This window comes from Bos mutus, unplaced genomic scaffold, assembly GCF_027580195.1.
Source record: "Bos mutus isolate GX-2022 unplaced genomic scaffold, NWIPB_WYAK_1.1 CTG305, whole genome shotgun sequence".
Taxonomy (NCBI): domain Eukaryota; kingdom Metazoa; phylum Chordata; class Mammalia; order Artiodactyla; family Bovidae; genus Bos; species Bos mutus.
The window spans coordinates 20-60,446 of NW_027219797.1; the positions used below are offsets into that span (position 1 = coordinate 20).

Here is a 60,427-nt window from a genome sequence, read left to right on the forward strand (position 1 = left end):
TTGATCAATCTGAATCTCTGAAGAAACATTAACTGATTTCATTTCCAATAAGACAGTAAGAAACCATGAAAATATATATATGAGTATCCTACGTAAACTGATATCCTAAACTTTTCTGTCTTTGGTAAGTTAAATTAGTGTCTTTCTATTTATTCTTTTCAGATTTAGCCTACATTCTACAGATAATTAAAATATTGAAACATGATAGAGTTCTATTGTTATAACCAAATGCTCCAGGAAACAAACTCACTCAGAAGGACAGTGTGAATAGTGGAGTGCAGTTTATTACACCGGTGGGTCTGAGGCAGTTTCCTCTTTAGCCAGGGACCCCAACCAACTTTTGTGAAAAGCTTATATACCTTAACTGTACCTGTCGGGGATTTTCTCCCCGGAACTTGGAAACGATGAACCTGAAAGAACAACACTCGGACAGTCTCTTGCAAGGACTGACAAGTTCATTTCTGCAGTCGATCCCTTTTATAGAAGCAGGAACAAAGATCTTAGAGTATACGGCCAGCAGAGCGTGTATGGGGTTAAGACATAATCAGTAAAAGATATTTCAAGGACAGCGCATTCTAAATGACCCATGTGTTTATCCCATCACCCATTTTCTCAAGCAACATCCTTAATGTTTAATTATTAAATCTTGGTGCCTAGCATAGCTAAAGGCGGGAGATGTTTTTCAGCTATCAGAACGCAAAGCCTGGGTACTTCTGGCCCTCTGCCATTTTCTCAAGGACCTTCTCCTTCAAGGCTATTTTGCACTGCGCTTCCCAACATATCCTCCTTTTGTTTTCAATTTTAGCATGGCAGCTGCTAGTTGGACTCCGTTATGGGAGGCACGGAGTCTTGAGTAGAGACATCTGTATCCTATAAGCAATGCCAGAAAAAGCAGGGTGATTAATACATATATAACAACGTTGCTTCCTGAAAACCAAGTTCTAGGGTGTAGAGATGATAGGGTTTTAGTTAAAATATCATAAAATTGAGTGCTGTACAATTCCTTAGGTACTTTAACTTGAAAATTAGCAATTTGTTGTTTCAACAGATTGATGTCTAAACTTGAGTTATCTGTGAGATCCTGCAAATGTGCTTTAACTTTATCCCAAGGATACTCAGTGCTATTGTAGGGTATGTTAGTCAGACACAAAGAAGTAAAATTCCAGTGACAATGTATACGTGTTTGGAAAGTCAGTTACTGCACTTGATCTCCTAAGTGGATTACCACAGTTTGTAACTCATTAATTCATGTTTGTAATTGCTGATCTATTTGAGCTTGTCGAGTCTAAAGATCATGAGAGTCTTTGTGCCATGCAGTGATAAAATCATGATTTTGTATAGAATTATGTAAACCCATACCAGACAACGTTCCTACAGTCACAATGGCAATAAGGCTTAGGATGCCTGCAATAATCCACCCAATGATGCGCTTAGATTGCCTAAGTCCAGTTTTCAACAATACAGAAAGAAATACAGAATTAGTCCAAGGTTCCGTTAAGTTTACGGGCAGCCATAACTCAGATCTTGGTTTAACTAGCGCAATACTAGCATTGTGATATGAAATGGTGTGATTAAGGCAGGTATACAATGCACATGCAGTACAATTGACAATCTTGGCCGATAAGTCAATATCAAAATGCCCTACAATAAACAAGTACGGAAGGTGAACACATGATTGAACATAGCCAGTACTATTGTATAGGAAGGTATAATTAGAAGGATGAAACACACCCACAGTCCCATAAACACTAGCGAATTGCTCTAAGGCTGCTGGAATTTACAAATGTGCCATTGCTCTGGCCCCACAATGGGGACGACGATCCTGGGTTGTGGGGGTGATAAGCCCCCGTTAAACCAATTCAGCAATATGTCCTTATCAGTCCAGAAAATTGTCTTAGATTTATGAAAGCCTCCAATGCTTGATCTATTAAACCAGGAGCAGTTATGATGTTCCTCCTGCTTTTCAGAACAGTTTACAAATAACCTGTGAGGTCCCCAGTCGACAAATTTTAATGTATGATTGGTATGATTTTGCTGAATTATAGAAATTTTCCCAAATTGGCCTTGACAGCCAGACCAGTGTAACGATTGTATCTCATGTTTTCTTCTCCAAGATACAGTATGACATGAAGGTTCCTCTGGTTGAAAAAACAAGTTCGAATAGTTGGCTATCTGGCCTGGATAATGTCGCTTGGAGCCATTAAGTAAGAAAGATGCCATAGCGAACATTCCCAGACACAAAGCAGTCCCATTGTTGGCAGAGTATGCCCACCACTGTGGGAAGATAGTCATGCAAAGGGGGTGAGATCTGAAACAAATAGGCAAGGTTTTGAATCCAATGGAAATGTTGATTGGCTTTCCCTCATCTTCTTCATGGATTGGTCACTTTGTGGACCAGGGACTTGGAAAAAGCATGCTATCATTGGTAAAGATCATAGGGGCTTTATCTACCCAATCCACTATGGGGAGAAGTGGTGGGTTGGGTATGCATGCCCAATAAACATATTCTGCACTTACCCCAGAGGAACAGGAAAGAACAACTAACATTGCCAGAAACAGCTTATCTGGAGTCATAGGAGTTCCAGTGTTTTTCAGTGTCTGCTCAACCTGAAGAGTCATGTTTTTCACTTGAGCCCACGTCGGGTAAGGATTCAGATGATGGCGTTTCCTCATTGGCTCCTCCAAGGTCATTGACGAGACCCTTCGCGTAAGCTTTGTCACTTGCCGAGGGATTCCAGTCTTGGGGTCCTTCTCGGTAATGGGTGTGGTGAAAGGGAACCCAGATTTCCTCTCCATCTGCAACGAGAAGACCATAACCCTTGCCTAGGAGTTGTAAGATTCCTGGCTGCCACTGATTAAATTGCTTATACTGTTTTGGTGTATTGATTTCTAATTTGCTGTTTTTGTCTTCTGCAAAATGTCTATCTGCACGAGTGTCAATTATTTTTTGTTAAGCTTAAAAAATTTAGGGAATAAAGAGTTAAAGATAATAATAACTGAGGGTTCATAGGATAAGAAGTGTATCTCCTCTTCCAAATTCCCCCTTCCTGTTTTAATAAATGAGTTTTTAGGGTGCAGTGGGCTCTTTCAATAATGGCTTGACCCTGGGGATTATAGGGTATTCCAGTAATGTGTGTTATGTTCCATTCTGATAAAAATGAACAAAACTAGTGTGAGGTAAATGCAGGTCCATTGTCTGTTTTCAAGACTGAAGGAATCCCCATAATGGGGAAGGTGAGTAAGAGTGCAGAAATGGCGTGTTTGCTGGATTCTGAAGAGACAGGTACTTCCCAGAAAAAGCCTGAAAATGTATCTACTGAGACAAAAAGCAAAGAAAACTTTCCTAGGGAGCAGTGAGTGAAGTCAGACTGCCAAAGGGAATTAGGCTGTTGCCCCCAGGGGTTAACTCCTGAAATCATAGTTCTTAAGTGCAGAGGGGTGCAGACATCACACGTTTTAATAATACACCTTGCTTCAGTGAGAGGAATACGGTATTTAGAGTGCAATCTGTTAGCATTGGTATGAAGATTAGCATGTTCGTCACTGGCAGACTTAAAGACGGGAGCTAAGAGCCTGTCAACGGCATCATTTCCTGCAACCAGAGGGCCAGGTAAACCTGAATGAGCACGTATATGTGCAATGAAGAAAGGTTCCATACGTTGCCGGGAGCTGGCGAGAGACATTCCACTCGTGACAAAGGTCATGAGGAAGGAGGCTCGGCATATGCAAAGGCGGGATCGAGCCTCAGGAGTCCCCCTGGATATTCTCGAGCATCTACCCCTAAAAAAACCAGAGTCTGCCTACTTTATTGCTTTGTGCTCTCACCTCTGATTTTACTGGGGGCTGTCCCCCACCACCATCTCGCTCTCTCTGTCAAAGAGTTAACTTACAGCTCCAATTAATAAAGTTCCTGGGCAACTAGGAGTGTTTAAATCCAAACCCCTCAGATGGCTCTCTAACTCGCCTGACAAGTTTACCCAGACTCCTACAGCTATGTATACGATTGTTTACAGTCTCCCAGCCTCGAGAGGCATGGGAAGCTTAAGGTATTCAAATAGCTTAGAGCCTCTCAGAGAGTTAGAAACTGTCAGAATAAAACTAGTAAAAGATTTCATTGATGAACCAATGTTTGTTGCCAAGTTTTCACATCCCCTGAATTGTATCCTTGAATGTGTATTAATTAATAGTTGGTATGTAGAAAAAATAAGTAGTGGCCTTGGTATTAGTAATTTTAGACCCTTAAGGTAATAAATTCTTTCCTTTGTTGTAAACCCATTACACATCCACCCTATAGGAATGCAATTTTATCTTCGGAAAATGGTGCCAAACCTTAAAATAATTACTCTTAGAGAAAATAAGTCTTTGTTGATAAGTCTTTGTCAAGAGTCATAAAATGTTAATAAGCCTTCTGGCCAGAAGATGATGTAAATCACTTAAACCATTTGTATACGATAAATTTGCAGGAAAGAAACCCTGGTTTTTGATAAGGATCAAAGACTGCTGACTTTGCATCCCCTATTATCCTCTATGTGTAACTTAGGGTATATAAGCCCCTATTGAAAATAAAGCTACGGGCCTTGCTCACCAATGCTTGGTCTCCCCATGTCATTCTTCCCCTTAACTTCCAGCTGAGTCTCCATCTGGAGCGACGGATATCCTCTGCGACCATTTATTTGCCTGGGCTTCTAAGACCCACTCGAGAAGGTGTCTAAGGTGGGGCACCTTCCACTATTTGAGAGGGCGCCTGCAGCCTCCGTGGTCAGAGCTAACCTGGTGTCACGGGTTATATTGATTTTTCACATAAAACAAGTTGCTCAGCTTCTTTTCTCCACTGAATTTTCCTACTGAGCTATCCTCATTCTATTACTCTTTATATCTTTGATAAATAAATAAATAGGTTGCCGAAGCCATCTCTCCTTCGAATATCCTGGATCAGCCGGGGCTGGACCCTGGCAGGTGGTGCCCGAGACAGGTGTTTCGAAGGTAAGCTCCCCAAAGCAATTAGGGTCATCAGCCCTATTGCTCCCCCTTCTCGGAACAACTGGGTCATCAGCCCTCTTGTTCCCCCACGGAACTCTTTGGGTCATCAGCCCTACTGCTCATCCCTTGGAACAGTTTGGGTCATCATCCTACTGTTCCTCCCTCGGGACAATCTGGGTCATCAGCCCGACTGTTCTTCCAGTGTTCGGGATGGCTAGGACCCCACTCAGGGTGCCACGGACCCCCCTGTAGAATAGACAGGGCGAGAGGAGTGGAAAGTGTTGAAAGTGTTAAAGAGTTAGACTTAGAGAGAGAAAACAGTTTCTGAAGTTAAAAGGCCAAAGAAAAGCCTGATCTTTTGATAGCTAAAAGCAAAATCTTCTATTATACTTAATTTTCTGACATGGGTAACACTGAATCAAATGAAAGACGGCTCTTTATAGGAGTAATTTTACAGTTATTAAGTAAAAGAGGAATCAAAGTTAAAATATCTACTATTCAATCATTTTTTACATTTGTACAAGAACACTGCCCTTGGTTTCTACAACAGGGCACTGTTAACCTAGATATCTGGGAAAAAGTAGGGAAACAGCTAAGAGCTTATTGTGCTCAACAAGGCTTGGAAAAAATTCCTACTTACACCTTTCCTCTATGGATTATGATTAGAGATGCTTTAGATACAGCTCATGAATCTGAAAAGGTACCTGTTATAAAGGAAGGTGAAAATGAAGAGGCTATACCTAGCTATTGGCAGCTAAACAAATGGCTAGCCGCTATGACTGACAATGAGCATGTAGAAGATAGGGATGAGAAGAAAGATCAGCTCTCCCCTCAAGATGAGAAAGATTTAGAGGAAACAGCAGCTCAATACCATTCTGATGAGGATTGGTCTTTTTTAGCTAAAGATGCTCCTAAAAGTTTAAGAAAAACATCCCTAATCAGACCATCAGCTCCTAGGAGCTTGAGGGAAACATCCCTGATCAGACAGTCCATAAGATTTAGTCACCAAACAGTTAAAGGATCTCCGGAACAGGAGAGGAGAAATACGGGATGCTCCCATCCCCCCATGCCTCCACTCCATGTAGGGGTAAGGGGCCTCCGCTAGGAGTTTCCCGGAAAAGGGTTTTCTCTAGTCCCAAGGATGAATTTGATCCTCACCTTGAGGCTTCTTTTCTAGTCCCCTCTGCACTTTAGATAGGGTAAAGAGGGTACAAAATAAATAAAAATATTCTCTAAAATTAAAAAAAAAAATGGGTTTCTCTGCATCTAAGAATAGACAAATGTTTATTGACTGTGGAATATGATTAGACATGTCCTGGACCTTCATCATGAGGCTGTTAGATAGCCTATGGGAGAGGCTATAGCGGTGGATGGTGGTGAGTCTCCACTTTCTGCACAGATCATAATTTCTGCCATTAGGAAAAAAAAAAAAAAAAGGAGGGAGACTGCTCTACCTCCCGAGGAAGGAGAGGGCTTACAGGACGCTGCGGCCGAGCGCCCTGGCGAGCTCCCTCCCCCTCTGCGCAAACCTTTAAAAAAACTTATCCAACACTTTCTGATTTAAGGTGATTGCCACCACCTCCGTTTGTGCTTCCCAGGGCCCAGAAATTCCCCACTTTGCCCCCAAAACTTCTCAAAGCATTGCCTAAGCCTGAGGAAGATAAAAAGTTTTTTAAACAAAGGAGCTTTTAGTACAGATATGCAGAGCGTGTTCCTTAGAGAGAACCCCCTCAGGGGGGTCTCACCCAGGCTAGGAGAAAAGTGAAAAGGCAAGGGGATTTAGCAGCAATATTAACCCCTGATGTGCCGCTTACTCCAATTCCAACGGGAGTGGCTGGCCCCCTACCTTTGGACATTGTAAGATTTGTCCTGGGGCATAGCTCGCTTTCTTTTCAAAAAAAAAAAGAAAAGAAAGAAATTTCGGTGGTGCATGGTGTAGTAGATTCTGATTATATTGGAAAAATTAAAGTCTTGATCTCACCACCTACCAAAACTGTACAAATTAATAAAGGTCAAAGAGTAACACAGCTTTTGCTTTTACCTTATTATCAGATAAGAGCCACAAAGCATTTAGATCTAGTGGTCTAGCCTTTTGGGTGCAGGAAGTTACAGCTCCAAGGCCTTTAAAGGATCTTTTAATTCAAGGGAATAAAATGTCAAGACTGAGTTACGAGCAGTTATTTAGGCTTTTCAACATTTAGGAGACCACACCTTTAATCTTTTGACTGACTCCAGATATACTGTAGGGTTGTTTCCTCATATTGAAACTGCTAATATTCCAAAAAATAAAACTACTATCTTCTCCTTGTTATCTGATTTACAAAAGAAGATTAAACAGAGATAAAAAATATTTTGTGGGACATAGAGCCCATTCCAACTTGCCTGGCACTTTATATGACGGAAATGCTTTGGCAGATGCATTGACTAAAGTAATTGTTTTAAACTTACATAAAAAGATTGATAAGGCCAAAAATTCTCACAAAATTCACCATCAAAATGCAGCTGGTTTAAGGTATAAATTTCATATCCCTAGGGAAACAGCTAGACAAAAGTTATGTCCAAATTGTAATTAATAACTTAAACGTAAACACAGGGGCAGACTACAATGATGAGACACTAGATGCCTGAATTACAGGCTACAATTCGGCCCCTGATCGAGTAAAAAGACCTCCTTACTGGAGAGTGAAAAAGGCCAGATGTGTTGCTAACTTGTGGGAGAGGGTATGCTTGTATATTTCTACAGAATGCAGATTCTCCGATTTGGATCTCAGAAAAATTCGTCATGTCACATTCCCCAAAGACCAGGTTCCCGGTGCGCGCACTCACTCGCCCCCCCTCCCCCAGCCAGCTCTCGCCTCAGCACCGCCAGCAGCACATCACACCCTCCTCGCTGCACCCCGCGACCTACAGCAAAGAAATCTGTGTGGCGAGTGAGGGCCAGAGAGGAAAGCGCGCCCATGGAGTGCCATCCAGACCAGCAGGCCGCGGCCCCGGCGGCGAGAGGGAAATGCCCCAAGCCCAAGCGGCAGCAGCTAGCCCAAGTCCGCGAACCCTGCCCCTCTGCCCGCCATAGGTGCTGCGGCCCACAGCCTGCCCTTCGCGTTCTGCCTCCTGCTGCTGGGGACACTGCTCCCCCGGCCGATGCCTACAGCTGCTCCCTGGTTCATCTTGTTTAAACCCTCAATATAATGTTTTATCCTTTGTAATGTTACAACATCCACCTTATGATGTAACCACTTATTGAATTATGCTCTTGCTGTATTACAACAACTGCAGGATTTAATGTGAACACAATGGTTTGTGGGCTTACTTATCTTGGGAATAGCAGCTTTGATAAGTGCAATTACTTCTGTTACTGTGGCAGCAATATCATTGACTCAACAAGTACATACTGCTCAATATGTTGATTCTATGTCCAAAAATGTTTCTTTAGCATTGGCAACACAGGAAGCTATAGACAGAAAATTATAAATGAGGGTAGATGACCTAGAGGAAGCAATAATACATATTGGGACTGAATTGCAGGTTTTAAAGGTGAAAATGGCATTGTCCTGTCATGCTGACTATCGGTGGATATGTGTAACACCCCTGAAAGTAAATGAGACAGATTTTGACTGGGAAAAAATTAAAAACCATATTTCAGGTATCTGGAACAGCTCTGACATTGGCTTAGACTTAGGGAAACTTCATAATCAAATAGCAACCATGGAACACTCCCGATTAGATTTTGCTGCTGCTAGAACAGCAAATGATTTCTTCCATACTTTCTCTAACTACATCTCAGGAAAGAATATTCTAACGTCCTTAGCTATGCTGCGGTGGCTGCTTTAATTCTGCTTCTCATAATCATTCTTAATTGTATTGTCAGGATTCTTTGGCAGAGCATTCAGAGGCTTGCGACTGAGCTACATCTGTCTGTTTTAAGAAATAAAAAAGGGGGAGATGCCAGGAGCCGGCGAGAGACATTCCACTCGTGACAAAGGTCATGAGGAAGGAGGCTCGGCATATGCAAAGGCGGGATCGAGCCTCAGGAGTCCCCCTGGATATTCTCGAGCATCTACCCCTAAAAAAACCAGAGTCTGCCTACTTTATTGCTTTGTGCTCTCACCTCTGATTTTACTGGGGGCTGTCCCCCACCACCATCTCGCTCTCTCTGTCAAAGAGTTAATTTACAGCTCCAATTAATAAAGTTTCTGGGCAACTAGGAGTGTTTAAATCCAAACCCCTCAGATGGCTCTCTAACTCGCCTGACAAGTTTACCCGGACTCCTATAACTATGCATACGATTGTTTACAGTCTCCCAGCCTCGAGAGGCATGGGAAGCTTAAGGTATTCAAATAGCTTAGAGCCTCTCAGAGAGTTAGAAACTGTCAGAATAAAACTAGTAAAAGATTTCATTGATGAACCAATGTTTGTTGCCAAGTTTTCACATCCCCTGAATTGTATCCTTGAATGTGTATTAATTAATAGTTGGTATGTAGAAAAAATAAGTAGTGGCCTTGGTGTTAGTGACTTAAGACCCTTAAGGTAATAAATTGTTTCCTTTGTTGTAAACCCATTACACATCCACCCTATAGGAATGCAATTTTATCTTCAGAAAATGGCGCCAAACCTTAAAATAATTACTCTTAGAGAAAATAAATCTTATGGTTGATAAGTCTTTGTCAAGAGTTATAAAATGTTAATAAGCCTTCTGGCCAGAAGATGATGTAAATCACCTAAACCATTTGTATACGATAAATTTGCAGGAAAGAAACCCTGGTTTTTGATAAGGATCAAAGACTGCTGACTTTGCATCCCCTATTATCCTCTATGTGTAACTTAGGGTATATAAGCCCCTATTGAAAATAAAGCTACGGGCCTTGCTCACCAATGCTTGGTCTCCCCACGTCATTCTTCCCCTTAACTTCCAGCTGAGTCTCCATCTGGAGCACGGATATCCTCTGCGACCATTTATTTGCCTGGGCTTCTAAGACCCACTCGAGAAGGTGTCTAAGGTGGGGCACCTTCCGCTATTTGAGAGGGCGCCTGCGGCCTCTTTGGTCAGAGCTAACCTGGTGTCATGGGTTATATTGATTTTCTGCATAAACCAAGCTACTCAGCTTCTTTTCCCCACTGAATTTTCCTACTGAGCTATCCTCATTCTATTACTCTTTATATCTTTGATAAATAAATAAATAGGTTGCCGAAGCCATCTCTCCTTCGAATACCCTGGATCAGCTGGGGCTGGACCCCAGCAATACGTGAGTGGATTAAGGCTTGAGTCTGTGAAAGAAGAGTATATAATTCTTCATCTATGTTGTGTAAAAGGGCGGTAACAAAATCGGGAAAAAGGGAAGCAAGGTATTTGGAATCAGTACATACGTTGAAGGGTAATGGTTGAAGAGACAAAAGAGCATATAAAGCATACAATTCAACTCTTTGTACTGAAGAATAGGTAGTGGGTAATTTCTCTTTGATATCAGGGCCGACAATCCCTGCTATGCCTTTCTTGTTGCCATCAATGAAATAGGTGGGTGCATTGGAAATAGGCTAGGATGCAATGATATTAGTTATAATGAATTTAGTACATTGTAGAAAGTCCCATAATTTTCCTTTCAGCAAATGAAATGAGATAACATTTTGAAAATCACTTAATGCTATTTGCATTGTCAGGTTATACTGTAAGGCAATTTGCAATTCCTTTTTTGTCAATGGGATGTGTATTGCATATGGATCAAGTCCAGTCAGAGTTTGTACACGGCTTCTCCCCAACACGATTAATTGCCCTATTTTCTCAATATACGATACGATTTTTTTAGACTGTTTAGTATGTAAATATATCCATTCTATTGGGCTATGCCGAGCTATAATTGCAGTGGGCAAATGTTCAGTGGGGAATATATATTAAAAAAACAGTTGATCATAATCTAGCCGAGTTAAGAAAGATTGTTGAATGCGTTTCTCCACTAAGGCCAGTTCGTCTTTGGCCTCTTTAGTTAGCTGCCTAGGGCTATTAGGGTCAGGGGATCCCTCTAAAATTTTAAATAGATTTTGTAAGAAATAGGTGGGGATGCTGACAGATGGCCGCAGCCAATTAATATCTCCTAGCAATTTTTGAAAATCATTCAGTGTGTGCAGAGACTGCACAGAAATTTGAGTTTTTTGAGGTTTGAGTTTAGATTCTTCCATAACATGTCCTAAATAATTAAAGGGTGCTTTCAATTGAATTTTATCTGGCACAACAAGCAGGCCATGGTTTTGAAGAGTAGTAGCAACTTCATTATATAACTGTTGTAAACAGAGTTCAGATTTCATGGAGAGAAGTATATCATCCATGTAGTGAATTATGAAAGCAGTAGGGTATTTATCTCTAAGGGGTTGTAATAAAACAGATATGAGATATTGGCAAATGATAGGAGAGTTCATCATTCCCTGAGGTAGCACCTTCCATTGAAATCTTTTAACAGGAGCCATGTGATTTATAGAAGGAACTGAAAAGGCAAAATATTTTCTATCTTTAGGGTGCAGAGGTATAGTAAAAAGCAGTCTTGTAAGTCAATGATAATTACAGACCATTCTTTTGGTACCATAGAAGGGGAGGGCAATCTGGGTTGTAAGGGTCCCATAGGTAACATGGTATTATTAACATTTCTTAAATCTATCAACACTCGCCATTTTCCTGATTTGTTTTTTATTACAAAAACAGGGGAATTCCACAGGGAAAATTAAGGTTCTATATGGGCTTTTTGTAATTGTTAATTTACTAACTGTGTAAGAGCTGCCAATTTTTCTTTAGTTAGAGGCCATTGAGGTGTCCATACTGGGGTATCAGATTCCCAATCAAGAGGCAGCGGTGTTAACTCAACGGCCCCCACTAAAAAGGTTCATTTAAAGAAATTGTGGCTTTCGTTTGTTCAAGAAAATCCCGTACCCATAAATTGATAGGGATATTGGTAATATATAGTTTGATATAAGCTACAAATTGATCAGGGCCATACACTTGTAAATAGGATGCACTGACAAAAGTTTGTGTGGTATCAGCTTCACCCACTCCTAGTAGTCTAGAAGGAGCCACAACCTTACCCCAATCAAGGGGCCATTCTTCAGCTATAATGATTGAAGTGTCAGCTCTGGTATCTAGCATGCCTGTGAAATTTTTTCCCCATATGTGTAAAGTGAGCATGGGTTTCTGATGTTCCTTTAATAAGGTGGATAGTGCAGCAGTAAGGTTGGTACTACCAAAACCTCCCTGCCGAACTTTATCAGATGCCTTCATTGGTTTGACATATGGTAAAAGTAATAATTGTGCAAAATGTTCCCCTTTTTGTAAGTATACATTTCCCATTTTCACAACATTTACCATAACATGTATTTCCCCTTCATAATCTTTGTCCACAACACCGGTCAATACCACTAAACCTTTCATTGTTCAACTACTATGTCCCAAAATCAGTCTCACCATCCCGGATGGAATCGGGCCATAATATCCAGTGGGAATTTTGTGGGGGTTGCATAATTCTATTAATTCCATGTCATAAGGACTAGGTATATCAATACAAGCACTCTTAGATGTAGCTGCTTGTAGCATCATAACGCTGGGTCCTCCTTTAGTAGCAGGGCTACAGGACGGCCCCTTTATCAGTTTCCCTGTTATTTTTGTTGTGCACCAGGGGTCAATGTGTTTCCATCCTTATCAAATTTGGAATGACATTCATTCAGCCAATGGAACCCCTTTTTACATCTTGGACATACTCCTGGGGGTCTCTTCTTGGTAGAAGTAGTATTATTTTTTCCGGCCTGTGTTGGCAGGCGGCATTGTTTTTTCATATGGCCAGCCTTCCCGCAGTTAAAACATTTGGCATTAGCAGCTTTCTGTACATTAAAAGTTTCCAATGCCGCCAATTTTGCTCTATGGGACATAGATCTGATATCCCTACAAGCTTTCAAATACTCCATAAGAGAGCCAGTCTCTCAAATTGCTCTAAGTACAGATCAACATTCCTCATTAGCATTTTCAAAAGCAAGTTGTTTTAAAATAATATTTTGTAAAGTCACATCCTTAATAGATTTTTCAACTGCATCCTTTAATTTTCCTATAAATTGAGAATATTCCTCCTCATGTCCTTGAATAATTTTAACAAATGAACCATCAGAGTTAGCGCTATCAACCTTTGCCCATGCCCTTCAGGAAGTTTCTTTAATGAAATGCAACATCTGAGGGGTAATATTAGCTAATTGTGCAGTTATATCAGCCATGGTCCCTGTTCCAGTAAGTATATCATAAGTTAAATTGGCGGGGTTACCACGAGATTGCTGGTCAATCATCATTTGTTGGGCCTCATCACCAACCCACATTTGCCACTGTAGTAATTGTTGAGGATTTAAAACCATCTTTGCTACTTGAAAAAAATCATATAGCATCCAATGGTCATCCCATCCTCTGAGTAATTCTACATGATAAGGAGAAGTAGGTCCATACAGAGTACATGCTTTCTTAGAGCTAGACAACATACCAAAATCTATACCAGCCCAAGTATTTTGACCCTGGGCGGGTTGATCAAATTGTATTGGGAAAGTGAAAGCACAAGCAGGCAACTCCCGAGGAGGAGTGAGGCGGTTAGTATGAGCAAGGTTAGTGACTGCAGTTACAGACGGAGCAGAAGGAAAAACCTCAGATTTGGGCTGTCCGCTGAACGAAATGACTTCTGCCTTAAGCAGTTTTGGTTTTGACACATCCTTAATAGATACATTCTCAAGTTGTTTTTACAGGGTTTGTGTGTGATTGAGCATGACATTTTTGCATTTCAAAGCACCTTGCATGTCTGGTTCATCAAGCTCGTGTTCATGCAAAGACCGAACAGTCTCTACCTCTAAATCAACGTTATGTCCTTCAATTTGTTCTATGAAAGCCCGTATGAGTGACCAGGTAACCCAACACTGAGGAGGAATGCGGACTCCTTGCTGATATGCTCGCAAAACATTATTCTTAACCCTTTTCCATACACCAATATAAAGCGTCCCATCCTCCAGGAACCATGGATTATATTCCAATAGTATATGATAACAGTTGTTCAACTGATCTCTTGAAACATTAACACCATTTTGTTTAAAAAAATGAGGCATTATAGAAATGAAAGAAATCTTACTGCTATGTTGTCCCATCCTGCTTACCTCTTTCTGAAGGGCTCATTGCTTTGTTCAGCCTTCCTTTCAAGTCCTTGTTCTGGTGCCACCTGTCAGGGATTTTCTCCTTGGGACTTGGAAACAACGACCTGAAAGAACAACACTTGGACAGTCTCTTGCAAGGACTGACAAGTTTATTTCTGCAGTCGAGCCTTTTTATAGAAGCAGGAACAAAGAGCTTAGAGTATAAGGCCAGCAGAGCACGTATGGGGCTAAGACATAATCAGTAATAGATACTTCAAGGACAGCGCATTCTAAATCACACATGTGTTTATCCCATGACCCATTTCTTCAAGCAACATCCTTAATATTTAATTATTAAATCTTGGCACCGAGTATAACTAAAGGTCAGATCAGATCAGATCAAATCAGTCACTCAGTCCTGTCCGACTCTTTGAGATCTGATGAATCGCAGCACGTCAGGCCTCCCTGTCCATCACCAACTCCAGGAGTTCACTCAGACTCACGTCCATCGAGTCAGTGATGCCATCCAGCCATCTCATCCTCTGTTGTCCCCTTCTCCTCCTGCCCCCAATCCCTCCCAGCATCAGAGTCTTTTCCAATAAGTCAACACTTCGCATGAGGTGGCCAAAGTCTTGGAGTTTCAGCTATAGCATCATTCCTTCCAAAGAAATCCCAGGGCTGATCTCCTTCAGAATGGACTGGTTGGATCTCTTTGCAGTCCAAGGGACTCTCAAGAGTCTTCTCTAACACCACAGTTCAAAAGCATCAATTCTTCGGCCCTCAGCCTTCTTCACAGTCCAACTCTCATATCCATACATGACCACAGGAAAAACCATAGCCTTGACTAGATGGACCTTTGTTGGCAAAGTAATGTCTCTGCTTTTGAATATGCTATCTAGGTTGGTCATAACTTTCCTTCCAAGGAGTAAGCGTCTTTTATTTTCATGGCTGCAGTCACCATCTGCAGTGATTTTGGAACCCAGAAAAATAAAGTCTGATACTGTTTCCACTCTTTCCCACCTATTTCCCATGAAGTGATGGGACCAGATGCCATGATCTTTGTTTTCTGAATGTTGAGCTTTAAGCCAACTTTTTCACTCTCCCCTTACACTTTCATCAAGAGGATTTTGAGTTCCTCTTCACTTTCTGCCATAAGGGTGGTGACATCTGCATATCTGAGGTTATTGATATTTCTCCCAACATCTTGATCCAGCTTGTGTTTCTTCCAGTCCAGCGTTTCTCATGATGTACTCTGTATATAAGTTAAATAAACAGGGTGACAATATACATTCTTGACGAACTCCTTTTCCTATTTGGAACTAGTCTGTTGTTCCATGTCCACTTCTAACTGTTGCTTCCTGACCTGCATACAAATTTCTCAAGAGGCAGATCAGGTGACCTGGTATTCCCATCTCTTGAAGATTTTTCCACACAGTCAAAGGCTTTGGCATTGTCAATAAAGCAGAAATAGATGCTTTTCTGGAACTCTCTTGCTTTTTCCATGATCCTGTGGATGTTGGCAATTTGATCTCTGGTTCCTCTGCCTTTTCTAAAACCAGCTTGAACATCAGGAAGTTCACTGTTCACATATTGCTGAAGCCTGGCTTGGAGAATTTTGAGCATTACTTTGCTAGCGTGTGAGACGAGTGCAATTGTGTGGTAGTTTGAGCATTCTTTGGCATTGCCTTTCTTTGCGATTGGAATGAAAACTGACCTTTTCCAGTCCTGTGGCCACTGCTGAGTTTTCCAAATTTGCTGACATAGTGAGTGCAGCACTTTCACAGAATCATTTTTCAGCATTTGGAATAGCCCAACTGGAATTCCATCACCTCCACTAGCTTTGTTAATAGTGATGCTTTCTAAGGCCCACTTGACTTCACATTCCAGGATGTCTGGCTCTAGGTCAATGATCACACCATCGTGATTATCTGGGTCATGAAGATCTTTTTTGTACAGTTCTTCTGTGTATTCTTGCCATCTCTTCTTAATATCTTCTGCTTCTGTTAGGTCCATACCATTTTTGTCCTTTATCGAGCTCATCTTTGCATGAAATGTTCCTTTGGTATCTCTGATTTTCTTGAAGAGATCCCTAGTCTTTCTCATTCTGTTGTTTTCCTCTATTTCTTTGCATTGATCACCAAAGGAGGCTTTCTTATCTCTTCTTGGTATTCTTTGGAACTCTGCATTCAGATGCTTATATCTTTCCTTTGCTCCTTTGCTTTTCACTTCTCTTCTTTTCACATCTATTTGTAAGGCCTCCCCAAACAGCCATTTTGCTTTTTTTGCTTTTGTTTTCTATGAGAATGGTCTTGATCCCTGTCTCCTGTATAATGTCACGAACCTCATTCCATAGTTCATCAGGCACTCTATCTATCAGATCTAGGCCCTTAAATCTATTTCTCATTTCCACTGTATAATCATAAGGGATTTGATTTAGGTCATACCTGAATGGTCCAGTGGTTTCCCTACTGTCTTCAATTTAAGTCTGAATTTGGCAATAAGGAGTTCATGGTCTGAGCCACAGTCAGCTCCTGGTCTTGTTTTTGCTGACTGTATAGAGGTTCTCCATCTTTGGCTGCAAAGAATATAATCAATCTGATTTCGGTGTTGACCATCTGGTGATGTCCATGTATAGAGTCTTCTCTTGTGTTGTTGGAAGAGGGTGTTTTTTATGACCAATGCATTTTCTTGGCAAAACTATTAGTCTTTGCCCTGCTTCATTCCGTATTCCAAGGCCAAATTTAGGAGATGTTTTTCAGCTATCAGTACACAAATCTAGGTGCTTCTGGCCCTCTGCCATTTTTCCAAGGACCTTCTCCTTCAAGGCTATTTTGCACTGTGCTTCCCAACAGTACCACTCAAGCCCACATCCCCAAATTCCTTAAACATAGTCTGGGAAGTATTAAAGGGAGATGCAATCAGGTTACAGCCATAATTCATAATCAGAAGAGTCAGCTGGTTTTACATTGAAGCCTACACCAATAGGTGCCATAAAGTTTACAAAGGTGATTGACTACATAGGGGATTATTACATTCTTTTTGGTGATGGGAAATATTGATATGGAATCTGGTGTTTATCAGTCCAGGAGGCCAGTTTGGCCATAGGTATGTTATTCCCATGGCTACAGGGCACATAATCCAAAGCTCATTGAAAGTGCAAGATGGAGATTCTTTCTTTTTTAGAAAAACCATAGCCTTGACTAGACGGGCCTTTGTTGGCAAAGTAATGTCTCTGCTTTTGAATATGCTATCTAGATTGGTCATAACTTTCCTTCCAAGGAGTAAGCGTCTTTTAATTTCATGGCTGCAGTCACCATCTGCAGTGATTTTGCAGCCCCCCAAAATAAAGTCAGACACTGTTTCCACTGTTTCCCCATCTATTTACCATGAAGTGATGGGGCCAAATGCCATGATCCTAGTTTTCTGAATGTTGAGCTTTAAGCCAACTTTTTCACTCTCCACTTTCATTTTCATCAAGAGGCTTTTGAGTTCCTCTTCACTTTCTGCCATAAGGGTGGTGTCATCTGCATATCTGAGGTTATTGATATTTCTCCCGGCCATCTTGATTTCAGCTTGTACTTCCTCCAGCCCAGCATTTCGCATGATGTACTCTGCATATAAGTTAAATAAACAGGGTGACAATATACAGCCTTGATGTGCTCCTTTTCCTACTTGGAACCAGTCTGTTGTTCCATGTCCAGTTCTAATCTGTTGCATCCACATTCCTCACGAGGTAGGTCAAGTGGTCTGTTGTTCCCACCACTGTCAGAATTTTCCACAGTTTATTGTGATCAAGGCCAGCTGGCTTGCCTTGATGCAAGCCTGGCAACCAGCATCTTCAGCCAGCAGAAACCAGAGGGAATGTCTCATTGGTTACAAGGTCTCAGGACATAAACAAGATGAAAGGAGAAGTTGAAAAGTCTGTGCTTACTCCACAAAATAGCTTTTTTTCTTTCTTTTGCCTTGTAGATTATTTATTGTTAATATACACATGAGCCTATTTCTGATCTATCAATATCTTTTCACTGATATATAGTGCCAATTTTTATATCACGAGCAGACTTTTAAAATGAATAATTGTAGCTTTGGAATAGGACTGGATATCATTAGCACTTGTCTTAATGTTCAAATTACAAGTTTATTCCTTATTTTAAAGTTAGTTCAGCTATTCTAGATCTTTTTCTCTCTACAGTTTGATTTTAGCTCCTTTAAGTATTTTGGTTTTAGCTTCAGTTCCTATCAAAAAAGAATTTCTGCTTAGATTTTAATTGTGTTTGATTTCAGAAATTGTTATATTTACCTAATATTGAATAAATCAGTAAATAAATATGGTAAGATCTCTTTTGTTTATGTTTCCACTAGTATCTTTCAGGAATATTTTCTAATTTTTACCATATATGCTTACATATTTTTTTTATTTATCTAAGCATTTCATAATTATGATGAATTTATAACAGGTATTTAAAATTTTAACAAGGCTATGATCTTTCCAGTAGCCATTTCTGGATGTGAGAGTTGGACCATAAAGAAGTCAGAGAGCCTCAAATTGAAGCCTTTGCATTGCAGTGTTAGAGAAGACTCTTAAGAGTACCATGGATGGCAAGGAGATCCAACCAATCCATCCTAAAGGAGATCAGTTCTGGGTGTTCATTTGAAGGACTGATGCTGAAGATGAAGCTCCAATATTTCGACTACATGATGTGAAGAGCCGACTCATTGGAAAAGACCCTGATGCTGGGAAAAATTGAAGGCAGAAAGAGAAGTGGGTGAAGAGGATAAGATGGTTGGATGGCATCATCAATTCAATAGACATAAACTTGGCAAACTCCGGGAGATGATGGGGGAGAGAATGGCCTGGGGTCCTATAGTCCATAGGGTCACAATGAGTCAGACAAGACTTGTCAACTGAACAATAAAAACAACATTTAACAATTTCATTTCTAATTTTTCATTTGTAGTATATAGAAATAAAAATTATTGTATGTACTGATCTCTCCTTGAAACCATCCTAAACTCATGTTCTAATTCAATGCTTTTTAGAGGAGTTTTCCCATGTTGAAGGTCAGGAAGGGAGGCGGTGAGGAGATACACCTCATCCAAGGTAAGGAGCAGCGGCTGTGCTTTGCTGGAGTAGCCGTGAAGAGATACCCCACGCCCAAGGTAAGAGAAACCCAAGTAAGACGGTAGGTGTTGCAAGAGGGCATCAGAGGACAGACACACTGAAACCATAATCACAGAACACTAGTCAATCTGATCACACTAGGACCACAGCCTTGCCTAACTCAATGAAACTAAGCCATGCCCGTGGGGCAACCCAAGACGGGCGGGTCAAGTTGGAGAGGTCTGACAGAATGTGGTCCACTGGAAAAGGGAATGGCAAACCACTTCAGTATTCTTGCCTTGAGAACCCCATGAACAGTACGAAAAAGCAAAATGATAGGATACTGAAAGAGGAACGCCCCAGGTCAGTAGGTGCCCAATATGCTACTGGAGATCAGTGGAGAAATAACTCCAGAAAGAATGAAGGGATGGAGCCAAAGCAAAAAAAAAAATACCCAGCTGTGGATGTGACTGGTGATAGAAGCAAGGTCCGATGCTGAAAACAGCAATATTGCATAGGAACCTGGAATGTCAGGTCCATGAATCAAGGCAAATTGGAAGTGGTCAAACAAGCGATGGCAAGAGTGAATGTCGACATTCTAGGAATCAGCGAACTGAAATGGACTGGAATGGGTGAATTTAACTCAGATGACCATTATATCTACTACTGCAGGCAGGAATGCCTCAGAAGAAATGGAGTAGCCATCATGGTCAACAAAAGAGTCTGAAATGCAGTACTTGGATGCAATGTAAAAAACTACAGAATGATCTCTGTTCGTTTCCAAGGCAAACCATTCAATATCACAGTAGTCCAAGTCTATGCCCCAACCAGTAATGCTGAAGAAGCTGAAGTTGAATGGTTCTCTGAAGACCTACAAGACCTTTTAGAACTAACACCCAAAAAGATGTCCTTTTCATTATAGGGGACTGGAATGCAAAAGTAGGAAGTCAAGAAACTCCTAGAGTAACAGGCAAATTGGCCTTGGAATATGGAATGAAGCAGGGCAAACTCTAAGAGAGTTTTGCCAAGAAAATGCATTGGTCATAGCAAACACCCTCTTCCAACAACACAAGAGAAGACACTACACATGGACATCACCAGATGGTCAACACCGAAATCAGATTGATTATATTCTTTACAGCCAAAGATGGAGAACCTCTATGCAGTCAGCAAAAACAAGACCAGGAGCTGATTGTGGCTCAGACCATGAACTCCTTATTGCCAAATTCAGACTTAAATTGAAGACAGTAGGGAAAACCACTAGACCAGTCAGGTATGAGCTAAATCAAATCCCGTATGATCATACAGTAGAAGTGAGAAATAGATTTAAGGGCCTAGATCTGATAGATAGAGTGCCTGATGAACTATGGAATGAGGTTCGTGACACTGTACAGGAGACAGGGATCAAGACCATCCCCATGGAAAAGAAATGCAAAAAAGCGCAATGGCTTTCTGGGGAGGCCTTACAAATAGCTGTGAAAAGAAGAGAAGTGAAAAGCAAAGGAGCAAAGGAAAGATATAAGCATCTGAATGCAGAGTTGCAAAGAATACCAAGAAGAGATAAGAAAGCCTTCTTCGGCAATCAATGCAAAGAAATAGAGGAAAACAACAGAATGAGAAAGACTAGGGATCTCTTCAAGAAAATCAGAGATACCAAAGGAACATTTCATGCAAAGATGAGCTCGATAAAGGACAGAAATATTATGGACCTAAAAGAAGCAGAAGATATTAAGAAGAGATGGCAAGAATACACAGAAGAACTGTACAAAAAAGATCTTCATGACCCAGATAATCACGAATGTGATCACTGACCTAGAGCCAGACATCCTGGAATGTGAAGTCAAGTGGGCCTTAGAAAGCATCACTATTAACAAAGCTAGTGGAGGTGATGGAATTCCAGTTGAGCTATTCCAAATGCTAAAAAATGATGCTGTGAAAGTGCTGCACTCAATATGTCGGCAAATTTGGAAAACTCAGCAGTGGCCACAGGACTGGAAAAGGTCAGTTTTCATTCCAATCGCAAAGAAAGGCAATGCCAAAGAATGCTCAAACTACCACACAATTGCACTCGGTCTCACACACTAGCAAAGTAATGCTCAAAATTCTCAAGCCAGGCTTCAGCAATATGTGAACCGTGAACTTCCAGATGTTCAAGCTGGTTTTAGAAAAGGCAGAGGAACCAGAGATCAAATTGCCAACATCCACTGGATCACGGAGAAAGCAAGAGAGTTCCAGAAAAGCATCTATTTCTGCTTTATTGACTATGCCAAAGCCTTTGACTGTTTGGATCACGATAAACTGTGGAAAATTCTGAAAGAGATGGGAATACCAGGCCACCTGATCTGCCTCTTGAGAAATTTGTATGCAGGTCAGGAAGCAACAGTTAGAAGTGGACATGGAATAACAGACTGGTTCCAAATATGAAAAGGAGTACGTCAAGAATGTATATTGTCACCCTGTTTATTTAAATTATATGCAGTGTACATCATGTAAAACGCTGGACTGGAAGAAACACAGGCTTTAATCAAGATTCCCGGGAGAAATATCAATAACCTCAGATATGCAGATGACATCACCTTTATGGCAGAAAGTGAAGAGGAACTCAAAATCCTCTTGATGAAAGTGTAAGTGGAGAGTGAAAAAGTTGGCTTAAAGCTCAACATTCAGAAAACAAAGATCATGGCATCCGGTCCCATCACTTCATGGCAAATAGATGGGGAAACAGTGGAAACAGTGTCAGACTTCATTTTTCTGGGCTCCAAAATCACTACAGATGGTGATTGCAGCCATGAAATTAAAGGACGCTTACTCCTTGGAAAGAAAGTTATGACCAGCCTATATAGCATATTCAAAAGCAGAGACATTACTTTGCCAACAAAGGTCCATCTAGTCAAGGCTATGGTTTTTCCTGTGGTCATGTATGGTTGTGAGAGTTGGACTGTGAAGAAGGCTGAGTGTCAAGAATTGATGCTTTTGAACTGTGGTGTTAGAGAAGATTCTTGAGAGTCCCTTGGACTGCAAAGAGATCCAACCAGTCCATTCTGAAGGAGATCAGCCTGGGATTTCTTTGGAAGGAATGATGCTATAGCTGAAACTCCAGTACTTTGGCCACCTCATGCGAAGAGTTGACTCATTGGAAAAGACTCTGATGCTGGGAGGGATTGGGGGCAGGAGGCAAAGGGGACGACAGAGGATGAGATGGCTGGATGGCATCACTGACTCGATGGACGTGAGTCTGAGTGAACTCCGGGAGTTGGTGATGGACAAGGAGGCCTGGCGTTCTGTGATTCATGGGGTCGCAACGAGTCGGACATGACTGAGTGACTGAACTGAACTGATATTTCCACTCGCCCGTCTTCATCATGTAGTAATAAAAGCACTTTATTCCTTCTTTCCAATCTGGACATTTTTTTTTTCCTTTTGGTTGAATACAACCTCCATTAAAATGTCAATATCATGGGAAAGAAGAGTCCTATTTGCCTTTTTCTTGAATTAGGAAGAATGTCTTTGAGTTTTTAATGATGGTGAACAAAGAACAGTGCAGTCTCTCTACAATGTAAGTAAAATTTCATAAATTTTAAAAATACTAAATTAAACAAAAAAGTGACAGTTTAAAAGGACTAAGGGGGCATTTGTGTGCATATTATATATATAATTGTTACATATCTTATTACAGTCTTCCTAGAAATGTTGACCAAATTATGCAATTTTGTCTTTTGTTTGCTACAAAGATTTGATCAAACCATGGCAATCAAACAATGGAATAAAAATTATAAACTATAATAATATACATCACAATACAATGTACAATACAGTACACATATATGCATGCATGTATAGTAATTTTTTTTACATATTATTATGAACCAATATTGAAGAAGGTTATCCCATAACAAACGCAGAAAGTTAGTTCAGCATAGAGTAGACTTCTGATGCAAAAGTACAAAAATAATTAGAACACAAATTTTAAATAAGAAACTTTTTTGTTTTTCAGACAGATAAGGAAATATAACTATTGTTTTGATCAAAAAGCAGTTAGGTAACAAGATCCTAATAAAATATAAAAATGTAACTCAAAGCTTCCATGGGAGACTCTCAAAAAATTTACCTTTTTTCCTGCTGGTTATATTGTGACAAAATTGACAGTTAATATGGTGCAAATTTAAAGTCTACAACATGTTGATTTGACTCATTTATATAGTTTAATATGGCTACAATTTAGCACTAGCTAAAATTTCCATATTACATGATTATCATTTCTTTTTGTGAGGTGAGAATATTTAAGGCCCACTCTTTTAGCAACTTCCAACTATTGAATATTGTTAAAGACAACTTAAAAATATATCTGGTACAGAGAATACTTTGGCCACCTGATGTGAAGAACTGATCCTTTGGAAAAGACCTTCCTGCTGGCAAAGACTGAAGGGAGGAGGAGAAGGGAACAGCAGAGCATGAGGTGGTTGGACGGCATCACTTGTGTATGGACATGAGTCTGAGCAATCTCCCAGAGTTGGTGATGGACAGAGAAGCCTGGTGTGCTGCAGCCCATGGGATAGCAAAGAGTAGGACATGACTGAGTGACTGAAATTGAATATACAGAGAAATGGTGTGACTTAGATAAATAAGATGTTGTGAGTTATTGAACTGCTAAGTGTTCTGAGTCTAAAGGCTTTCTAGGGCTCATATATAAAAGCAACTTCCCTGATGAGAACAGAGCAGGATCCTAAAATCTTCCACTTGATAAGGGAGCATCTGTATCAATTGAGATGACTGATGAATTCAAATCATTGTATTACACTGAGCCTCCTAGAAACCACCATAAGTTTAATTTTAATACATGCCTTAGAAAAGTATAGTGAATAAAGAAGCAGAAGTATGCACTTACATAAAACCACATGTATATGTACAAACACATGTAGACACTAGGAAATTTATTCTAATAGTTGGGAATAACAATAATCATTTGAATCCTTTTATATACACCATTCTTCCTCACTCGACTCTCTTTACTTGCCCTTACAGTGTCCTAACTCATTCTAAGGCATGGGGCTATTTACTTAATTATATATGTAATTCATCACTTCCCCTCAGGAAAGGCAGATATTTTCCCCTTTTGGGTGCTAATGTATGTATAGCACATAGAAATATGACTAGCACTGTGGCTCAGAGGTTAAAGCATCTGCCCACAATGCGGGAGACCTGGGTTCGATCCCTGGGTGGGGAAGATCCCCTGGAGAAGGAAATGGCAATGCACTCCAGTATTCTTGCCTGGAGAATCCCATGGACGGAGGAGCCTGCTGGGCTACAGTCCACGGGGTCACAAAGAGTCAGACACGACTGAGCGACTTCACTTTCACTTTAGAAGGCATTTTCTAAATATGTGTTGAACATTTCCATATGTTTTATTCCTTCTAGAGACACACAGATAACAGTTTGAAGCCCATCACCTAAATTATAGGATTCATATAGTATGGAAGCCTTAAGAGAGAAAATTGAGCAGTCTTTTCTATGTACTTTGTAGGGCATGTTTTGCATCTTTTTTCCTCAAACTGTAGATCAAGGGATTTAGCATAAGGATAATGAGAGTGTGGTGACTGCAGCCATGAAATTAAAAGACGCTTACTCCTTGGAAGGAAAGTTATGACCAACCTAGATGGCATATTGAAAAGCAGAGACATTACTTTGACAACAAGGTTCCGTCTAGTCAAGGCTATGGTTTTTCCAGTGGTCATGTATGGATGTGAGAGTTGGACTGTGAAGAAAGCTTAGCGCCACAGAATTGATGGTTTTGAACTGTGGTGTTGGAGAAGACTCTTGAGAGTGCCTTGCACTGCAAGGAGATCCAATCAGTCCATTCTAAAGGAGATCAGCCCTGGGTGTTCTTTGGAAGGAATGATGCTAAAGCTGAAACTCCAGTACTTTGGCCACCTCATGCAAAGAGTTGACTCATTGGAAAAGACTCTGATGCTGGGAGGGATTGGGGGCAGGAGGAGAAGGGGATGACAGAGGATGAGATGGCTGGATGGCATCACCAACTTGATGGACATGAGTTTGAGTGAACTCCAGGAGTCGGTGATCAACAGGGAAGCCTCAGTTCAGTTCAGTTAAGTCGCTCAGTCGTGTTTGAGTCTTTGTGACCACATGAATCACAGCACACCAGGCCTCCCTGTCCACTCTTTCCCCATCTATTTCCCATGAAGTGATGGGACTGGATGCCATGATCTTTGTTTTCTGAATGTTGAGCTTTAGGCCAAATTTTTCACTCTCCACTTTCACTTTCACCAAGAGACTTTTTAGTTCCTCTTCACTTTCTGCCATAAGGGTGGTGTCATCTGCATATCTGAGGTTATTGACAGAAGCCTGGCATGCTGCAATTCATGGGGTCGCAAAGAGTCGGACACGACTGAGCGACTGAACTGAACGAGAGTATAAACCATAGATGCCATTTTATCTGTGTCAAATGAATTGTTAGACTCTGGCTGCATGTACATGAATATTAAAGCCCCATGGAACACTGTGACCACCACCAGGTGAGACTCACAGGTAGAAAAAGCCTTGTGCCTGCCTTCAGAAGAGCTTATCCTGAGAGTGGATGCAAGAATAAGAAGGTAAGATATAAGAACTATCAGAAGGGATGAAATCAAATCAAAACCAGCTATAATTTGAATAATTATTCCTACTTCATGTGTATTTGAGCAGAGCAAAGATAGCAAAGGGAAACTGTCACAGTAGAAATGTCTGATGACATTATAACCACAGAATGGTAAACTAAATGTCTTTACAGTGATGACAAGAGACACAAATGCACAATAGAGGTACGGGATTGTCCAACACCCAACATACCCTTGGTGACATGATAGCTGGGTAGAGCAGGGGGTTACATGTACCACATGGTGGTCATAGGACATTGCTGACAGAATAAAATGTTCACTAATAATGAACACAAGAAAGAAAGCTAGCTGTATAGCACAAGAATAATAAGAGACTGTATATTGATCCAAAACAAAATTTCCTAGCATTTGAGGTCCTATAGTTGTAGAGCAACCAAGTTCAGTAAAAGCCAGGTGTCCAGGGAAAAAAGTACATGGGGTTTGTAGCCTGAAGTCTGGCTTGGTAAGGATGATCATGCCCAAGTTGCCCACCACTGAGATCACGTAGATGATGAGGAAGAACCAAGAACAATGGAGCCTACAGCTTGGGTCAGTCTGATTCCCATAAGGATGAATTCACTCAACACCGTTATACTGTATTTGTCCATTCATGTTTATCACAAACTTATTCTGGATGGAGATATGAGCATAGCAAGAAGATTTCATGTATTATTACCTGAAAGATTTTTAAATGCAAAGCTAGTCTAAATAAAATGCATCTTAATGTCTCAAAATAGGATATTTAAAAATAAACCCACATTCTTCATATAATAATGTATACACAGATAGATAAAGAGTCAGAAATGTTTATTAGTTCTCAACTGAACATTATTTTACTAACTGAAGAACATTTGTCAATGTCTAGGAGTCATGTTGGTTGTCACAACTAGGAGTTAGGTGCTACTTGCCAGCAATGGTTAGAGGTCAATTATGATTCTCAACATCTTATAATACCCTTTATCAGCCCAATATCTGAAGAGTTATAAGATTTAAAAACCAGTATGGTTAGTTAGATAAATAGATACATACATAGTTGAATAGATAGAGCTAGATAAATATATAGATACAGATACATAAACTTTGATATGCAAAGGAAGAAAGCTAAAACAAAAATTTTGGGTTACATGTATAACTATTTTTGTGCTATTCTTCTAAGCCTTCTATTAGTCATTTACATAACTGCAATCACATAGGGACATGTATAAATGGCGTTTGCTAATTAGGTCTATCTAGCCAAGGCTATGGTTTTTCTAGTGGCTATGTATGGATGCGAGAGTTGGACTGTGAAGAAAGCTGAGCACCGAAGAATTGATGCTTTTGAACTGTGGTATTGGAGAAGACTCTTGAGAGTCCCTTGGACTGCAAGGAAGTCCAACCAGTCCATTCTGGAGGAGATCAGCTCTGGGTGTTCTTTGAAAAAATGATGTTAAGCTGAAACTCCAGTACTTTGGCCACCTCATGTGAAGAGTTGACTCACTGGAAAAGACTCTAATGCTGGGAGGGATTGCGGGCAGGAGGACAAGGGAACGACAGAGGATGAGATGGCTGGATGGCATCACTGACTCAATGGATGTGAGTTTGAGTGAACTCCGGGAGATGATGATGGACAGGGAGGCCTGGCGTGCTGCAATTAATGGAGTCGCAAAGAGTCAGACACGACTGAGCAACTGAACTGAACTGAATATGACTTAATACATATGCCAATTATGTAACAGGTTGTATTGTGAAATTAAATAATAATAAAGCTATAAAGCTTAAAAATCTGTTACTATCCAATTACTTTGTACTTTAAAATCTGTTAATATCCAATTAATTATTTCCACATCTCAATCTGTGTTGGAAACCCCATTTTGCCTCATCAAGGGATCTGGAAAGAATTGTACATTTATTGGGGCTTCCCTGATAGTTCAGTTGGTAAAGAATTGGTCTGCAATGCAGGAGACTCTGGTTCAATTCCTGGGTCGGCAAGATCCACTGGAAAAGTGATAGGCTACCCACTCCACCCACTCCAGTATTCGTGGGCTTCTGTTGTGACTCAGCTGGTAAAGAACCCACTTGCAATGCGGGTTTCCATCCCTGGATTGGGAAGATCCCTTGGAGTAGGGAAAGGCTACCCATTCCAGTATTGTGGCCTGGAGAATTTCATGGTCTGGATAGTTCATGGGGTCGCAAAGAGATGGACACAACTGAGCAACTTTCACTTTCACTTTGGATCAGAGAGATACCAAGAGAACATTTCATGCAAAGATGGGCACAATGAAGGACTAAAATAGTATGGACCTAACAGAAGCAGAAGATATTAAGAAGAGGTAGCAAAAATACACAGAAAAACTATACAAAAAAGATCTTCATGATCCAGATAGCCACGATGGTGTGATTACTCACATAGAGCCAGAAATCCTGGAATGTGAAGTCAAGTGGACCTCAGGAAGCCTCACTATGATCAAAGCTAGTGGAGATGATGAAATTCCAGTTGAGCTATTTCAAATCCTAAAAGATGATGCTGTGAAAGTGCTGAACTCAATAAGTCAGCAAATTTGGAAAACTCAGTAGTGGCCACAGGACTGGAAAAGGTCAATTTTCATTCCAATCCCAAAGAAAGGTAATGCCAAAGAATGTTCAAATTACCACACAATTGCACTCATTTCACAAGGTAGCAAAGTAATGCTCAAAATCCTTCAAGCCAGGCTTCAACAGTATGTGAACCATGAATTTCCAGATGTTCAAGCCAGGTTTAGCAAAAGCAAAGGAACCAGAGATCAAATTGTCAACATCTGTTAGATCATAAAAAAGCAAGAGAATTCCCAGAAAAACATCTACTTCTGCTTTATTGATTCACCAAAGCCTTTGACTGGGTAGATCAGAACAAACTGTGGAAAATTATCAAGATGGGCATACCAGACCACCTGACCTGCCTCATGAGAAATCTGGATGCAGGTCAAGAAGTAACAATTAGAACTGGACATGGAACAACAGACTGGTTCCAAATTGGGAAAGGAGTATATCACCCTGCTAATTTAACTTATATGCAGGGTACATCATGCCAAATGCTGGGCTGAAAGAAGTACAAGCTGGAATCAAGACTGCCAGGACACATATTGATAACCTCAGATATGGAGATGACACCACCCTTATGGCAGAAAGTTTAGAGGAATTAAAGAGACTCATGATGAAAATGAAAGAGGAGAGTGAAAAAGCTTACTTAAAACTCAGCATTCAGAAAACTAAGATCATGGCATCCGGTCCCATCACTCATGGCAAATAGATGGAGAAGCAATGGAAACAGTGAGAGACTATTTTCTTGGGCTCCAAAATCACTGCAGATGATGACTGCAGCCAAGAAATTAAAAGATGCTTGCTTCTTGGAAGAAAAGCTATAACTAACCTAGACAGCATATTAAAAAGCAAGTGACATTACTTTGCCAACAGTGTACATCTAGTTATAGCTATGGTTTTTCCAGTAGTCATGTATGGATGTGAGAGTTGGACTATAAAGAAACCTGAGCACTGAAAAATTGATGCTTTTGAACTGTGGTGTTGAGAAAGACTCTTGAAAGTCCCTTGGACTGCAAGGAGATCAAACCAGCCAATCCTAAAGGAAATCAATCTTGAATATTCATTTGAAGGACTGATGCTGAAGCTAAAACTTCAATATTTTGGCCACCTGATGCGAAGAACTGACTCACTGGAAAAGACTGTGATGCTTGGAAAGATTGAAGGCAGGAGGAGAAGGAGATGACAGAAAATGAGATGGTTGGATGACATCATTGACTTGATGGACATGAGTTTGAGTAAGCTCCAGGAGTTGGTGATGGACAGGGAAGCCTGGTGTGCTTCAGTCCATGGGATCACAAAGAGTTGGACATGACTGAGTGACTGAACTGAAGTGAACAATCCCTAAGCCCATTCATGTTCTTGCAAATGGCTTTATTTGATCTTTTTAATGACTGAGTAGTATTCCATTGTATATATGTGCTATATCTTTTTTATTTACCCCACTGTTTTTGGACATTTATGTTGCTTCCATGTCTTGACTACTTTAAACAGTGCTGCAATGACATTTTGCTGTGTATATATTTTGAATCATATTTTTCTCCATATATATGCCTAGGAGTGGGATTCCAGGGTCATATGGTAGCTCTATTTTTATCTTTTATGTAACCTCCATACTGTCCTCCATAGTTTCTTTATGAATTTATATTCCCACCAATATTTTAGGAGGGTTCCTTTCTCTTCACACCCTTCCAACATTTATTGTTTGTGGATATTTTGAGGATAGCCATTCTAGCTGATGTGAGGTAATATCTCATTGAAGTTTTGATTTGCATTTTTCTAATAATCAGCAACGCTGAACATATTTTCATGTGTCTTTTGACCATCTGTATGCCTTATTTTGAGAAATGACTAGGTCTTCTGATTATTTTTTGATTGTATTATCTAGATTATGTTTTGATGTCATACAAACTTTTAACTAGCCCTTGGTCTTGGATATAGATTTTCCCTTATTGCTTTATCTGAATGTTTTATGGTTTAGCATTTTAAACCTATTTTTTTTTTTTCATTTTGAATACATCTTTATAAGGTTTGGGTCAGCATTATTTGTTAATTTGTTTATTTTTGTCTCTGTACTCCCAATAATGTCAGCACATGTTTTTAAAAGGCTATCATCCATTTTTTGGATATACCATCTTTTTTTATCCATACTCATATTAAAGGAGATCTTGGTTGTTTTGTGTCATGTTGTTTAAAAATTGTATTCCAGTGAAGATGTTTTATTAACGCTTCATGGGATAAACAAATAATTTTATTGCAAGATACTAAACAAAGCATATATTGTAGACTAATAGCCTCAGTAAAGTTGCAGGATTATTAAGTAGAGTAAAAGGTAGCACATGGGAAAATGTAGAAATCACTTATAAAAAGCAAGATAATTGCCTCCCTGCCATGTATTAGGCCTTAGAATTATGGCATAGTGCCAACAATGATATTGTTTCCCTTTGCTTTCCACAAGTAGAATAATGAATTGTGCAGTTAAATACTGAAAGTCAATTAAAACTTACTGCATAAACAGTGTTGATAAAAATTGGAAACATCAACCCAAGGAAAGAGAACCAACACAATTAATTCATCAGTGTTTCTCTTACTTAAGAATACAAAAAGTAGAACATTACTTTTAAACATGGATAAATATTTTTATTCAAAAAGACAAAATTATTTTACTATCCCTTAAATGAAACTACTAATGAGAAAGAATTACCACTTGAGAGAATAAGAAGTACCAATCTGGGAGCTACTGAGGGATCCCAAATTTTATCTTCATTTAAATGTCCTCTGATTTCAACAAAATGTATGAATTGAGACAAAATCAGGCTTCAGTCAGACTTATGAATTGCTGAATTGCAACATAGTTTCAGTTAATAGGTAAATAGATTCTTATAAGGAATTAGAGGAATTGATGATAAAAAAAATGTGGGATCTCAGTGTTAAAGAATAAGGGTATTTGAGAAAATAAATGTGATTGATGGCTTCAAATACACAGATTAAATATACTGTGGAAAAGTATGAAGGCAAAATCAAAAGAAAATAAAGAATTCACAGACACACACAACATGCCATAATTTTATTCTAAAAGATGAGAAAACATTCAGGAACCTGGACAGTCATTTCTTTGTCTATATCTACCTAACACATTCTCCTAACATTTACTTAGTTTATATACAAAATTGGTCTTTTATGCTCAAGGCAAATTTTTTCACTATTTTTTTCATTAATCTCTTTGCAGCAATTGGAAGTGCCTAGTATATATAATATAATATATAAATAATTGTTGAACATATTTATACTCACTACTTAATTTGGAGGCACATAGAACAAAATTTAGAGTCCATAACCAGTTTATAGAAATTGTATTGCATGTTAATAAAAAAGGTTGCATGATTTTTTCCACACCCTATGTAGTGCACATTTTACATCTTTATTCCTCAAGCTATAGATTAATGGATTCAACATAGGGATAATGAGAGTATAAAATATGGAAGCCACTTTATCAGTGTCAAAGGAATGGCTGGACTCTGGTTGCACATACATAAATAGTAAAGTCCCATAGAACACTATGATCACAGTCAAGTGGGATCCACAGGTAGAGAAAGCCTTGTGCCTGCCTTCAGCAGAGCTCATCCTGAGAATGGATACAAGAATGAGAAGGTAAGACACAAGAACTATCAGAAGAGACAAAATCAAATCAAACCCAGCTAAAATCAGAATAATCATTTCTACTTCATGTGTATTTGAGCAGAGCAAAGGTAACAAAGGAAGACTATCACAGTAGAAATGACTGATGACTCTGTAGCCACAGAAAGATAAATTAAATAATTTTACGGTGACGAGAAGAGACACAAATGTGCTGTAGACACAGGGGATCGCTACCAGCACCCAGCACACTCTTTGTGACATGATGACTGGGTAGAGAAGAGGGTTACAGATGGCCACATAGCGGTCATAAGACATTGCTGACAGAATAAAAATTTCACTAACAATAAATACAAGAAAGAAAGCTAGCTGCATAGCACAAAAGTAATAGGAGATTATATTTTGATACTCAACAAAATTTACCAACATTTTGGGTCCCACAGTTGTTGAATAACCAAGATCTGTAAAAGCAAGGTGTCTAAGAAAGAAGTACATGAATGTCTGAAGCTTGGAGTCCATCTTGGTGAGGATGATCATACCTAAGTTGCCCACCACTGAGATCACATAGATGATGAGGAAGAGCCCAAACAATGGAGCCTGCAGCTCAGGGCAGTTGGTAATTCCCATAAGGATGAATTCATTTAGCACTGTTCCATTGTGTGTTTCCATTCAGGTTTATTAAAGAACCTGTTCTGGGTAGAAACATCAACATAGTCAATAGGTTCTATGTATCATTATCTGGAAGAGTTTCACTATGCAAAGCTGGTATAAACAGATTAAACTTTCCAATTTAGGATATTTGAAATAAACTCATCTCGTGGCTCAGATAGTAAAGAATCTGCCTGCAGTTCAGGAGATCTGGGTTCAATCTCTAAATTGGGAAAATCCTTTGGAGAAGGGAATAGCAACTCACTCCAGTATTCTGGCCCAGAGAATCCCAAGGACAGAGGAGCCTGGCAGGCTACAGTCCATGGGGTTGCAAAGAGTCAAACATGACTGAGCAACTAACACTTTAATTTTCCTAAGTATAATAAAATATATAAATAGTGATAGAGACAGAGATAGTTGCTGTTTCTCAACTGGAAATTATTTTACTAACCAAAGGACATTTGTCATAATTGAGAAGACATGTTAATTGTTACAACTGGAATGTGGAAGCTATTGGCATATGATGGTTAGAGGTCAGTGATGTCTCTAAACATCCTATAAAGCACCATATCTGTCTAAAATCTCAATAGTACTAAAGTTGAAAAACCAGGATGTTATAGATAGATGATAGATAAATAGACAGATACATATGTACATACATAGATGTATAGATACAGACAAGAAATACAATAGATACAGACATAGATATGACAAGAAAAAAGTTAAGACATAAATTTGAGGGCTACATATATAAACTATTATCGTGCTGTTCTTGTAAACTTTCTATAATTTCTGTCTAGTCATTTATATAATTGCAATTACATAGTGACACGTATAAATTAAATTTAATAATATGACAATACATATGCCAATTATATAATAAATTATGATGCTATTAAATACTATCCATAATAAAATTTTAAAATCAGAATTCAGAAAATGTGTAGAACTTGCTACTCCAAGACAGAGTTCTTTGCACAGTTGATATAGGCTGAAACAGTTAACACACTTGAGACATATTAGACAGCTATATAAATAAGAAAACTGTAGCAGATTGCAATGAGATTTATCTGTATTTCTGTGAAGAAATATATAAGACATATAATACGTAGATAGAAAAATAGATAGATGATAGATACCTAGAATCTCTGTTCTAAATTTTTTATGGTATATAAAAAGGGCTAGTTTGGGCAAATAATTCAACTTATCTGGAAGTTTATTTTCATACACAAAGCCAATATGGTTACAGGATTGTCAGGTGGGAAAAAGAGGATTAAATAATTAAATTCTTTATGTTACCTGGAAATCAAGTAGATAAATGTATGTATATATATATATATATATATATATATATATAAATATACAAAAATAAAGTCAACAGCTTAGCTCAAAGAGATCTTTATGTATGTAAATTCATCTGCACTGTGACATACCTTCTTTGTCAAGGCAATATGATTAACAGGTGAGGATTATATAATGTACAATGGAATACATGCAATTTACTCCAAGCCTTGCCCCTTCTGCAGAAATAATTTTGGGCCATCAGAGTGCTTGAATTTTTTTATCTTCTAAATTTCTTAGTTATTTTAGCAAAATGCAAATAAAATTTTATTTTGATCTATATTTCCTTAAAATATTAATCTGACCCAAGGGGCATTTTCACTATAATGGACTTCTATAACTTGTAAGAATTGAAATGTACTTTATTATGCAAGAACCCAGGGTAATATGAGGGAATTTGAGTAAATTGGAAGAAAGAGAAGTAATTAGCATCGTTTTCATATCTTGAATATCATAATAACTTGCTTTGAATAAAGTGATGCTAAACGCTTACTCCTTGGAAGGAAAGTTATGACCAACCTAGATAGCATATTCAAAAGCAGAGACATTACTTTGCCAAACAAAGGTCCGTCTAGTCAAGGCTATGGTTTTTCAGGTGCTCATGTATGGATGTGAGAGTTGGACTGTGAAGAAAGCTGAGCACCGAAGAATTGATGCTTTTGAACTGTGGTGTTGGAGAAGACTCTTGAGAGTCCCTTGAAATAAAGGAGATCCAACCAGTCCATTCTGAAGGAGATCAGCCCTGGGATTTCTTTGGAAGGAATATGATTAAAGCTGGAACTATAAATACTTTGGCCACAATTTCAAGCATGCCCGAAGAGTTGACTCATTGGAAAAGACTCTGATGCTGGGAGGGACTGGGGGCAGGAGGAGAATGGGATGACAGAGGATGAGATGGCTGGATGGCATCACTGACTTGATGGACGTGAGTCTGGGTGAATTCCGGGAGTTGGTGATGGACAGGGGGAGGCCTGCAAATTTGTGTTGCTGGTTCATGGGGTTGCATTGTTTTCGGACACGACTCATAATAAGCGACTGAACTGAAACTTTAAAAGGGGACTTCCCTGGTGACTCAGGATTACAGAATTTGCCTGCCAATGCAGGAGACATGAGTTCAATCCCGGATCAGAAAGATCCCATGGAAAGGAAATGGCAACACATTCCAGTATTCTTGCCATGGAAAATCCCATGGACAGAGAAGCCTGGCAGGCTATAGTCCATGGGGTTGCAGTCACCTGGAACTTAGCAACTGAGCACAACGGGCCCCAGTATGATAAAAAAAAGTTCAAAATTCCTATGTTAAGTAATAATGTATTAGAATGATGGGATGAAATACACTATAGAATGGCTATACATGGATCCTTGCATATTATTTTTAATTTTACATCTTAAGCCAAAGACATTCCTTCAACTATAATACAAAACATAGTTATTTTTATATAATCAAATAAAAATATATCTGAAAGTCCCTAATAATATACATATCAAGAATATACCAGTGTAAGAAGTGGATGGCAGTTTAAGGTAGATAATTATTAAATTTAAAATATTGTGAGCCTGAATGTTTCTTTAAAGAAATAGAAATGATACAGATTACAATAAAAATTACAGTGACAGTAATAGCTAAAGGATCTCTATAAGAAAAAGAATAAAAGCACAATTTTATAACATTAGATGTGAAAATGATTACATGAAATCTGCATTTAATTCACTAAAAATACTGCTTACAATTTTATGACCTCCTAATCACCAGTCTTGCCTTGATGCATACACTTTTTTATATCAGAAATATTGAAATGTGCATCACTAGAGAATAAATTTAATAAGAAGTAGAATGAAATATACTTCAATATATTTAATGCATTGGAGAAGAAATGGTATAAATTCTTGCCTGGAGAATCCAGGGATGGGGAGCCTGTGGGCTGCCTTCTTTTGTCGGACACGACTTTTTTTATGAAACTTGTTTTTGTTTCCTTGCTTTGCAATTATGAAAGTGAGAAAATACAAACAGCAAATTTCAATTTTCCTGTAAATATAAGAAAAGATGGAATTTTTTTTTGTTTTTCTCTCATGTTTTAGCATTCTACAAAAACCAAATAGTTTTCTCAGAATTTAACATCTTTGTTGACTATCAATTGTTATTTTTTTAAAGCTGTACCTCATGAGATAATTACATATTTTCCGTCAGATCTCACTTGACATCAAAGAATATGTTGATCATTGTACCATTATCATAAAACGGGCTACTTAGAAGTCTCTTAATATGCAAATAATGTTTTCTACATCTCAGTGTGAGGTGGGAATTCCATTTTGCCTCATCAAGGGATCTGGAAAGAATTATACTTTTACATTTATTTAAATAATCATTAAATGTTAAATGATGTTGAGGGGAGGTCACACAAAAGCACGTGGAGCACTAAATAAGAATTCAGAAGGAGTTTTTAAAGGAGTTTTTTACCTCCAGCTTTTGAATTTTCCCAATTTCTAAAAATTCACGTCTCTTTTGTTATGTGTCATTTGCTCTCTACTTTGCCCTCCATTAGAGATATCGTTGTTTATATAAAATAAATATCATGGTGATGTTTCAAAGATGCTTTTCAGCATTTTTCTGTCATCCTATGGAGTAACATTCAACAAATAAATATGAAGAGACAAGAAGAGAGGTCCTATTCCTGTTCAGGAATTATGGAGTAGTGGAAAACAAACAAAATGGTATCAAAAGCAGTCTCATTTTGCTTGGGCTTTGCCACTGAGCTAAACTGGAACTTTGAATATGTCACTGAAACATTGTTGATATTGAAAATGAGGCAAAACATGAAATATCCTGTTATTTTACCTGTAATGAAGCATCTCTCATGACCCTCACCTGTATTTCTGACATGGCTAAGTGAGAAGAATTTATGAATTTCTTTCACTTTTTGAGATTCTCCCTGAGGAGATGCCAAGCAATTTGTTGATTATCCCTAGAGTACTGAGAGCAAAACAACAAGTCTAGAGATTGTCTTTTTATTTTATTTTATTTTTTATTTTTTTTTTAATTTTATTTTATTTTTAAACCCTTCTTTCTTTGCATATTATACATTACATTTAATTATTGGGTTTTTCTTGGTTCTTTCTTTCCTTTTGTTCCTTTCTCCCAAGACTCTTGATTAAATCTTGCATATATATATATGTCCATAACAGTCAGTATTTTATATATTTCCTCAAATGCTTTGTGACTTTGGAGAAATTTTCAACATTGTTTTATTATAGTATTTAATATATTTAGGAGATTAAAATAATGTTATTCTGATATGAGATCAGCCCTGGGCTTTGTTGCCCATGTGATTGTTTTTAATGATCTCTGAGACAGAAACTCCAGTACTCTGACCACCTCATATTGAAGAGCTGACTCTTTTGAAAAAGACTCTGATGCTGGGAGAATTGGAGCCAGGAGGAGAAGGGAACAATTCAGAGGATGAGATGGCTGACTGGCATCACTGACTCGATGGACTTATTTGAGTCTGAGTTTAAATCCAGGGTTGGTGATGGACTTCTGCTTTTTGGCATTTTCTTTACTGATAAATGGGGTTGCAAAGTTATTCCAGTCTGCAACTGAACCAATAAGCACCTGAACTGAACTCTTACTCCCTGTGCCTGTCTTTTATAGCACACAAGACTCTTTGATTAAATCTCCCAACCCTTGGCCATCACTAAGAGTTTCTATTTCTACATTTTTTCATATAAAATGTAGACTGTTGAGAAATTTTCAACATTGTTTTCTTGAGATTATTTAATATATTTGAAATTATAAATAATGTGATGCTGGTATGTTGTTGAGTAATATTCCATGATATTGATGATAATTTGTTTTAAATATTTACTTATTGAAAGAAATTGTGTTCTTTCCACTGTTCTACTATGAATTTCTGAAAAGTGATTGCATTTTTTGGCAATGAAAGTTTTCCCCAGTATTCTAGGTTCTTTTGATCCCTCAAACAGATGAACATTTCTGCTGTTTACAGTCTTTGGGGACCACACAAAAATAAATAAATAAATCAATAGCACAAGTGGAAAGCACTTCTTATTTCATCACGAGTTTGTCTGGATATATAGTTAGATTGACATAAGATTAACAAGACTTTTTTTATATATTTTATTTAGTAATTGTACATTTAGTTATGGGAGTCATCACTAGCCCAATTAAGATCCAAGAAATGAGTCCCTGAATTGCCTTTATATGGGCACACAGATGGCCTCCTCTGAAACCATTCCCAATGCCCCAGACAGAAGAGAACTGGGTTTGATTTGTTAAATTTTTTCATAGTAGAAAACGGCAACTCATTGAATTTTCTTTCCTGGATAAATTTCTTGGATTTAGCACTTTGGTGGGCTAGTCCATGGGGTCATAAAGTTGTCAGTAACAATTGAGCAACTGATGATAATTTGTTTAAATATTGAGTTCAGTTCAAAGACTTAAGTCATTTCCACTTTTCAACTATGATAAATCAGCTAGCATGAACTTTCACTATCCAAAAGTGGTTGCATTTTTGTTGACTCAGAGTTCACATCCATCGAGTCAGTGATGCCATCCAGCCATCAAATCCTCTGATGTCCCATTCTCGCCTGTCCCCAATCCCTCCCAGCATCAGAGTCAAAAATAAATAAATAAATAGCTCAGGTGGCCAAAAACATCTTTCCACAGTGGCTCTTTCCTTCCAAAGAAATTAGATTGACATAAGATTAACAAGAATAAACTGGTTGGATATTTTATTTAGTAATTGGACATCAAGAGTGGGAGTCACACACAGACTAAAAAGATCCATTCTTTGGTGCTCAGGCTTTCATCCAACTATATGGGCCATAGATGGCACTGGAAAAACAATGCCAATGAGGCAGACAGAAGAGAATGGGGTTCGAGTAATGTCTCTGCTTTTTCCCATGGTGTAGCAAATGGCAACTCACTGCAACTTTCTTTCCTGGAGTAAGCGTCTTTGGATAGACAAGCCTGCAGTCACCATATGTAGTGACAAAGAGTCAGACAAAACTAGCAACTTCTGATGCTGTTTATACGCTAGGCTGAACCAAAAGCAGCAATTATAGGCAAGTCACTAAATATATGGGAAGACTAAAGACAAAGGAACTTAATTCTGAATATTCATTAAGAGGACTGATGTTGAAGTTGAAGCTCCAATACTTTGGCCACCTGATACAAAGAGCTGACTCATTGGAAAAGATCTTAATGCTGGGAAATTTTAAGGACAGGAGGAGAAGAGGGTGACAGAGGATGAGATGGTTGGATGGCATCACTGACTCAATGGACATGAACTTAAAAAACTCCAAGAGATAGTGAAGGACAGAGAAGCTTGACATGCTGCAGTTCATGGGTCACAAAGAGTCAAACATGACTTAGTGACTGAAGAACAATATTTAAAATGGAAAAAATATATATATTAGCAAACTTTGTAAATCTCTACATATTTTGTTCTCTTTCTGGTTCATCTTTGGAGGGACTATACAATATACAGCAAGATTTATTTTAGAAATAGGATATTGGGATAGATATAGTCACAGTTTATTTTTTTCAAATCCAGACATTAGATTCTTCTACTTTTTTTCTGTTATAAAAGTCACACATATTCACTGAAGATAATTTAGCAAAATACATATCCAAAAATATTAATTTAAATATTTTCATGTTCTCAGAAGCTATCAATATGTAATCATCATTTTACTGTATCTTTGTCCAACATACATTTTTCAAAAACCAAAATTTTTCTGCATTTATATTTGGAATGTTTATATTCAGTACATATTTTTCTTAGTTATTTTAAAAATCAACTATATAAATTCCTTACATTTTACCTCACTTGAAAAAGTACCTATAATTATTTTTTAATCCAATAAATTAGTTTAATTTGAATTTGATTGACTACATAAAGAATTTAATCCATGATAGTAAAAAAAAGGGTTTAAACTATGATGCTTATAAACTTTCATGAGTGTTAAAAACACTAAATATAACCAAAGAAAGTGGAAATTTAGAAGGGTTAGCAGAGTTCACAAGACATAATATTTATATAGTGGTGCTTATCTTACTACACTTTCACTAGAAACATACTATAGAACAAATCATGGAATTACCTTCTTTTGCTTCTTATAAGAAGAATTATCAAATTGACCTTAATAAAAAAATATCATAAGCTTTTATGAACCAATATTGAGGAAAGTCACCCCATGAAAGAGACAGCAAGCCTAATTCAGTATAGAACAGACCACTTATGTAAAGATGCACAAATATTAAACAAGAAATATTCTTGATCTTCACAGAGGTCAGGAAATGTAACAACCTCATGAAACAAAGGTCCATATAGTCAAAGCTATAGATTTTCCAGTGGTCATACAGATGTAGGAGTTGTACCATAGGAAGGCTGAGTGCTGAAGAATTGATGCTTTCATATTGTAGTGCTGGAGAAGACTCTTGAGTGTCCCTTGGACGGCAAGGAGACCAAACCAGTCAATCCTAAAGGGAATCAACCCTGAATATTCATTGGTAGGACTGATGCTGAAGCTGAAGCTCCATTACTTTGGCCCCCTAATGGGAAGAGTAATCTCATTGGAAAAGATCCTGATGCTGAGAAACATTGAGGACAAGAGGAGAAAGGGGTGGTGGAGAATGAGGTGGTTAGTTAAATTAATGACTCAAAGGATATGAGTCTGCTCAAACTCAGGGGGATGGCAAAGGACAAGAAAGCTTGACATGCAGCAGTCCATTGTGTCTCAAAGAACATGACATGACTTATCAACTGAACAACAACATTAAACAAAAAGAAGCAGTTAGGAATCAAAATCTCCAAAAATTATAAATACAAATTTGAAAGTGTCCATGGGAGACCTCAAGAGATTTATTTTTTTGTGCATCACTGAGATATAATTGACTTATAACATTGTGTAAGTTTGTGGTGTATAAGGTGTTATTTGATACTCTTACACACTGCAGCATGATTACAACTTAGCATGAAGTAATACCTCCATCAGTAGAAGGAGAAAGGAGTGGCAGAGGATAAGATGATTAGATAGCATCACTGACAATGGACATGAATTTGAGCAAACTCTGGGATTCTCTGGTGGCTCAGTGGTAAAGAATCTTCCTGCCAATGCAGGAGATGCAGGTTCAATCCCTGGGTCAGGAATATCTCCTGGAGAAGGAAATGGCAACCCACTTCAGTATTCTTGCCTGGGAAATCCCATGGAGTGGAGCCTGGCTGGCTATAGTCCACGGGGTCCCAAATAGTCGGACATGACTTACCAACTAAACAATAAAGATGGGATATAGTGGCATACAGAGAAGCCTAGAGTGCTGTGATTTATGGGGTTGCAAAGACTTGAACATGACTTAGCGATTGAACACCACCAACAACAATACCTCCATCATATTACCTTTCCTTTTGTGATGAAAGCATTTAAATATTGTTTTCTTAACCTTCAGATATACAGTAAAGATTGCTAACTATAATCAAGGAAATTCATCTTAATTGGAATGTCCACTGGTACAGAAAATGAACTGATTGAAATAAAATATTGTGCTGATTTTGTAGGTTACTGAATTGCAAAGTGTGCTGAGTTAATAGGCTTTCTAGGGCTCATGTATGAAAGTAACTTCACTGATGAAAGCAGAGCAGGACACTAACCTCCTCCATGCGGTATGGAAACATCTGGGAAAGTTCAGATAATTGCTGAGGTCAAATCATTATGTTACACTGAGCCTCCTTGAAACCACAACATGTTTAACTTTTGTGTTGTGTTCTCAGTCATGCCCAATTCTTTGTGACCCCATGGAGTGTAGCCCACCAGGCTCCTCTGTCCATGGAATTTTCCAGCAAGAATACTGGAGTGAGTTGCCATGTCCTTTTCCAGGAAAGTTTAATTTTTCATATGCCTTAGAAGTGTATGGAGGCTCAAACAGATAGACGTTCTTATGCAAAAATATATGCATATGCCCAAACGCACACATAGTCATGGGGAAGTTTATTCTAGTAGTTGAGAAAAGCAATAAACATTTAAACTCACTTTTTATATCTACTGTTCTTCCTTTCTCATTGGTAAAGACCCCAATGCTGGGAAAGATTGAGGGCAGGAGAGAAGGGGACAAAAGAGGATGAGATGGTTGGATGACATCACTGACTCAATAGACATGGGTTTGGGTGGACTCCAGGAGTTGGTGATGGACAGAGAGGCCTGGCGTGCTGTGGTTCATGGGGTTGCAGAGTTGGACGACTGAGCGACTGAACTGATTCTTCCTTTCTCACACACAGCATACCCACTCTCCTTACCTGCTTGAATACTCTGTAGTTTCCTAATCAATTCTCCTGTATAATGACATTTACTTAATTATATTTATGATTAATCTCTCTCACTCAAAGAAGGCAGATATTTTCCTTACTTTGTGTGCTAGTGTAGGTACAGCACATAAATGTGTTACTGGCACATAAAAGCCAATCTCTAAAAGTATATTGAACTTATTTGTGTTCACTAGTCCATTTAAAGACACACAGAGAAATGTTTGAAGCCCAGAATCTAAATGATAGGAATTGTATTGTATGTAGGCTTTAAGAGGAAATGTTACAAAGCTTATTCCACATATTTTGTAGTGCATATTTTACATCTTTGTTCCTCAAACTGTAGATCAAGGGATTTAACATGGGGATAACAAGGGTGTAAAATATAGATGCCGTTTTATCAGTGTCAAAGGAGTGTCTGGACTCTGGTTGCGCATACATAAATATCAAAGCCCCAAAGAACACTGTGACCACCGTCAGGTGGGATCCACAGGTAGAAAAAGCCTTGTGCCTACCTTCAGCAGAGTTCATCCTGAGAATGGCTACAAGGATGAGCAAATAAGACATAAGAATTATTGGAAGGGAGAGGATCACATTAACACCTGCGAAGATCAGAATGATCAGCTCAATTTCTTGCGTATTTGAACAGACCAAAGATATCAAGGGGAGACAGTCACAGTAGAAATGTTTGATGACATTGTAGCCACAGAAGGATAAATTAAAAATCTTTACAGTGATTATAAGAGACACGAATGTGCTATAGATGTAGGATTGCCACCAGTATCCAACACACCCTTTGTGACATGATGACTGTGTAAAGCAGGGGTTGACAGATGGCCACATAGCGGTCATAGGACATTGCTGCCAGAATAAAAAATTCACTTATAATGAACATGATGAAGAAAGCCAGCTGTGTGGCACACATGTAATAGGAGATTGAATTTTGACTCAAAATAAAATTTGCCAACATTTTGGGTCCTACAGCTGTTGAATAGCCAAGATCAGTAAGAGCCAGGTGTCTGAGAAGGAAGTACATGGGTGTCTGTAGCCTGGAGTCCACCTTAGTGAGGATGACCATGCCCAGGTTGCCCACCGCTGAGGTCACATAGATGATGAGGAAGAGCCCAAATAATGGAGCCTGCAGCTCAGGGCGGTCTGTGATTCCCATGAGGATGAATTCATTGGGCACAGTTAGATTTTGTGTTTTCATGCAGCTTTATCAGGATATGTATTCTGTGTGGAGACATCAAGCATAGTAAGTGGATTTCATGTATTATCACCTGGCAGATTTTTCATATGTGAAGCTTGTATAAGTAAAATACATCCTAACTTCCCAAAACAGGATATATTTTAAAATCCCATATCCTATGTATAATAATATGCATAAATAAAGATAGAGACAGAGTCTGGGATATTCATTAGTTCTCAAATAGAGTTATTTTACTAAGCAAATAACAGCTGTCAACATCTGAAAGACATATTTGTTATTGCAGCTGGAAGGTGAGTGGTACTTGCATATAATGGTCCATGGTCAGTTATGTTTCTAAACATCTCATAACACCCCTTATCAGTCCAAAATCTCGGTAGTGCTAAAGCTGAAAAACAAGAGTGGTATAGATGGTATACCTAGACATAAATACAGAGGTAGATAAATATCCTCTGTCCATGGGATTCTCCAGACAAGAATACGGAAGTGGATTGCCATGCCTTCTCCAGGGATTCTTCCTGACCCAGGGATTGAACCTGTGTCTCTTATGTCTCCTGCCTTGGCAGGCAGATTCTTTACCACTAGGGCCACCTGGGAAGCCCCATATAAATATATAGATACACGTATAGGTGTGGATACCTATAGATACATAGATAAAGATACAGAAATATATGCATAGAAGTACATTAGAAATGAAATAAAAATTAAAAGTGTTTCATATATAAATTTTATATATAAACTTATATGATACATATTTAAAGTTTTCTACTAGTCATTTATATAATTGCAATCACATTGTGATATTTATAAATTATATTTGATAATATCACTTAATCATATCACTTAATACATATTAAAATTATATTATTCAATTGTATGAGAATTATGATAAAAATGTAAAGCCATAGATTCCAAAAATGTGCAGAACACACTTGAGACTACTAGGCTCCTCCATTCATGCGATTTTCCAGGCAAGTGTACTGGAGTGGGTTGCCATTTCCTTCTCCAGTATATAGATATAACCTCTGCTATATTTTCTTTTATGTTATATACAGATGATTACTTTGGGCAAATAATTTATCTGAAAATCTTTATTTTCTTATGCAAAACTGATATTTCTTTACAGGGTGGTTGGGAGAGAAAAATGATTAAAGGATTCAATGTGTTTAGGCTTACCTGGAATTCAGGTAAAAAAAAATATATATATATTACATGGTGACAATAACTTAGCTCAAAGAGAGTTTCTTTATGTATTTTGCATCAGTTCTTCTGCACTGTGACATTATCTTATTTGTCAAGGCTATGATATAATGATCAATAGGTTAGGATTAGGTCGAGTAGAATGGAGCATATTTAAGTTAGTCCAAGCCCTTCACTATTCCCCTCTGCAGGACTAAAATTGGACCTCTAAAGTCCATAAAGTGGATTCTTTATGCTCTAGTTTTATTTACTATGTTAGCAAAAATGAAAGTTCATTATGATGCAAATTTTCCTAAAATATAATCTTTCCCTAGGAGCATTTTCACTACTATTGGCATATATTAATTTGTATGTACCAATTCAAATATACGTTGTCATGCATGAGTCCAGGAGAATGCGAGGAGATCTAAACAAACTGAAAGAAAGAGTAGTCATTGGCATTTTTTTTCCACATAATGAAGATTCATTAAAAACTCCTTTTGGAAAATAAGATGCTGTACTTAAAAAAAACAAAAAAAAAATGTAAGGTTACTGTGTCACACAATGCTATGCTATTGTTTAGTCACTAATTCCTTTCTGACTCTTCGTGACCCCATGGACTGTATTCTGCCAGGATCCTCTGTCCATGGGAATTCCCAGACAAGATTAGTGAAGTGGGTTTGCCATTTCCTGACCCAGGGATAGGTCCTGCATTGACAGGTGGATTCTTTACCACTGAGCCACCAGGGAAGCCCCACACAATACTGTAGACATGAATAAAAGAATATACATGGAATAGGGCTGTTACTTAACTTTTGTGTATTTTAAGGCCACAAAACTCCACCAAATGATAATGTAATACAAAACACAAATCAACATTTTATAAAATCAAATAAAAGTGTATCTGAAATAATAATAATATACGTAGTACGAATGTACCTGAATAAGAGATGGGCTTCCCTGGTGGCTCAGACGATAAAGAATCTGCAATGCAGGAGACCTGAATTTGATCTCTGGGTTGGGAAGATACCTTGGAAAATGGAATGGCTACCCACTCCAGCCTTCTTTCCTGGAGAATTTCATGGACAGAAGAGCCAGTGGTCTCAAAGAGTCAGGTATATCTAAGCAACTAACTCACAAGAGTAAGAGGTAAATGGCAGATCAAGGTAAAAAGATTATTAGGTGCAAAATATTGTCAGCCTAAGCAGCTCCTTTAAAAAATATCAATAAAATTGGTTACAATAAATTTTCTTTTTTTTTTCCTAATTTTATTTTATTTTTAAACTTTACATAATTGTATTAGTTTTGCCAAATATCAAAATGAATCCACCACAGGTATACATGTGTTCCCCATCCCGAACCCTCCTCCCTCCTCCCTCCCCATACCATCCCTCTGGGCCATCCCAATGCACCAGCCCCAAGCATCCAGCATCGTGCATCAAACCTGGACTGGCAACTCGTTTCCTACATGATATTTTACATGTTTCATTGCCATTCTCCCAAATCTTCCCACCCTCTCCCTCTCCCACAGAGTCCATAAGACTGTTCTATACATCTGTGTCTCTTTTGCTGTCTCGTACACCGGGTTATTGTTACCATCTTTCTAAATTCCATATATATGCGTTAGTATACTGTATTTATGTTTTTCCTTCTGGCTTACTTCACTCTGTATAATAGGCTCCAGTTTCATCCACCTCATTAGAACTGATTCAAATGTATTCTTTTTAATGGCTGAGTAATACTCCATTGTGTATATGTACCATAAATTTTCAATGATTGCAGTCTCTGAGTGCCCTGTAATAAAATTAATTTTTAAATTTACATATTATTTCACTATTTGAAAAATTTATAACATTAAATATAAAAGTATTTACATGAAATTAGCATTTTGCTTACTTAAAATATTGTTTACAATTTTAAGACCTCCTGATAGTCTACCTGGACTTGATGCAAACAATTTTCTAATATTAGAAACATGAAATGTATATCAGTCAACAGTTATTGTGGTGAAATATCTTCAGTAAATGTAATAATAAGAAGTAGTATAAATCTTGTTTTCTTGTCTTTGTTTTGCAATTATGAAAAGCTAAAAAAAAAATCAGACTTTGTAATTTCCAAGTTTCCTGTAAAGGTCAGAAATGATAGAAGCATTTTTGGTTGTTTTGTCACAGCTTTATCATTCTATGGATAGACCCAAATAGCTATCTCAGAGTTTAACACTTTTTTAAAAATCTGATTGTCAATTTTAAAAAATCTGATTGTCAATTATCAGATGTGCCCTGTGAGATAATTTTATCCAATTTGCAATCAGATTCCACTTGAAATTGAAGGACACGCTGAATATTGCACCATTGCCGTAAAACTATACTTAAAAGCCTGCTAATAACCAAATAGCAATTTCCACATCCCGTTGTAAGGTGGAAATGCTCTTCTGTCTCATCAAGAGATCCAGAAATAATCATATTTATATACTGATGTACATAATCATTAAATATTAAATTATATTGAAACAGTTATAAAAAAAATACCCAGAGTAGTAAATGACTAAAAATTTAGAAGAACGTTACAATAAGAGGCTGAATATATGAGGCTTCTAATTTTGCCAGTTTCTAAATATTCATGTGTTTTTGGCAGTGGTGGTGTTTCAGTTGCTAAAGCATGTCTGACTCTTGTAACCCCAGGACTGTAGCCCGCCAGGCTTATTTGTCCAAGGGGTTTCTCTGGCAAAAATGCTGCCGTGGGTTGCCATTTCTTTCTCCAGGGGGTCTCCCTGACCCAGGGAAGGAACAGGGCTATTGCAGGCAGATTCTTTACCAGGTGGGCCATCACGGAAGCCCTCATGCATCTTTAGTTTTGCTTTATTTACTCTTAGTTTTGCCTTCCACTAGAAATATCATTATTAATACAAATGGGTATCACAATGATGTTTCACAAATGCTTTTCAGGGTTTAGTCCGTAAATATGTGAATATTTTCAAAAAATTAATATGAAAAGATAAGAGGAGTCCTATTCCTGAGAGAACTGAACCAGAAATGGTCTCATTTCACTCAGGCACTGCCAGTGAATTAATGTGAGACTTTGAACCTGTCACTGAAATGCTGTCAGCATATTGGAAACAAGACATCACATGAAATACTCCATCATTTTACCTGTAATGAAGTCTCTGTCATGACTCCCTCATGTGGCTCTTACATGGCCAAGTGGAACAATTTATGGATCTCTTTCACCTTTGGATACTCTCCCTGAGGAGATGTCAAAGAATGTGCTGATCATCCCTAAAGTCCTAAGACTACAACAAAATATCTGGAGATTGTCTTTCCAATTTTCTAGGGCAATTTTTTCTTTCCTGTTTTTTTTTTTATTCTTGGCTAACTTTCCTTTTGTAGTATGCAAGTCTTTTAATTAAACCTATCTCTAGGGCAGGCCCATTAAGTATGCAAGTCCACAGCGGTCTTCTCAAATGAATGATGGTATAGAAATGTTTAAACATTGTCTTATTTAATTATTGAAAAATACAGAATTAAAGATGGGCTTCTTAGGTGGCTCAGTGGTAAAGAATCTGCTTACCTGGTAGGAGACACAGGTTCTATTCCGGGGTCAGAAAGAGCCCCAGAGAAGGAAATTGTAACCCAATCCAGAATTCTTGCCTGGAAAATCTCATGGACACAGGAACCTGGTGGGCTACAATCTATGGGGTCTCAAAAAGTTGGACACAGCTGAGGGACTGAGCACATATGCATGCTATGAAGTCTTCACCAGGCCTAGATCCTAAATATGGATTTCCCCCTATTGTTTTATCTGAATATTTTATTTGTGGCTGTTGTTTAGTTGCTAAGTCATGTCCAACTCTATTTTGAACCCATGGACTGTAACCTGCCAGTCTCCTTTGTCCATGGAATTCTCCGGTCAAGAATACTGAGTGGATTGCCATTTCCTTCTCCAGGGAATCTTCCCAACCTGGAGTCTCCTGCACTACAGGCAGTTTCTTTACCACTGAGCCACCAGGGAAGCCCTAAATGTTTCATAGTTTAGCATTTTTACAGTTAAGTTGTTCTTCATTTTGAGTTAATTATTATATTAGGTCAACATTATTTATTTGCTTGTTTATTTTTTCCTCTATATCCCTAATTAGCTCAGCACAATGATTTTAAAAGGCTACACCCCTTCTTTTGAATTACCTTTGCAACTTTATGAAAAAATAGTTGAACTATTTATAAAAATCTATTTCTGTGTTGTCAATTCTGTTCCATTAATTTATATGTTTGTGTTTCTACCAATACCAAAATCTTGATTTTATGGTTATATTATTAACCCTAACATGAAGGAGTGCTTTTTCCTAGTTATACTAAATTTTAAAATGTGTTTTCATCTATGTTCTCTCCTTAACCTTTCAATAAAATTCAGTATAAAATCACCTCTGCACTAAATCTTGCTGAGATTTTATTTAGGTTTGCATTAAATCTATGGATCAATTTTGGAAGAATTTTATCTTATGTATACTGATCTGAGCTAAATATATCTACTAAATTATTCAAATCTCTTTTGATTTTTAAAATTGGGATTTGTACTTTTCAGCATACAGATCCTGTGCAGGCTTTGTTAGTTTTTACGTACTTTTTCATTAGATATGAAGTGACTGTAAATGGTCTTGTTTTATTAATACCTATATATAGAGATAAATACATTTATATAATTTTTGTTAATCACATATCTTGTCTCCTTTGTGAACTCATGTTTTCCAGATTGTTTTATTTTCCTCAGTTCTGTGGAAATTTTTTTTTATTAGAAAGCATATCTTTTGCAAATAGGGATGTTTTCATTTCTTTCTTTGAAATTTCTATGAATTTCATTAGTTTTTTGTTTTCTTTTTTTTTTTTCCTTACACTTGGACACTACTGAAGCAGTTAACAGTTTCACCTTCACTTTTCTGGGAATATAAAAGCAATAATTTCAATGAGCCCAGATGCTTGCACATTTCCATTCATAGAAAGATGTGAATTCATTAATTTGAGATGTCTTCTTTTCTTTAATTTAACAATAATCTGGTAATCTGATGATTTTCCAACTACTCATGTTTTGGTTTAAGTGTCTAGGATAGGATTTTTTAGAACGTTGACTCTAAATTTGAATGTCATCCAATGAGGTATGTGATTTGTTTTAACCTTCACTGCTTTACCTCAGCAACCAATTTTGTACTGAAAGCTCATTGCAGGTCAAATGCAATATTAAAGTAATACCTAAAGATAAAGTTGGAGTATTCAAACTCATGTTTTAAAAATATATATCCAATTTAGCACATAAGTGCACTCAATGAGTAGTGCTTAAGAATCATACTTTGCTTATTCATCCATTTGTTTGTTTAGTCACTAAGTGGTTTTCCACTTTTTGCAACCTCATGGACTGTAGTCTGCCAGGCTCCTCTCGCCATGAGATTTTTCAGGCAAGAATACTGGAGTGGGCTGCCATTTTCTTCTCCAGGGGATCTTCTGGACCCAGAGATCAAACTCAGATCTCCTGCATTGGCAAGAGGCTTCTTTACCACTGAGGCTCCTGGGAAGGCCCAAGCCTTTTTATTAACTCAAAACTATTAATAATAGGCCTTTGTATGTGATTATCTGTAGACTTCCCTGGTGACTCAGTGGTAAAGAACCTACCTGCTGATGCAAAAGACGCAGGTTTAAACCCTGGGTCAGGAAGATCTCCTGGAGAAAGAAATGGCAACCCACTCCAGTATTCTTGCTTGGAAAATCCCATTAACAGAAGGAGCCTGGCAGGCCTATAGTCCATGGGGTCAGGAAAGAGTTGGACACACTTAGTGGCTAAACAATGATGACATGACTTGTCTATGGAAGCAAGAGACATTCTAAAAGAAGGGCAAATATGCAGCTTCCTTCCCCATAGTCCAGAGTTCCTTCCAAATAGAGCCTAAGAAAGTAAAGTCCTTTGTGTGCCTCCAGCCACAGAACTACAAAACAGTGACAAGTAGGCAATACTGTGACTGGATTTTTCCAGAACTGGATATTTTTCAGCAATGAAGATAAAAGTGACAAAGTTCCCTTATGGACTGGAACTCGTTCTTAAGACTAACTCCCCTGAGAACTGATATGGTTGGACAAGGGAATGCTGCCTGTCACTTCATGACTCTGGCCCCAGCCACTGGCCTGATGCAAGCCTGACAACCAGCATCTTCAGTCAGCAGAAACCAGAGGGAACACCCCCTGGTTACAAGGTCTCAGGACATAAACAAGATGAAAGGAGAAGTTGAGACGTCTATCCTTTCTCCTCAAAATGGCTTTTTTCTTTTTTTTCCTCTTTTTCTTGTGGAACATTTATTGTTCATATACATATGAGTCTATTTCTGATCTATCAATATCTTTTCATTGATATATATTACCAATTTTTATATCAGGAGCAGAATTAAAAAACAATAATAATTGTAGCTTTGGAATAAGACCGGATATCATTACTCCATGTCTTAATGTTCATAATACAAGTTTATTCCTCTTTTTAAAGTTCAGCTATTCTAGATTTTTACTTCATATAGTTTTATTTTAGCTCCTTTATGTATTTTGGTTTTGGCTTCTCAATTCCTAGCAAAAAAGAATTTCTGCTTAAATTTTACTTGTGTTTGACTTGAGAAATTGTCATATTTACCTAATATTGAGGGCTTCATTCCATATTCTAAGGCCAAATTTGCATCAGAGTGCATCAGAGGGCAGAAACACTGAAACCATACTCACAGAAAGTGAGTCAATCTAATCACACTGGGCCATAGCCTTATCTAACTCAATGAAACTAAGCCATGCCCGTGGGGCAACCCAAGACAGGCGGGTCATGGTGGAGAGATTTGACAGAATGTGGTCCACTGGAGAAGGGAATGGCAAACCACTTCAGTATTCTTGCCTTGAGAACCCCATGAACAGTATGAAAAGGCAGAATGATAGGATACTGAAAGAGGAACTCCCCAGGTCAGTAGGTGCCCAATATGCTACTGGAGATCAGTGGAGAAATAACTCCAGAAAGAATGAAGCAATGGAGCCAAAGAAAAAACAATACCCAGCTGTGGATGTGACTGGTAATAGAAGAAGGGGCCAATGCTGTAAAGAGCAATATTGCACAGGAACCTGGAATGTTAAGTCCATGAATCAAGGCAAATTGGAAGTGGTCAAACAAGAGATGGCAAGAGTAAACGTCGACATTCTAGGAATCAGCGAACTAAAATGGACTGGAATGGGTGAATTTAACTCAGACGACCATTAAATCTACTACTGCGGGCAGGAATCTCTCAGAAGAAATGGAGTAGCCATCATGGTGAACAAGAGTTCGAAATGCAATCTTGGATTGCAATCTCAAAAACGACAATATGATCTCTGTTCGTTTCCAAGGCAAACCATTCAATATCACAGTAATCCCAAGTCTATGCCCCAACCAGTAATGCTGAAAAAGCTGAAGTTGAATGGTTCTATGAAGACCTACAAGACCTTTTAGAACTAACACCCAAAAAAGATGTCCTTTTCATTATAGGGGACCGGAATGCAAAAGTAAGAAGTCAAGAAACACCTAGAGTAACACGCAAATTTGGTCTTGGAATACAGAATGAAGCAGGGCAAAGATGAACAGAGTTTTGCCAAGAAAATGCACTGATCATAGCAAACACCCTCTTCCAACAACACAAGAGAAGACTCTACACATGGACATCACCAGATGGTCAACACTGAAATCAGATTGATCATATTCTTTGCAGCCAAAGATGGAGAAGCTCTATACAGTCAACAAAAACAAGACCAGGATCTGACTGTGGCACAGATCATGAACTCCTATTGCCAAATTCAGACTTAAATTGAAGAAAGTAGGGAAAACCACTAGACCAGTCAGGTATGACCTAAATCAAATCCCTTATGATTATACAGTGGAAGTGAGAAATAGATTTAAGGGCCTAGATCTGATAGATAGAGTGCCTGATGAACTATGGATTTAGGTTCATGACATTGTACAGGAGACAGGGGTCAAGACCATCCCCATGGAAAAGAAATGCAACAAAAGCAAAATGGCTGTCTGGGGAGGCCTTACAAATAGCTGTGAAAAGAAGAGAAGAGAAAAGAAAAGAAGAAAAGGAACTATATAAGCATCTGAATGCAGAGTTCCCAAATAATAGCAAGAAGAGATAAGAAAGCCTTCTTCAACGATTAATGCAAAGAAATAGAGGAAAAAAGCAGAATGGGAAAGACTAGAGATCTCTTCAAGAAAATTAGAGATACCAAGGGGACATTTCATGCAAAGATGGGCTTGATAAAGGACACAAATGGTATGGACCTAACAGAAGCAGAAGATATTAAGAAGAGGTGGCAAGAATACACAGAAGAACTGTACAAAAAAGATCTTAATGACCCAGACAATCATGATGGTGTGATCATTGACCCAGAGCCAGATATCCTGGAATGTGAAGTCACATGGATGTTAGAAACCATCACTACAAACAAAGCTAGTGGAGGTGATAGAATTCCAGTTGAGCTATTCCAAATCCTGAAAGATGATGCTGTGAAAGTGCTGCACTCAATATGCCAGCACATTTGGAAAACTCAGCAGTGGCCATATGACTGGAAAAGTAGTTTTCATTCCAATCCCAAAGAAAGACAATGCCAAAGAATGCTCAAACTACCACACAGTTGCACTCATCTCACACGCTAGTAAAGTAATGCTCAAAATTCTCCAAGCCAGGCTTCAGCAATATGTGAACCATGAACTTCCAGATGTTCATGCTGGTTTTAGAAAAGGCAGAGGAACCACAGATCAAATTGCCAACATCTGCTGGGTCATATAAAAAGCAAGAGAGTTCCAGAAAAACATCTATTTCTGCTTTATTGACTATGCCAAAGCCTCTGACTGTGTGGATCACAATAAACTGTGGAAAATTCTGAAAGAGATGCGAACACCAGACCACCTGACCTGCCTCTTGAGAAATCTGTATGCAGGTCAGGAAGCAACAGTTAGAACTGGACATGGAACAACAGACTGGTTCCAAATAGGAAAAAGAGTCTGTCAAGGTTGCATATTGTCACCCTTATTTAACTTCTATGCAGCGTACATCATGAGAAATGCTGGGCTGGAAGAAACACAAGCTGGAATCAAGATTGCGGGGAGAAATATCAATAACCTCAGATATGCAGATGACACCACCCTTATGGCAGAAGTGAAGAGGAACTAAAAAGCCCCTGGATGAAAGTGAAAATGAAGAGTGAAAAAGTTGGCTTAAAGCTCAACATTCAGAAAACAAAGATCATGGCATCCGGTCCCATCACTTCATGGGAAATAGATGGGGAAACAGTGGGAACATTGTCAGACTTTTGGGGGACAGCTTCAAAGTCATTGCAGATGGTGACAGCGGCCATGAAATTAAAAGACGTTTACTCTTCAATGAAAAGTTATGACCGACCTAGATAGAATATTCAAAATCAGAAACACTACTTTGCCAAACAAAGGTCTGTCTAGTCAAGGCTATGGTTTTTCCAGTGGTCATGTATGGATGTGAGAGTTGGACTGTGAAGAAGGCTGAGTGCCGAAGAATTGATGCTTTTGAACTGTGGTGTTGGAGAAGACTCTTGAGAGTCCCTTGGACTGCAAGGAGATCCAACCAGTCCATTCTGAAGGAGATCATCCCTGGGTGTTCTTTGGAAGGAATGGTGCTAAAGCTGAAACTCCAGTACTTTGGCCACCTCATGTGAAGAGTTGACTCATTGGAAAAGACCCTGATGCTGGGAGGGATTGGGGGCAGAAGGAGAAGGGGACGACAGAGGGTGAGATGGCTGGATGGCATCACCGACTCTATGGACGTGAGTCTGAGTGAACTCCAGGAGTTGGTGATGGACAGGGAGGCCTGGCATGCTGTGATTCATGGGGTCACAAAGAGTCAGACATGACTGAGCGACTAACTGCACTGACTGACCTAATATTGAATAAATCAGTAAATAAATATGGTAAGATCTCATTTGTTTTTGTCTCAATTAATATCTTTCAGGAATATTTTCTAATTTTTACCATACAGGCTTTCATGTTTTGTATATATCTTTAAGGAATTCATAATTATGATGAATTTATAACAGGTATTTAACAATTTAACAAGGCTATGATCTTTCCAGTAGTCATGTATGGATGTGAGAGTTGGACCATAAAGAAGGCACAAAGCCTAAGAATCGATGCCTTTGCATTGTGGTGTTAGAGAAGACTCTTGAGAGTCCCTTGGACTGTAAGAAGATCAAATCAGGCAATCCTAAAGAAAATCAACCCTGAATATTCATTGGAAGGACTGATGCTGAATATGAAGCTCCAAAACTCTGGCCAGCTGATGTGGAGAGTCGACTCATTGGAAAAGACCCTGATGCTGGGAAAAATTGAAGGCAGAAGGAGAAGAGGGTGACAGAGAATAAGATGATTGGATGGAATCATCAGTACAATGGACATGAACTTTGCAATCTCCAGTAGTTGATGAGGGATAGAACAGCCTGGCGTCCTGCAGTCCATAGGGTCACAAAGAGTCAGACGTGATTTATCGACTGAACAATAACAACAACATTTAACAATTTCATTTCTAATATTTCATTTGTAGTATATAGAAATAAAAATTATTGTGTGTACTGATCTTTCCTTGACCATCCTAAATTCACCTTTTAATGCAATGCTTTTTTTTTTTTTAATAGCTTATATTTCTACCTGTACAATCTTATCATATACTAATAAATACAATTTAAATTCCTTCCTTCCAATCTGGACTGTTTATTTTTTTTCTTTGCCATATTGAATGCCACCTCCATTAAAATGTCAATATCATGGGAAGGAAGAGTCCTACTTGCCTTTTTATTGAATTAGTAAAAGTGTTTTTGAGTTTTTAAGGATGGTGAACAAAGAACAGTGCAGTCTGTTTATGATGTAAATAAAATTTCATAAATGTTAAAAATACAAAATTAAACAAAAAAGTCATAATTTTGAAGAGGATGAAAGTGAAAGTGAAGTCGCTCAGTTGTGTCCAACTCTTTGCGACCCCCTGGACTGTAACCCACCAGACTCTTCAGTCCATGGAATTTTCCAGGCAAGGGTACTGGAGTGGGTTGCTATTTCCTTCTCCAGGAGATCTTCCCGACCCAGGGATTGAACCCGGGTCTCCCGTGTTGCAGGCAGACGCTTTACTGTCTGAACCACCAGGGAAGATATTTGTATGCATATTATATATAAACAAATTGTTACATATCTAATTACATTTTTCCTAGAAATATTGACCAAATCATGGAATTTTGCCTTTTGTTTGCTACAAAGAGATGATCAAACCATGGCAATCAAACAATAGAATATAATAAAATATTTTGCAATAAAATATGCAATATGGTACACATATATGCATGGATAAGTAGTAAAAGATTTTTTACACACTCTTATGAACCAATACTGAAGAAGGTTATCCCATAACAAAAGCACAAAGCTAGTTCAGCATAGAGTAGACCTCTTATGCAAAAGTACAAAAATAATTAAAACACAAATTTTAAATAAGAAATATTTTTGTTTTTCAGACAGATAAGGAAATATAACTATCTAGTTTGATTAAAAAGCAGTTAGAAATCAAGATCCCAATAAAATATAAAAATATAACTCAAAGCTTCCATGGGAGAATCTCAAGAAATTTAAATTTTTTCCCTCTGGCTTTATTGTGACATAATTGACAGTTAATATGGTTTAAATTTAAAATCAACAACATGTTGATTTGATGCATTTATATAGCTCAATATGGCTACAATTTAGCACTAGCTAACAGGGAGGCCTGGTGTGCTGCAATTCATGGGGTTGTAAAGAGTCAGACACGACTGAGCGACTGAACTGAACTGAACATTTTCACATTACATGATTATCATTCCTTTTTCTGAGGTGAGAATATTTAAGGCCCACTCTCTTAGCAACTTTCAAATACAGAATATTATTAAAGACAATTAAGAAAATGTATCTGGTTCAGAGAATACTTTGGCCACCTGATGTGAAGAACTGACTCATTGGAAAAGACCCTCCTGCTTAGAAAGATTGAATGCAGGAGAAGGAGACGTCAGAGCATGAGGTTGGTGTATGGCTCACTGGTGTGATGGACATGAGTTTGAGCAATCTCCTGGAGTTGATGAGGGACAGGGAAGCCTGGTGTGCTGCAGCCTATGGGGTAGCAAAGAGTTGGACATGACTGAGTGACTGAACTTGAATTTACAGAGAAACAGTCTGATTTAGATAAATAAGATGCTGTGAGTTACTGAATTGCTAAGTGTTCTGAGTCTAAAGACTTTCTAGGGCTCATATATAAAAGCAACTTAACTGATGAGGACAGAGCAGGATCCTAAACTCTTCCATGTGATAAGGGAGCCTCTGAATTAATTCAGATGAATGATGAATTCAAATCATTTTATTACACTGAGCCTCCTAGAAACCACCATAAGTTTAATTTTAATACATGCCTTAGAGAAGTATAGTGAATAAAAGCATAAGCATGTGCTTACATAAAACCACATGTATATGCACAAACACACGTAGACACTAGGAAATTTATTCTAATAGTTGGGGATAACAATAATCATTTGAATCTTTTTATATATGCTATTCTTTTTCACTTGACTGTCTTTACTTGTCCTTAGAGTGTCCTAACTCATTCTAAGGTATGGTGCTATTTACTTAATTATATTTGTAATTCATCTCTTCCCCTCAAGAAAGGCAGATATTTTCTCCCTTTGGGTGCTAAAGTATATATAGCACATAGAAGTATGACTAGCCCTTAGAAGGCAATTTCTAAATATGTGCTGAACATTTCCATATTTTTATTCTTTTCAGAGACACACAGAGAACAGTTTGAAGCCCATCACCTAAATTATATGATTCATATTGTACACAAGACTTAAGAGAAAGAATTGCATATTCTGTTCCATGTACTTTGTAGGGCACGTTTTACATCTTTGTTCCTCAAACTGTAGATCAAGGGATTTAGCATAGGGATAATGACAGTGTAAAATATAGATGCCATTTTATCTGTGTCAAATGAATGGTTGGACTCTGGTTGCACATACATGAATATTAAAGCCCCATAGATCACTGTGACCACCGTCAGGTGAGACCCACAGGTAGAAAAAGCCTTTTGCCTGCTTTCAGCAGAGCTCATCCTAAGAATGGATGCAAGAATAAGAAGGTAAGACACAAGAACTATCAGAGGAGAGAAAATCAAATTAAAACCTGCTGAGATAAGAATAATCAGTCCAATTTCACTTGCATTTGAGCAGAGCAAAGATAACAAGGGAAGACTGTCACAGTAGAAATGTCTGATGACATTATAGCCACAGAATGATGAGTCAAATATCTTTACAGTGATAAGAAGAGATTCAAATATGCTATAGAAATATGGCATTGCCACCAGCACTTGACATACCCTTTGCGACATGACCACTGGGTAGAGCAGAGGGTTACAGATGCCCACATAGCGGTCATAGGACATTGCTGCCAGAATAAAAAGCTCACTAATAATGAACACGAGAAAGAAACTGAGCTGTGTGGCACAAAAGTAATAGGAGATTTTATTTTGATCCGCCACAAAATTTACTAACATTTTGGGGCCCATGGTTGTTTTTTTTTTTTTTTTTTTTCCTCTAATTTTATTTTATTTTTAAACTTTACATGATTGTATTAGTTTTGCCAAATATCAAAATGAATCCACCACAGGTATACATGTGTTCCCCATCCCAACCCTCCTCCCTCCTCCCTCCCCATACCATCCCTCTGGGTCGTCCCAGTGCACCAGCCCCAAGCATCCAGCATCATGCATCGAACCTGGACTGGCAACTCGTTTCCTACATGATATTTTACATGTTTCATTGCCATTCTCCCAAATCTTCCCACCCTCTCCCTCTCCCACAGAGTCCATAAGACTGTTCTATACATCAGTGTCTCTTTTGCTGTCTCGTACACCGGGTTTTTGTTACCATCTTTCTAAATTCCATATATATGCGTTAGTATACTGTATTTATGTTTTTCCTTCTGGCTTACTTCACTCTGTATAATAGGCTCCAGTTTTATCCACCTCATCAGAACTGATTCAAATGTATTCTTTTTAATGGCTGAGTAATACTCCATTGTGTATATGTACCACAGCTTTCTTATCCAGAATAACCAAGATCGGTGAAAGCCACATGCCTGAGAAAGAAGTACATGGGTGTCTGTATCCTGGAGTCCCTCTTGGTGAGGATGACGATGCCCAAATTGCCCACCACTGAGATCACATAGATGATGAGGAAGAGCCCAAACAGTGGAGCCTGCAGCTCAGGGCGGTCTGTGATTCCCATGAGGATGAATTCACTCAGCACTGTTCTGTTGTGTTTTCCCATCTGGGCTTATTGGAAAATCTATTCTTGACAGAGATATCAGCATAGTCATGTAGTACATTTAGGTAAATTTTTGGTATTTTATATATCTACATTTACATTTTAAGCTTAATACTCTATGCCCTCTGCCTGGAAATAAAGCCATAGATGTATAGAAATATTAACAGAAATGAAGATAGAAATACATGTGGAGATAGGGAGAGATGTGTAGCTTCCCAAAGGGGAAAATTTGTCCTCCAAATAATATTTGATAATGCTTTGAACAATCTTGGTTTTCATCACTGCAGGACAGATACTACTGGCTTCTAATAGTTAAGATTTAGTGAGGCTTCTGAACATCCTACTAGATTAGGGCAGACCCAATAAATAAGGATTTGCTGCTGCTGCTAAGTCACCTCAGTCATGTCCAACTCTGTGCACCCCATAGACGGCAGCCCATCAGGCTCCGCCATCCCTGGGATTCTCCAGGCAAGAACACTGGAGTGGGTTGCCATTTTTTTCTCAATGCATGACAGTGAAAAGTGAAAGTGAAGTCGCTCAGTCGTGTCCAACTCTTAGCGACCCCATGGACTGCAGCCTACCAGGTTCCTCCATCCATAGGATTTTCCAGGCAAGAGTACTGGAGTGGGGTGCCATTGCCTTCTCCAAATAAGGATTATACAGCCCAAAATGTCAGAGAACTAAGATTGGTGAACCCTGATCATGTGTGTGCACATAGCTACAGTCCATAGGGTAGCCAAGAGTCAAACACAACTGAAGTGACTTAGCACACACACATAGATCCATACAAAGGTAAATAAAAAACAGAAAAGAAAAGAAATGATATACACTTTACCTTCTTTATGGGTGGGAATGTTTAGAGGCCCTCACTTTAAAACATATTTATGTGAAAGACTTTATGTCTACTGAATGCACAGGATGAAATGATGAACACACTTGCCTAATATTGGAAAGAGATCTGAAGTTAAAGAAATTCTATCAGATCATGTTAAACATAATCAGCTTTCGTATCAGGAAACATTTTGAGAAGTGTGCATAGACGGTATAATCCATTATATGTACATTTTTGGTACATACAAAGTAGTACTTTGGCAAATACAAGCTATCTTAATCTCTTTATGCATGCATGCCTGCTCAGTCACTTGAGTTGTGTCTGACTCTTCCCAACCCCATGCACCTTAGCCCACCTGCCTGCTCTGTCCACAGGGTTATCCAAGCAAGAATCCTGGAGTGGGTTTCTATGCCTTCCTCGGGGACTGAACCCTTGTCTCCTGCAGTGCGGGTGGATTTTTTCCACT

The 60,427-nt window shown here is 38.5% G+C and overlaps 2 protein-coding genes, 1 non-coding gene and 2 pseudogenes across 3 annotated transcripts; all 5 read right to left on the reverse strand.

Moving 5' to 3' along the window:
* Positions 1-689: 689 nt before the first annotated feature.
* On the reverse strand, positions 690-2,619 carry LOC138986956 (endogenous retrovirus group K member 6 Env polyprotein-like; annotated as a pseudogene).
* A 22,070-nt stretch (positions 2,620-24,689) lies between these two features.
* LOC102276722 (olfactory receptor 8K3-like) lies at positions 24,690-26,468 on the reverse strand (annotated as a pseudogene).
* A 5,308-nt stretch (positions 26,469-31,776) lies between these two features.
* Positions 31,777-32,718, reverse strand: LOC102277858 (olfactory receptor 8K3). Its single transcript, XM_005910714.2, has one exon. It carries the CDS (start codon positions 32,716-32,718, stop codon positions 31,777-31,779), a length of 942 nt encoding a protein of 313 aa, XP_005910776.2.
* A 9,908-nt stretch (positions 32,719-42,626) lies between these two features.
* On the reverse strand, positions 42,627-43,566 carry LOC102284959 (olfactory receptor 8K3). The gene has a single exon (XR_011463494.1). It is a non-coding gene; the product is annotated as an olfactory receptor 8K3 (transcript).
* A 14,089-nt stretch (positions 43,567-57,655) lies between these two features.
* On the reverse strand, positions 57,656-59,132 carry LOC102284396 (olfactory receptor 8K3-like). The gene is made up of 2 exons (XM_070366931.1): positions 58,909-59,132; positions 57,656-58,373 (listed from the first exon to the last, which is right to left on the reverse strand). The coding sequence occupies exons 1-2, from the start codon at positions 59,130-59,132 to the stop codon at positions 57,656-57,658; spliced, it is 942 nt and encodes a 313-aa protein (XP_070223032.1).
* Between the last annotated feature and the right edge of the window lie 1,295 nt (positions 59,133-60,427).

What these genes read in the sequence shown, in the direction of transcription:
- LOC102284396 (XM_070366931.1), bottom strand. Translation starts at nt 59,132, where the DNA reads ATGGGAAAACACAACAGAACAGTGCTGAGTGAATTCATCCTCATGGGA. An exon ending in ACCGATCTTGGTTATTCTGG is followed by an intron (nt 58,374 to 58,908) that starts ATAAGAAAGCTG and finishes AAAAAAAAAAAC; the next exon opens with AACCATGGGCCCCAAAATGT.
- LOC102277858 (XM_005910714.2), bottom strand. Translation starts at nt 32,718, where the DNA reads ATGGAAACACACAATGGAACAGTGCTAAATGAATTCATCCTTATGGGA.